We start from the raw sequence: 67,231 nt of genomic DNA on the forward strand, positions 1-67,231 counted from the left end.
CTGTACAAAAAAATGAATTGAGATCAGAAACGTCATCTTTGTGTCTGAAATACAGTGTACTTTTGGAGTCGTACTGCATTACTTGAAAAGTTTACTTCTCAACTATTCATGAAGTACATTCTGTAGTCATGAAATCGATACCATTAGTGTTTTCAAACCTTGAGTGCTGATTATGTTATTGTTTTATTTGACAGTACAAGGAAACATAAATGAAATAATTTAAATAAATGATTTGTATAGTGAAATGACATCAAGTTCACCTTGCAACTGTAATACTTCACCTCATAACTGTAGCTTATCAGCTGAGAAAATACTCAAATGAGTGTGACTAGCATGTTTAGTGCTGGATGGTTGAAGTTAAAATTATATAAAAAAATATTCTTTGTTATATCTGTGTTATATCTATTATATATTTGCAGTAAATTTTCATTTCATTTCTTTTTTTTTTTAAAGTGCATGCTGCAACCAAAACAAACCATAGCTTGCTCCTCACAGATTTTCATTTTTCTTTTCAAGACAATTCATGATCAAAATAATGCTATCGACTATGCCAATTCCAAGCTTGAATGTGGCTCACTGTCACCAAACATATCACAAATTGATGGTGCAAAACTCTGGATGAGTCTTCTCGCAAATGTCCGTTTTTTTCGTACAGTCTGACATTAATGACAACTGAGATCCCACAGTGTGATCCTTACAGCTGGATCATGTTCATACAGTCATATAGACTATTATAAATTGTACCGTGCACCTGGCTGCATGAATGTAGATGTATTTTATTTACTTTTAAAGATAGTGGCTTCTTTAATAGCTTCAATACTGAGCTACTTTTTGTTAGTAGCTTGAAATGTAGCTAAAACTACTTTTTCAAAAGGATGGCTTGACTACTTTAAGTGTAGACTGTAGCTTGGCAAGCTACAATTTCAAAGTAGCTTCCCCAACACTGTTATGGACTCTCATTCCTTACCAGTCAGTATCTTGTCAGTCATTCTGTTAGGCAGTATATATCAGCATATCAGATCGAAGTTTAGATCAACAGGGTCTCACTGTAAAAAAAAAAAAAAAGTGTCAGATGACTCACAATCCCCCTGCAGCACTTGGTTTCTCTGCTGATGCCTCTCTATCACCTGATTTTATGATTCACACTCAGCAGAGATGCAGGCCTCCAATTACACACATGCAGCACCTCTAAGTGAAGCATACTTACTGAGACGCTGCATCAAAATGTAATTTTTGTTACTCTCAAAATCAACACTGCCACATAAATGAATTTTCGGAAAAAAAATCACTGCATAATAATAGAGCGCAGACGCATCCTTTATGGCTGAACCAGCTCCTACTCTACAGAGATTTGTTACACTAGAATAATAAGAGCAAGAAGAATGGAACGTCTGTCTGATCTCACGACATAATACATTATTTTCCACTTTTTCGCCAGGGCCGCAGGATGCATGCAGGAACCAGAGAAGGGGAGGCATGGGGTGGATGGGCTTAAAATAACTGAGTTATGAAAGTCTAATTCAAAGAGCCTCCCCTTCACGTCAGGCTAATCTGCGACTCCTGCATGTGGAGGGGGAAGCGTGGAGGTGCATTGTTCAGATGAAGATTGACAAGTGCAAGCCAAGAGAAAAGATCAAAGGCCTCGACTGATGAGGCTCATGCAGCCTTTGTGTTTTTGTCTAGACGAGAAAACTGTTGCCTAAGCATGTTGTAGCAAGGGCATCAAGGTCATAAGCTACAGTCATTATTTAATTGTTATAAAAACAGTGATGTAACTGTAGTTAAGTTAGTAGCATTGCTACAGTACTTATAGGCCCAGACCCAAATGTCACATCTGGTGTCCATTTGTCATTGTAGGCAGAGCCGATCCTCCCTATACGCAGTATACGCAAGCTGCGTAGGGCCCCCGAAACACCAGGGGGCCCCCTTGCTCTCAAATATGTTTTAATTTTAGTTTCGTTTTTGAGTTTGGCCAGCGGTTATGAAAACATGAATGATCATTTCACCCTCTCTATGTAAAAATCTGTCAAAAGTAACATGAATGTCGTACAGTCTCTTGCTCGAGACTAAAAAAACGATTTGAAAGCATACCGAGCTGCGGCAGAGATACTGTTTCTCGATCGCTTTCCGCGAGCACGATTCGAGACGGAGTGAAACATGGACAAATGTGTTACATACATTCTTTCATCAACCCAAAAAAATAAAGTTTTGCGTAGGGCCCCCAGAAGTCTAGGATCGGCACTGATTGTAGACTGCAGAATAGTGCATACATTTACTCCCAAAGTGTGAATCCTGAGGAGGACAGCAAGGGTGCCATTTGGGGCAGAGCCACAGTGGAGATAGAGCTCCAAAAGAGCTCGTTTATCATATATTTGTGTAGGCATAATTTTGCCTTCATTAGACCCTGCTTAAAGCTCACAAAATGCAAAGAAGGAAATGTTTGCAGGTATTTCATTTAGGAATGGCTCTTATATTCCCATTTGCACAAATATACCTTCCAAGTACTGCATTAATTCATCCACCGCTGGGGTGAAGTATGCATTGTACTTTGTGCTGTTTGACACCCTCACAGGTTATAATCTTCCCCAATATCGCAAACAGCGAGAGAGAGCAGTATTAGCTTCAGCTCAAGATCCAATCAGACAGACCATTTCCCTTAATCCCTGCTGAGATAACTATCCAAACAGAGGACACTGAATCAGTCTGTGACCTTTGTGTGGGAGTAAAAGTGTTCCACGCCGCTCCTCGCTCGCACTGTGGCAAAGAACATGCCGCTCTCTGTGTTTTTATCCTGTCCCTCAGATATAAATGTGTGTTTGTGTTGGCGGAGAGGATAGAGGGGGTATTATGTGGTGACTGCCCGTCGAGTGTGCCAGTTTCGTATTTAAGACAATGATGTGAGCGCAGGCAGCTCTGCAGGGGGGCACTGCAGGCCAGCCGCGTCACATATGCTACAGTGCTGCCAGGACGCTGGCAGAAGTGTATTTTTGGGCACGTCTCAACAGGATGGTGCATAGTCAGGGGCTGGAAAACGCTTCAAAGGCAGAAAATAGCCCCTCTCGCGTCGGAAATTGGTGTGATTTCACTCTCTGAGTCTGAACTCTTCAGGGGGGTGTTGAGTGCAGTAAATATTTAGTAACAATCACATGCCCAAAATACAATAAAAAGGAAAAGGCAGCTCTTAAAGACACAGGCGGTAGGAGGCAGAAGCGTTCGCTCAAATGATCCTCGCCGTTTGAGTGTATTGTGGGCGTCTAATGCAACATGCTTGTCGAATCATTTGTTCTCTTGATGATTAAAGCATTGTGACTAAAGTACTGTTGCCATATTATTATATGAAGTGCATCATCATTATTTTGCTAATACTTCTTAAAGGGATAGTTCAACCTAAATTGAAAAACTGCCATCATTTACTCACCCTCACACCATTCCAAAGAAGTCTGACTATCTTTCTTCTGTGGAACACTAAATAAGATGTATTTAAGGATGTTTTGACATTTTTTTCATCTATGTAATCCATGCAAATCAATGCAGTCCAAAACAACACTGGACCATCATTGTAAAAAAAAAAACTATGTTGATGTTTCACAGAAAGAAAACCATGTCGTAAAGGTTTGTAATGACAAGAGGATGAGTAACCAATGATATCATTTTCATTTTGTTGTGAACTCTTCCTTTAATAATGTTTGCAAAAAAAAAAGTATCTTTAAGAGTTGCAGTAACATTCTGATTTAGGTGTGTTACTGAATCTGCTATCAAATGTTTGTCACAATAAAAGCTCTCCAGAAGTGCTTCCCTGCCCATAACCCATGAAATGATTAAATCTACACCCATCCACAATATTAGCTGTTTCATTAGCCTGTGTGTGGTGCGCAGCCCTACCCATAAGAGTGAACTTTTCAATGATGTGGATGGTTACCCCTCCAGCTTTATACATGCCATTAAAGATAAGCCATGTGTGACATTGGACTTATTTTACAGGCATTACAGTGCTTTTGTGGTCCAACTAAAGGAGGCTGCAGCACCGTATGAAACTCGCGCCACGATTATAACAGAAAGTCACACGGCACTCAATCAGCTCGACAAATTCAAGCCAAATCTACTCAATAAGTGAATCTATTCAGTGATGAGCCGCAATCAGACTCCCACAGAGTTGAGAAACGCTTCCACTGAATCTCCCTTGCTGCAGTCACAGCTGAGAACAAATGATTAATTAATATACCAGACAAATGCCCTACAATATTCTTTCTCGTCCTGAATTATTTCATCCGCCCACCGATTGTGCCCAGTTACTGAGCAAATAGCCGGCGAACATGAATAGGTCTACGTCTGGCCCTCAGCATGACTCTGAGCCGCATGTAGTTCCTTTTGGACCTAAAGTCCTTGAGAACAATGCACAGCTTGTAGGAGCACAAAGAAGAAATCAATATGAATTCATATGAAGTCAATGAGAAATCAACATGAAGAAATCAGCAAAACTACATCTGCCTGTGTATGTTAAAAAGTTAAAAAGTTTGCATATTGACTTAATACAAGCTTGTTTTTGTACCTCCCTGAGAGAATTCCTTCTGCTGTTGTCACCCATGAGCAGGTAACGCCTTTGCATGTCATAATAATGTGCACGGTGCCATGAAGGTGATCTTGTCCATTTGTCGGGTAATACATTTTGCTGCCTTGTTGCAGTGTATCTCTGACCTCTTCCGCATTAATTCTCAGTAAACAGGAGCTTTAATACTTCATCATTTAATCTAATTTAATCTGCAGTGGTATACAGGCAACCAAAAGAAACATATTTTCACTATATATCACAGCACACTTTGGCTCTCTGGCATTATAATGAGGTATTTCTCTCACTTTCTCCCAAGGACAAGGCCTTAAAGTTGCACGTTTCATTAAAATGCTATATTTTTAAAATGTGAGAGTATTGAGTTGAGTTTATATCATAAATGTTTGACACAAATCTAATTATGTCCAGTGGGTCTCACTTATGAATATTGTTGGACTGGACATAATTAGATTATTTTGTATTATTATATTTAGAACTTAAGCCACATTTAAAAATGAATGTCTTTATTAGAAAATATCCAACAAAGAAAAAATGCATATAAAATATGCTGTATACATTAATGTATATTATAATTATATAATATGTAATATAAATATATAGTAAAATATATATGTGACCCTGGACCACAAAACCAGTCATAAGTAGCATGGGTATATTTGTACCAATAGCCAACAATACATCGTATAGGACACAATTATCTTTTTTTATGCCAAAAATCATTAGGATATTAGGTAAAGATCATGTTCCATGAAGATATTTTGTAATTTTCCTACTATAAATATATCAAAACTTAATTTTTGATAACTTTAAAGGTGATTTTTCTAAATATTTAGATTTTTTTTTTGCACAAAGGTTGCGGGTTTGAGTCCCCGGCCGGCAGGGATTGTAGGTGGGGGAGTGAATGTCCAGCGCTCTCTCCACCCTCAATACCACGACTGAGGTGCCCTTGAGCAAGGCACCGAACCCCCAACTGGTCCCCGGGCGCCGCAGCATAAATGGCTGCCCACTGCTCCGGGTGTGTGTTCACGGTGTGTGTGTTCACTGCTGTGTCTGTGCACTTTGGATGGGATAAACGCAGAGCACAAATTCTGAGTATGGGTCACCAAACTTGGCTGTATGTCACTTCACTTCACAAATATACAGTATTTTAATGTATAAATAATTAATATATTTAGTTTCAAATATTTCAACTAAACATTGCAGATGCTACTTGATTTGATATTCTGTAATACATACCAGAATATTTTTTACAGCACTGTATTGAACACTGCAGCTGACCTTATGACAGAACTGCAAGAGTGAGTGTATTAATCAACTCTTGTCCTGATAAGGATCCTGATAGTGTCTTTAGAAGTCATCTTCTTATGTCTAAACCTAAAGGCTTCCCGGCTTCAGCAGGCTTCCTGCCACTGCTGGTTTGAGAGTGACGATCAAACAGGAATCTCTCTCTGCCACTCTCGCAGTCACTGGGGGAAACTCAGCTATCAAAGAAAGACTTATACCCCCCTTTCACACTTCCTCGTCCCCGCCCCGATTTATCCTGTGACCCGGCGCTAAAAAGAGTTCAAGTGAAAAACACACAATTAGGCTGAACTTCAGCAGAGACTGATCTGTTAAGTATCTCTCAGGGGGTGAGTAAAAGGACACCCAGCTTCTTAAATCAGAAGGCCTGACTAAATTAGACGAATGCAGACGAGAGACTGACTTTAAAATGACATGTAGAAGTGCCTATTAGACAGAGACAAATGGATGTGGAGAATGTAAGTTTGGAGATATATGCAAATTCTGGTGTAATAATCAGCAGGTGTGTCTTCTTAGTGTCTTACATCATAGTGTAAATGTTCAGAGTGAATATTTTCCCAGTACTACAGTACCTGCTGTCGTTAAGAAGGAACAGATTGTGGTGAAGAACAATGAAGATTTAAAAAATGCTTAAGAAAATGATCAAATTATGTTGGAGAAAATTATTCTAATTCAACACATCTGAGCCAGATGGAGGCAGTGGTCCGTCACTATGTGTTTGACAGCAGGGATGTGATAACTTCCAAGTGCAGTTCAAACAGTTTTGCTGAAGACTTTGATACAGAGAGAGAAAAGTCTCTTAGACACCATTTCCTCTTCTGCCAAAGATTCCCTTGTGAACATGCCACCTGAGGACACAAACTGCCTCTATATTTAGAGATTATTGACTCGGTATACAAACAATAATGGGTTTATCTCTGCAAATTGAATGGGGAAGGATATATTTAAAAGAAATGAAGCTGTTTTATGTAACCGAGATTCAAACCCTGGTTGGTCACTGAACTACTAAAGCTGTTTTTGATTGATTGCATATTAATCAATACTGTAATCACATCAAATCAAGATAATAATTATTCTTTTTTTCTATTAAAACTCTTTATATTGTATCCTTCTTGTCAGGGACCATTGGCCCCAGCGTTCCCTCTCTGAGTTCTCAAAATGTCTTCCCTTCCATCTGTGAACTGGTTTGGGTGTCAGACAATGTGCAATCTTCAGATTCTAATTAGCTGAAAGTGTGTTCCTGCTGCGTTAGTGACAGAGCTTAGAATATGCTGCATTCGTAGGTTTCTAAATATCAGAGACGTTGTGCAAGTGTTCAGCATAGGCTGACAGAGGAACGCGAGCAGCCGGATCCGAGACAATTTCTAGCAGTTTAAGAGAGTTTTGTTTGGAAATATGTGTGATGTGTTTTTTCATACACATGGTAGTTGATGACAGTTAACGAAAACTTAATTATAAGACAAATTATAAAGAAACAACATGCTCTGGGTCTAAAAATCTGTTTATAAAATGTACAAAGCTGAAATAATGATTGTTTTCAAACAGGTTTTCAGAACACTGCCATTGGTCAGATGTGGATCTGATTCTGGTATTTCATTTTCTGGTTCCCTTTCAGTCAGTCACATCCGACGTTACGTCAGACCAACTGACGAATTGGGATCCCAAGAGTTCAGGGGCCACGTTTATGAAATATTGCGCAGAAACCATTCTAAAATTTATCTTACGATCATCTCTCAAATATGCATACGTGTGATTCATAGAATGAACGTGCGTTCAGAAAACGAATGATCTATGAATCGCAAATGATCTTGAACTTACGATTTAGCTCTCTGCCTTGTAAACGATTCCTAATGAATGTCATTAACATACAAAAGATCACCAGTCATCATCCAAATGCTTTAATCTAGAACAGCAAGCTGCAAGAACTTTTTCAAAAACCTGCAGTACTCCGACAAGAAAAAGTATGTATGTCTGCTCAGACCCTGACGTGACGCTAAGCACTTTTCCACGTCAAAAGCAGTTTTTAAAAGGCAAGATTTAAGCAAACGCACACTCTAAGGTCAAATCACATTTTATAAATGAGGCCCCTGGTGTACATTTTGATTTTAATCATGTCTGTTTTGAACATGGTAACTATTTTTTAGCAAATATATATTGTATATTTTAGCATTTCATTTTTGTAATCTCATTCTAAAATACTGTTAGACAGTTAAAAATATCTTACACTAGTTTCTTCATATTATCCTGGGATAGCAGAAAGTATCAAACATTCAGCTTTATTGACTTCTTTTTGAGCTATCTGTGATTTATTACATCACAGGGATACATTGATATATGAACTGATCAAAGATATTCATATTCTTTATACAACAATATTCCATAATTCCATAATAACGTGTTGATAGATTGAAAGAGTTTGCTAGTCTAGATAGATTTGCAATTGAAAACTGCACTGTAAACATATGCTGTGCGGAATGAAGGCGTGTTTCATAAAAGCATTTTACGAATGTGCACAAAATGCAGTTATCAGCACTGTTTTATGTTAATGGTACTCATCTTTGCCTAGCAGCTGACTGCAGTCATACAGTGTTCCTATAACTGTAATAATGCAAACCCTCTTGTTTTGATGTAATGGAAAAGTCTGCTTCCCTCTATTACAGAGGTGATAAGGGTTTAAGGGGCCATTGTTTTTCTTATAGGAAAAGCTCCTGGGAGTTATTCATGGAAGAAGCTCTTTTCACAGAACATTCTGCTAGTCTGAACACACTCTCCAGCCCATTTGGTGACTTGGCTGTGTCCTAATAAAGTGGAACAAGCTCAGAGTGTAGCCTATAAATGAGTTCTCTCTCTACTAAGGCGCAGTGCACACCTTAACAAAGTGCTTTTTGCTTCCCTAGGGCCAGACGTACAGCACAGAGAGAGAGGAGTGGTGAACGTTCTTTTCAAAGGAGAAAAGTGTTCACTAAACATTAAATACAATACACGAGGAAGGCCTATTCTGCAGCTCAACCGTAGAAGATTTACAGCTGCATATTCTAATGCAGGGGTTTTCAATTAGTTTAATATCAAAGACCCCATATAATGAAGGGATCCCTATGCTTTTAAAGATTTATTTTTGCCATTTTTGCCTTTGTTATGATAGGAAAGTATGTAGACAGGAACCAAAATGGTAGAGAGAGTTGGGCAGGATTGGAAAAGGTCCACAAACACAGGACTTGAAGTGCAGTGGCACTATATATCCCACAAGGCCATCGGCGCCAATAGGGATCCCTATCTTAAAATATCAAGACATTTAATTAAAGCCAACATATTTGTTTAGAACTGATTTAGAAGGTTTTTGCTTGTAAACGGTGCTTGATCTGTACATATTTCTCTCCAGATTCAGACAAGATTAATTTTTTACTGGAGAAAGCAATGTTTTAGCATTTATTTCATGCAGCTTTTTGCTTCACAATATGTTAACTGATGTTAACTGGAGTCATGTGAATTATTTATGCATTATTGTGATGTTTTTATCAGCTGTTTGAACTCTCATTCTGAAGGCACCCGTTCACTGCCGAGGATCCATTGGTGAGCAAATGATGTAATGCAAAATTTCTCCAAATCTGTTCAGATGAAGAAACAAAGTATTCTACAGCTTAGTAAATGCAGTCGTACATATGTTCAGTTTACATTTTAAATATTTTTATTTATCTAAAATAATTTTTGCTTATTAGTATGGTTGAACTGGATCATCAATGTCAGCAGCAAATACATTGGTTATTAAAATGGGATTAGATACATTTGTATATAACATATTTATATAACATATTTATTATATAACATATTTAATTATTGCAGGTCTGTGACATATTCTACGTTTGCATTTCACTGTTTTAATTTATTCTGATGAATACTGAATCAGTTTTTTTGTGAGTGAGATGAATTAATGCATGTTCACATTTAGTCTAGAACTACAGTAAAATCATGGTCACGCAGTGCACACAACGCCTCTGTACTTCCGATTTCTATTTCTAGTAAAATTTACATATGTGGTTTCAACAATCAGATGCATTTATACTTGTCCAGTTTGGTCTTGAATGCGTCCTAGACCACCGCCTGAAGTGGTTTGAGCGATCGAATTTAAATAGATCTAAAAAGCATTCTGAAGGGCATTTACATCCGGCCTTTTCACGATTGGATAGCTATCCGATCAGAGGAAACGCATGAAGTGACCAGGTGTAAACAAGCCCTGAATGTAAATCAGTCAATTTAGAATCTGGGTGTTATGTACACTGTTGGTGTTGACAACATCCTTCAATTTCCAGTGAAGTTGTTGTCTTTTTGAGAAAGTGATCTGTGACATCAGAAACAGTGAAAGATGTCTCTAGTGATGGGAAATAACGGGTCATACCAAGGGTGCTGGAACACAACAAACTTAACGCCGGAGATCAATAACAATGGTGGCATTGACTGTAATGTGAGAGGGCATAGTGAAGACATTGGTATCACTCTACAAAAAAACAGCTTGTTCCAGACTTTGTGTCTCAGACGGTTTCCCACATGGTTGCCGTTATGGATGAAAGCTTTTATTAAAGGGCCCAGAGCTCCGAGGTTCACGCTGAATATCTACACGGAAATCAATACCACAGTATCTCAGGTGGCGGACTGGTGGACTTTGACTGCACGTTCTGTCAGGGAGATCATTCATCATAGGGGGTGATGGAGACCCTCAAGACCTTTTTTTTTTCACTCGCTGCCTTTCATTCTTATTGTCAGAGGGATCATGTGAAATTAATATCTCTACAGTTGTCCATGTGGGTTCATGGCCCGGGTCTGCACCATTCCATCAACTGCAATATTCCCTCAAAGTAAAAAGTAAAAGCAGAGCTGACAGAGTTATGCCTGTTTTAGCCAAGCATATGCCTCACAGAACCAGATTTTGGACTATCAGCACAAAATCTCATCCACTTTGCGGCTTATTCTGGCCAATAACTGTCCAATTAGCCTGGAAGTTTTAAGGGCCTAGGAGTGCCTGTACATGGATCTGCCTTTTCTCGAATAAATGAGAAGATATGCTCCTGCAACAATAACTATAGTATGTAAATTCCCACTACAGTGAAGACTGAATCACATTTTGAGCTAGAATTGGAAACTTGTTGCTGGATAGCGCTATCCAGCCAGCCATTCTGCCTGTGGTCACTGCTCCAGAGCTTCTGGACATCCCATCCACAGCACTGACAACAAGATCACATCAACCTGACAGCACCTCCTACAGGGGGCCACACATCTCTCATCTGTAACCTAGTGTTAGCAGGGCTGATTGACAGCTCACACTCACACTGACGTTGAGGAGACACCGCAGTGCAATGTTACGCAGTATTTCTGCCAAGAGGCATCTGAATTAATGTGAATGGTTTTAAGAAGCTTGATGTCCTTTTCTGCTCATTTGAGACAGTGGAGGTGAGTAATGCACACCAAGGTTAGTAAAGGTAATTAAAACTAAAACCATTAAAAATAAAAAAATATTTTTGTTACTTGGAATATGATAAATGTTAATTTAAAACTAATAAATATAAATTAATAAAAATATATAGACCTACAAAAACTCAAAACTAAGGGTGTATTCACACCAGCAAAGTCAGCCAGTTCACTTTCTTTGGACCAGACCAAAAACAATGTTGATTTTTTTTTTGTATGGTGTGGTTCGCTTTCACACTGCCCTTTTTGCAAGTGAACCAAAAATTGTAAACAAAACCACAGGTGTGCTAAGGTCACCCATTCATTGGTTCATCCATTCAACCGTACCAGAGTTTGTTTGGAACCGGACCGAGGACCAGCTGAAGAGTACTCTTGTACGGTTGAATAAGACAGGTGTGAATACACCTTAAAACCTTGAAGTGCAAACAGAAAATTTTAAAATAAAATTGAATTCAAAAAATTTACCAAAAACTACAATATTATATCAATGATACTAAAATAACACTGATACACACTTAAACAAAAGATACATTTACACACTGCAAATGTTTACACACAAATGAAAGCTATAAATTAAATGAAGATAACCTCTTTCTTTGTCATTTTTCTCTTTCTCAAAGTAAAACTAAATGTACAAGTAAATCTAATTCATTTTACTGTGAATGATTAATCCATGCACATGTTTTCACCTTGTAATTTTTAATTAAAATGTCAAAACTTGATATTCCAGTGCTCTCTGGTGACATATGCCAGACTTCTCCAATCATTTCAAGTGCCTAAACCCTGAATCTTTCTTACAATTGACTGAAAGCTTGCATTTATATCTGCCTCAGTACAATCGAATTGGATGAATTGAACCAAGTCCCCGCCATTCTTTTTTCCCCCCGATACACTTGGTTGTATTGCACATTACAATATGGAAGAGCAGAGTCATCTCTACCTCTGTTACACCATGACTTTAATATGCTTAAGTAAATAAAAAAAATCCCACTGCATAATTTGAGAAAATTACTGGAAATTACAATGATTGTTTTATATTATATGTTATGATTTTAAATAATAATTTGTATTTTATTGTGGATTTTCGTATAGTTTATGATAGGAAGTTTGGGTCTGGCACAAGGGTAAAACTGATGTTAAGTCACTATTCTTACCTCATTTTCCTGTGAACCTGTAAACACCCGCTGATTTTCACCTCATGACTCTTCTCCTCCACTGTAATACCTTCAAACCCTGATTAATTGACTTGTCAGCAGAGTATTTTTATCCTGTTCTCCTGTTGGCTATGGATCCACAGTCCTTCCCAGTGTCCTATGGTGTCCTACGGAGCACTGGGTGATGCTTTGGGCCAATCCAGCCCTTCTGTCACCTATAGCGGCACCGGTGGAGCACCTGATTGAAGGACAGGAGTGATGGAACTTCCTGTCCTGATTGTTTGACTTGGGACCTGAGGCTATAATGTTCCCTCACAGTGTGCAGAGGAACATACAGCATGTTAAGTCTGTGTGTCATTGGGAATGTAAATTTGGAATGACACTGTAGCCGGCTGCAAATTAGCACAGCTTTACTCTGAGGAAGTTCTGGAGAACCTTACGGCAACAATACAGATTCAATTTCACACATAGTGGGGTTTAGTGAATGGTGTGGCTTGACAAACTGCACATTTACAGTTATTTACTTTGTAGATCTTTTCACTGAAGGGACATATAAATATAAATGCACTGCAGGCTGACATAACCAACATGGCACTGCATAGTGAATAAAGGTATAAAGATACAGATAAAGCCCAATAAGAATTCAGAGTGGCACTCGAAATTAATACACCATAAACACAGCCATAAAATTCTCTGTTATGTAACAAGTCAGCAGAGGTTTAGCCTGTAAGAGTAAAACAAATATTTTCAATAAATTAGGAACAGTTTGGTTTGGAGGCATTGTTGCTTTGCAAGCATTTGAAGTTCCCTCTGAGACTATGTACCGTAATTAAGTTTGTGAGAGGTCTATTCTGCCGCATGGCAAGTTAAACTCAATTCACCATTCTGATTGTTACCTAAACCCTCTGTGGGGTTTAGCAACAGAAATTGTCGATGATATTTGACTATTTAATTATTCCGTTTTATTAAATACACCACACTGCCGCCACATACAAGATTCAAAGTTGACGTTTCTCACTTAAAAGCAATCAAAATATGTTTCATAAGCAGTCGAGCCAATGGGAGTGTAACTAGGCTTGATGATTGGTATTAGGCCTGTGGGACTGGTATTGAATCTTTGAAAATCACAGAAAGAGCATCTCACAAACACACAAGATTAAAACACTTCGGTTTCAGCTGTAACAGGATTAAGTCAAGATATCTGCTGTAAATATTGTTCATAACTTTGCTCCCAGATGACAGTCAACTGAAGTCAATAGTCCAGCAAAGCAATATATTGAAGAATCTTGTTTGGATCCCAAAGTTCTTCAAACTGTATTTTCTTTTATCTTTATGAACAAAGAAAGTCATGCCGGTTTGGAACACCATGAAGGTGAGTAAAATGACAGAATTTTCAGTTTTGGGTGCACTATCCCTTTAGCTTTTCTGTTTAACATGAACTCGCCACCTTCTGACAGACTCTGTTCTGTGCTGACAAAGAGACCTGGCCCTGTCTGTTGGCATTTGTCCGATCACAGGGATGTATTCCTGAGGGAGGCATGCGACAGAGCCTGGCCTTTTTTGGGTCACCAGAACAATCATGCCAACACTTCAGTGTGGAGACTTCAAATGCTAGTCTGAACCATTTGGTTCACAAATTCACAGCAGATTTATGGGATGTATGTTTTCTCTATTTGTGCTTGAGTGTATCATGTTTACTTTGTGGAGAGATAATTCTGTCCTGCCCTCCCTTTTTTCACACCAGTGACCAGACTCCAATGGAGCAGAGCGCAGAATCCACTCACCTCTCGGTGTTACAAATAAACTACAGAGAGCAACCTACAAAGGACTGCAGAAAAACACCCAAGAGAAAACAGCCTTCATGTATCAGCTCAACTGGTGGCTGCAATGTTAAAGGTATATGTTGTGCAAATCCCTGTAAAATGTAAAAAAATTAAAATCCTGTCAAATGTAAACTCTATGTAAGTTCTATTTTTTTATGAGTTACAAAATATAACATTTGTCATAAGTCATTCCTGAATGTTTTGCTCTCATATTAAATACTGAAGACTAAATGACACTGAATTAATTGAATGAATAAATGTTTGTTTGTTTGTTTTTAAATACACTACTGTTCAAACGTTTGGGGTCAGTTGGATAAAGACATTTTTGGATGCATTAAATTGATTGAATATCGCTCCATAAAAGTGACATTGACTTATAATGTTACAAAAAAAGCTGTTCCTTTGTTCCTTCTTTATCAAAGAATTAAAAAAGGTATTACTGTTTCAATAATAATAATAATGATAATAATAATAATAATGTTTCTCGAGCACCAAATCAGCTGAAGGATCATTTGATACTGACGATTCGAGTATTGAAATTACTGAAAATTCAATTTTGCCATCACAAGAATAAACTGTATTTTAAATACAAAGCATTTTTATTGTAATAATATTTCACAATATTACTGTATTTTTGATCAAATCAGTGCATTCTAAGAGAATATATTCAAAAACATTTTATTTTATTATTCTGAGCCCATATTTTTGAACAATATACAATATATATATATTGTTCAAAAGTATATAATTGTATATTTAATATAATTATTTAAATCATCAATATCATTATATAATTTCAAATCTGTATGTAATCTGTCTTTTGGCTTCAGAAGGTTTGTCCTTCAGAAGGCATTATAGTGCATGAGTTGTATGGATCACTTGAAAGGAACTTTTGACAGGACTAGTCTTCATTCTCTTTATATAATACAATATACTGTTATACTGAAAACATTTTATGTTCCATGGAAGAAAACAGCTTGAGGATGAGTAAATGTTGACAGAATTTTCATGTGAATTATTAAACAAATTGTGGTTTCAGTTTTAAGATTAGGCTTAGACTCAGACTTACACATTTTCAATTTAGTATGAAGTGTGACCACTGAAAACAAAGCAAAAGTTAACATGGATGTAGAATGGCACACAGGTCTTTGTTTTACACTGATTTCTCTGTGCACACCACTCTCGAGGGAGAGGGATTGATCAGCCTCTCCGCACGGAAAGATTGTCGAACTGACAGGAAGGCCTGTCTCACAGCTGGCCCAACAAAAGCAAAGACAGTGTGTGAGAGCGCACAGCTGTGCTTAGAGATGCATTCCTGCCTAATTAAAACAGGTAGGCCTTTTCTCAGACTCACACTCGCTTTCAGCAGCGGTCCCATGATGCCATCTGTCAAACACTCATGACTCTATCACACTGCTGACTGAGAGTGTGCAGTTTTTTAATCAGTCTGAGCTTCTCACCAAGTTTATTTTCTTAGGTGGAGAAAATAGAGGTAAATAATGAATAATAGCAGAAGCTTTTTGGTGACAAACACAAAAAAACTGCATTAATGTGGAACATAAGAGACATTTAGCTGAATATTCATCTTGCTTTTTTCCCATAAATGGGCAATTCTGAGGAAATAAATGTCAGAATTGCAAGATATAAACTTGATTTGGGAGATCTAAATGTGCACTTCTGAGAAGAAAAAAAAGAAAAGTCACAATTAGCTTTATTTTTTATTCTGAAAAATAATGAGATGTAATCTTAACGTCAGGATTTCAAGAAAAAAAAAACTCTGAAAAGAAACTGAAAAAAAAGCTGAATCGTGAAAAACTTTTCTCTCTTTTTTTTTTTAATCCAATGAGGGAAACAAGCTTCGATAAAAAAACAGTCATGGTCACCATTCATGTTCATTGTATAAAAAAAAATAAAAAATAAAAGCATCATGAAACGAATCAACAATGGCAGAATTTCTGCATGAACTATCTCTTTAATATTCATAATGTTTTGTTATGCTACAGACACACAAAAATAAATGGATTTTGCTTTTGTTTTACCTTCCAAGACCAAGGTAAATTGCATCAAGGAGTGTTTTTAAACTCATATTTAACTATGAAAGAAGCCATCCATCTTTCCATTAAAGGAATAACGCACAACCGTCCCTCGCAGTTCATCATGATAGACTCACTTCGCTCCTTAAGCTATGCTTCCAACCTTGCACGTGCACAATGGGCAGATGTATTAAACAGCCTCCCATTCATCCTCCCTCTGAGGATCCACTTGCATGCAAAAAGCCGAAAGCATGCACGCTGTTATTGATTGCACGCGGTTATGCGTGCTTAGCATATTTTGCCCAGGACGCCATTGTGACGGAGTGCAGCTGAGAAATGTGCAGGGATTCATGATGAAGAGGGCAGTGATATGTTAGCAGAACAGAACTGCTGAGTCTGGACTCAAACACAACGGCACACGTGGGGCTGTAGATGTGGAGCATATGAAAGCTTTAAATGTTAGCGTGCTTAAGTGTAAAACTAGACTACACCTGCCAGAGGGAATCTACAGGCCTCAGTGAGATACACTGCTGAGGGATTCAAGACTTTGGCCGCTGTCATTAACAAAGAAATGCATCGGTTTAATTAATTGCAAAAAAAATCTTCATTAAATGTTAATTATGCTGACTGTTAGTTTTAGGACTGATCAGTTGTCAGTTGATTCAGTGTCTGGCTGTGTTCCAAAACCTAGTGAGATGGCTTGCTATCTACTGCAAACACAGTAACTGAGTATATTTACTTTGGGGTATAAATGTAAAAGTGTATACCTCACAGTGTGTATGAGGTAAATTTCATCATCGGACAGATTTTTCGCAAATGTGCCTCAAACTGGTTTATCTAGTTGTTTATCTACTTTGTCCACAAGTTGGCAACACTGTGCCGAACAACAACAACACTACTGATGACAGCAACACCAGACACCCACATTGACAAGCAATTATATGAGGGTGATAAGAAATGTATGTAACTTTAGTTTAAACAAGTGCAAAGACATTTCTATCAGTCATAACTCAGTCACAGAAACTAGACAAGGACAAAACTTTCTAGTGCATGTGCATGCTATCAAATATACTTTGAAAGGCTATGCATTCAGCTGAAAGCATTTGCTAAGTGTTCACGTCAAAGCTGGGCTATGTTGGGCATCCTAACTGAAACTGAACATCTTGATTGATTTGGAACGCTGGAGACATGTAGCATATATAGCCCTGCACACAAGACACTCACATTTGATTTTGATGTTAGCATGTTGCTAAGCTAATGACACAATACATCAAGTTCACATTTGCTTTTATTTTTCCTTTGTTTTCAGCCATTTGGAAATGTGAGTTTATTTTCTGTATTTATTACGTAGATTAATTATTTTGTGAATTAAAATATAATATTTACTACGGAACAAAAATATTTCATGATTAGAGTGAACTGAAACTGAACATCCGGGCAGTGTCTGCTATCTTGTCTTCAGAATTATTTGCCTCCATTATTTGCCTGATCACGCATGCGCTGATTTGTGACTGCATGTTTTGAGTTTGAGCTCCATCAAGTTGATTCTTTATCGTCTATTTTCTATCTTAAAAACAATTTTATACATTATCATTTTCGTTTCTACAACGTGTGAATATATCCCTATAGCATTCTAAAACAAAACCAATCAGAGCGCCTTGTTATCACTAGATTTATTTTGATTTCTCGTGTCTGCTATTAGCTTATAGCCTGTTAGCATCGCTAAGATCGCTAAGATTGCCAATACTCTATTCACACACATTACCATTGTTTCACAGTTACTTGCTTAAATGGTGGATTTGTGTCTACCTTTGAATGCAGGTGAGGACACATACGAGCTGCATTCGGTGCAGCTGGAGCTGGAGGCCGTGGAGAAGCAGATCCACGACCTGGTGGAGAAGCAGGCCCAGCTGAGAGAGCAGAGAGCCGCGCTGGAAACATCCTGGGCTGACGCTCACAAGTCCGGGGTAAGTATACAGCACACTGCTAACACTACCACCACCTCTACTCCGTGTCTACTCCAGACCCTGTGCACCCAGGAACGCGATCTTCCCAGATGTCCTTCACTCCGGCGCCAGGACGCCACGGCCCCTGGGTGCACCAGCAGCGGAAGACGCGAGCCAGGCCCCGGGCGATGACCTCTCCGCCTCCGGTCTTCGAGATCTCCACCCGGAACCGCTTCGCTCCCCTCCGTGAGACGGAACGTGACGCTGTGATCGTCGGAGACTCCATCGTCTGGCACATCCGTGCTACGTTAGCTGAAGGTAAAGTGCGCACTCACTGTTTCCCCGGTGCTCGTGTTCTCGATGTTTCTGCACAGATACCGGTGATCCTGAAGGGCGATGAGAGCATCGGTGCTGTCGTGCTGCACGCGGGAGTTAACAACACCAAGCTGTGGCAGACGGAGACACCGAAGAGGGACTTCAGGAGCCTGATCGAGACGGTACGCAGCACATCTCCCGCGACGACGATCATCGTGTCAGGACCGCTTCCCACATATCGAGTAGGACACGAAACGTTCAGTAGACTGTTTGCTTTAAACGAATGGTTATTGTCATGGTGTAATTTGTGGAAATTGTGGCCTAATGGTTAGAGAGTCGGACTTGTAATCCAAAGGTTGCGGGTTTGAGTCTCCGTCCGGCAGGAATTGTAGGTGGGGGGAGTGAATGTCCAGCGCTCTCTCCACCCTCAATACCACGACTGAGGTGCCCTTGAGCAAGGCACCGAACCCCCAACTGCTCCCCGGGCGCTGCAGCATAAAATGGCTGCCCACTGCTCCGGGTGTGTGTTCACGGTGTGTGTGTGTTCACTGCTGTGTGTGTGCACGTTGGATGGGTTAAATGCAGAGCACGAATTCCGAGTATGGGTCACCATACTTGGCTGAATGTCACTTCACTTCACTAAAGAACAGAAACCTCTCTTTGTTAATAATTGGAATCTTTTCTGGGAGCATCCTAGGCTTTACCGTGCTGATGGCCTGCACCCCAGCAGAGTCGGAGCGGAACTCCTGTCGGACAACCTCTCCAGGACGCTACGCTCCATATGACTAGTAAGCCAATTCTCAAATAACTACTATGATGACTTTTGTTCTACCCACTTAAAAGACAGAAGTACTTGCGTTGTCCAATCTATACAGACTGTGTCTGTTCCCCGAATAGCGAGGTCAAAATATAAATTTAATTCAGGATCTAGAAAAAATCTGATCGTGATTAAACCAGAAAAACGCTAAATAAATGAACAAAAACTATTTTTAAAGCTTGGGCTCCTAAACATTAGATCACTCGCACCCAAAGCAGCTATTGTAAATGAAATGATCACAGATAATAATTTTGATGTAGTCTGCCTGACTGAAACCTGGCTTAAACCAAATGAATATTTTGTTCTAAATGAGTCTACTCCACCAAGCTACAGTTATAAACATGAGCCCCGTCAGACTGGTCGTGGGGGCGGTGTTGCAACAATATATAGTGATATTCTCAATGTTACTTAGAAAACAGGATACAGGAGGTTTAACTCATTCGAAATACTTCTGCTTAATGTTACACTGTTAGATATGCAAAATAAATCTCTCCTGTCGCTTGCTCTGGCTACTGTGTATAGACCGCCAGGGCCATATACAGATTTCCTGAAAGAATTTGCAGATTTCCTCTCAGATCTATTGGTCAATGTTGATAAAGTGCTAATTGTCAGAGATTTTAACATTCACGTTGATAATACAAATGATGCGTTAGGACTTGCATTTACTGACCTAATAAACTCTTTTGGAGTCAAGCAAAACGTCACCGGGCCCACTCATCGTTTTAATCATACGCTAGATTTAATTATATCGCATGGAATTGATCTTACCGATATAGATATCGTACCTCAAAGTGATGATGTTACTGATAATTTCCTTGTATCGTGCATGCTGCGTATTACTGATATTAGTTATATGGCTCCGCTTTATCGTCCGGGCAGAACTATTGTTACAGCCACCAAAGACAGATTCACAAATAACCTGCCTGATTTATCTCAACTGCTCTGTGTACCCATAAATACACATGAACTAGACGAAATGACTAGCAACATGGGCACTATCTTCTCTAATATATTAGAAGCTGTTGCCCCCCTCAAATTGAAAAAGGTTAGAGAAAAACGTACTGCGCCATGCTACAACAGTTATACCCATTCTCTCAAGAAAGAAACTCGTAATCTTGAGCGCAAATGGAGAAAAACTTAGAAGTTTTTAGAATTGCGTGGAAAAACAGTATGTCCAGCTATAGACAGACTCTAAAAGCTGCCAGGGCAGAGCATATCTGCAAAATCATAGATAATAACAAAACAATCCAAGGTTCTTATTTAGCACAGTGGCTAGATTAACAAATAAACACATGCCACCCGATCTAAATATTCCCTCACAGTTTAATAGTAATGACTTGATGAATTTATTTACTGATAAAATAGATAACATCAGAAATACAATATCAAATGTAGATTCTACTGCGTCTAGTATTTCAGCTTCATTCATCGCACCCAAAGAAAATCTGCAGTGTTTTACAACTATAGCACAGGAAGAGCTAAATAAACGTATCAGTGCATCTAAACCAACAACGTGTTTATTAGATCCTGTACCCACTAAACTATTGAAAGAGTTGTTACCTGTAGCAGAAGAACCGCTTCTCAATATTATTAACTCATCGTTATCGTTAGGTCACGTCCCAAAACCATTCAAGCTGGCAGTTATTACGCCTCTTATTAAGAAACCACAACTAGATTCTAATGAACTGGCAAATTACAGACCCATTTCAAATCTTCCGTTTATGTCTAAATTTTTGAAAAAGTTGTGTCTGCTCAATTGTGTTCCTACTTGCAAAAAAAGATCTCTATGAAGAATTTCAGTCAGGTTTCAGGCCTCACCATAGCACAGAAACTGCACTTGTTAAAATTACAAATGACTTGCTTCTTGCTTCAGACAAAGGCAGCATCTCATTGCTAGTATTACTTGATCTTAGTGCTGCGTTCGACACTATAGACCATGACACACTCATAGATCGATTAAAAAACTATACTGGTATTCAAGGGCAGGCTTTAAGATGGTTTAGATCCTACCTGTCCGATCGCTACCACTTTGTTCATTTAAATGGGGAGTCATCTCAATTATCACCAGTAAAGTATGGAGTACCACAAGGATCTGTCCTAGGTCCTCTGCTATTTTCAATATACATGTTGCCTCTTGGTAATATTATTAGAAAATACAGGATTAGTTTTCATTGTTATGCTGATGATTCTCAACTATATATCTCAACAAGACCAGATGAAACTTCTCAACTATCTAAGCTAATAGATTGTGTACAAAATGTAAAAGATTGGATGACCTATAATTTCCTCCTATTAAATTCAGATAAGACAGAGATATTACTTATTGGACCAAAAAACAGTACACAGAATCTCTTGGATTACAATTTGCAACTAGACGGATGTACTGTTACGTCCTCTAAAGTCAAAAATCTAGGTGATATATTAAGACAGCAACTTGTCCTTTGAAAATCATATTTCCCATGTTACAAAAACAGCATTCTTCCATCTTAGAAACATTGCCAAGCTTCGAAACATGCTACCTGTTTCTGATGCAGAAAAAAGCTAGTTCATGCATTCATGACCTCTAGACTGGACTATTGTAATGCACTGCTAGGTGGTTGTCCTGCATCTTCAATAAACAAGCTACAGATAGTCCAAAATGCAGCGTATGATCATATTACCCCAATTTTACAGTCTCTGCACTGGCTACCTATTAAGTTCCGTATCATTTACAAAATATTATTACTTGCCTATAAGGCCCTAAATGGTTTAGCTCCTGCGTACCTAACTCGTCTTCTACCACGCTACAATCCAACCCGCTCCCTAAAGTTGCAAAACTCTGGACTTTTGGTAGTACCTAGGATAGCAAAATCCACTAAAGGAGGTAGAGCTTTTTCACATTTGGCTCCCAAACTCTGGAATAGCCTTCCTGATAACGTTCGGGGTTCAGACACACTCTCTCTGTTTAAATCTAGATTAAAGACACATCTCTTTAGCTAAGCATTCACATAATGCATCTTATAATCATGTACTGCAGTTATATCTGATCAAATGTACATTATTATTATTCTTTAGCTTGGGTTGAACAAATCATTTTTGCTTAGATGGAACAGCAGCTACACTAATTATGTCTCTATTTGTTTCTCTGTTTCTGCCATGGGATTAACATCCCATGCTAACTAGGAATTACAGAAGCTTCAATCTGGATCCAACCCTTAAATAATCTGAGATGACCGAACACCTGAGAAAAGATAATGCCAACCCCTCAGAGGACCTCAGAGGATGCCAACGCTCAGACAACATACAGAATTACCAAATTTTGCCATAAGTTAAATATATTAAGGTTCTGCAATATATAAATATATTGTGGAAACTTAATTTCCTGTAGAGCTGCTTTGCAACGATTTGTATCGTAAAAAGCGCTATACAAATAAACCTGAAACTTGAAACTTGAAACATTAAATAACAAAGTACCTGAATTAGTTATGTGACTGCGGTCTGGATGAGATTGTATTGCTGCAAGATTTGATTTATCTATTCTACAACTCCTTCCGAGGAGAGAAATAAGTAGACAACAGCAAAAGAAGAGGATACGAGAAAGGAGGAGAAAACTGCAGAGACAGAAAGAAAAATGGAGAGGAGGGGACCAACAGAACAGAACAACACTATGGGACTAAATTCATTTTGAGCAATTTAAAGGAAAAAAATAGTAGTTAACAGACAAGGGTTTTTCAATGGCAGGCCAGAGTTAGTTGTCACACAACGGATATATTTTGTATTTCATAAGTTTCAATTTAGCAAGAACAGCTCTATAAAATGCCACTTGCTCCACTATTGCAATATTTGTACATACAATTACAAGCAGCAAGAGTAGCATTCTAGTAAATATTTTATCAAGTTCTTTGTTGTTTTCTACCTCTAATGAGGACACTCGTTTTTATTTTTGTTTTTATTTTTTTATAAACTTCTCACTGTTCTCCATTTAGAGTCTGATAAAGCTTGGGTGATAATGCTGAACACATGTCTGCTTTTCTTGCATACACATCATGTTTATTTTTGGTTTAAAACATATCATTAACGTGTGTTTCATGACTCCAGTATGTAGTCTGCATCTCTGACCTTCAAGTGATCCTTCTTTCACTCACCTTGTGTTACTAAACCTTTGAAGTCTCGTAGATTCTCATTACGGACACAGAATCACTGTTCTCGATTCTGATTGACTGACAGTGTGGAAATACCTTGCAGTCACTTATAGCTCTAAGGCTTTTAGAGGACAATGCATGTGTGTACATACTGTATGTGAGTGTGTGAGATCTGCAAGGCTGTCACACTCCCCTCTCATCTTTTTCCTCAGGTCAAGAGAGCTGGCTGTCATCCCTCCAAGAGAAAGCGTAAGATGTAAAGTAACTATAGAATGAGCAGTGAAAAACCCTTCAAAGACGCACTCAACAGCAGGAGGCTAATTTTGGTAACAGAAATAATACAGAATCATTACCTTCACCGTCAGTCAGCTTGAAAAAAGCCTGTGTGCCCTGTTTCAGGTGCTCAAACAGAAGCCTGACATCCATCTGACATGCAAATATTGAAACTGATTAAATACTTCCACATTGAGAATAATGATTTAGACTCAATAGCTGATAAAATCTCAGATCAGTTGCTTTCTGACCAGCGTGATGGCTTTTACAAAGCAAGTCTCCCAGTGCTGAAATTACTGTTTGTGGGTTTTAAAATAGCACCATCTGACAAACAAGGTGGTCTACAGGAAGGGTGGATCTGCAAGAAGAACATTCACAATCATGACGTCTTAAGCCTTTTTGCACCTTTCTGGCAATCTCTTGATTCCATATATAGCTGCATATTGTCAGTTTTCAACTTATTTTATGAATCTATTGAAGCTTTATTGCATTGCTGCCCAAAGATTTTGCATGACGAACCTTCTCCAACGAATCTCCCCCAAAAGACGTTGGAACGGCTTGACCCACTTTCTCTGGGGATCATTCAGTTTGAGAATCACGGTCGACTTCTGTTCTGAAGGTTTTGTTGTTGTTGGTGAAGGTTCCGGATTGATCAGTTGTGACCTTATCAAGAGATAAACCGACAAAGAATCTGATCTGTATATAACAGGAGGTATGTTTTTACATACTGCGATCAGTGGCCAATACAGAGAGTGGGCGGGCCTGAATAATTTGCACCCCATCCCCCCCCCCCCCCCCCCCAAAAAAAAAACTGCACTGCACGGATTGCACTCCGATCTCGCAAACTACTTCAAGAGGTGTCTGAAACGTTCCAGATGCAACTGGTCAAGTGTAAATGCATCTGGTTGTTGAACAACATATTCATTTTACCACAGAGCTACTGCAACACACATCTCCACAGATATGACCCACCATACATGAACGTCTCTCCACAGCAAGCAAAACTGCTGCAAATAAAATGCATAAAGTGAAATTATATTTTAGTCCTGCTATTGTAATCACCATATCAATCATTGCAGTTGAAACTGAATACTGCACATAGCATATGCGGATGTCACTCACGAAACTTTACAGTGTGTACGTGGTCGTCTTCTTTGCACCAGTGCGTGGATTCTGACTGATTGGCCATTGTGTTCAAGAAAACAACAGATATGTCTGTGATTGGCTACATTGTGTAATGCTGCAAAAACACATTGAAAATAGAACACTTCGATGCTCTCAGCAAACACACATGCACTGGACCTAAGGATTGCCAGAAAAAATAGAGAAAAAGCATGCACCAATATGCTGTTGTGCAGTTTGTATGCACATTTCAGAAAATCCCTTGCTCACATCACCAATATTTAAATGCAAATACTGCATGCCACGGTGGGCTAGACTAAAAAACAACTACCCATAGCCTATAACCTTACCTTGAATGACTGATGTCTTGTTCTAAACAAGTCATCTGGGATTTGAACTGAAGATGTTGATAATTTGCCGTAATCCAAATTTTATGTAACTATGGCTGTTTTTCATTCAAGGGTAATGCTAGTAGGAATCCAGACAGAACTGTTGGTACGAATTAAATAATTAACATGCGTAATTGAAGATACTAATTAGCATATAGCATATTACTATTGTCATTATTATTATATAATTCTAATGAAACACATGACACAAATAATATTTACAGTAATTAATGAAGAATGTACACGTTAAAATTGTAAAAAAAAAAAAAAAAAGTATTTCCATGGATCTGACTGGGTAGTCAAGCTAGGTCAGCCCCGACAGCAATGCAGAACTTGTATTTTAGCAGCTTGGCTTTTGTGTGCAAAATTAGTATGGGTTTGTGTTTGTTCACTTTTTTTGGAAGATACTTTTATTCAGTGAGGATATATTGAAGTCATCAAAAGTAAAGCAAAGACTTTTATAATGTTACAAAATGTTCTATTCATAAAAAAAATATATGTTTTCACAAAATATTGTAATATTTCATTAAAATATATTACAATAGAAAAAAAGGTTATTTTAAATAGTAATAATATATATCTGAATATTATAATGTTTTATGGTATTTTTGATTAAATAAATGCAGCATTGGTGAGACTTAAAAAAAACATAAGAAAGTACAGACTATATACAATAATATAATTTCAACTACCCTTAACATGGATTATACTATTGCCATAGTTTGAGCAATCCAATATGTAAAGGCTAGAAAATATAAGACAAAATGCTGTTGAATTGTTGAATATTTTGTATTGTTTAAAGTCATAATACAGAATCTAAACAAGAATCCCATTACTGAAATTTGAGTGTTGTATTATAAATTATATTTTATCTTTCATATCTATTTTTGATTATATAAAATATTCAGTTCAACCCTATTAAAATGAACATTTACAGTATCTAAGCAGCACATTTTCTTGAAATTACTAATACTGGAAAAAACAAAAGTTACATTAGAAATTAGACACTTTCAGTTGTGCATTTATATGCTCAATGTGTTCAAAAAGGGAAATGCATTAAAGTGGTATAAAATTGTACATTTACATAACTTGCATTATCAATCAGTAACCAAATGCACCCATCTAAATTAATCTTTTAGTCAAATCCATGACAAAAATCAACACCATTAGAGTTATAGCAGTAAGAGATGATCAAATGTAATGCGGATCGTCAGGAATACACTTCAGTAATTCAAGGGCTAGGAGTTTAAAGGGGTTGGAGAATGAAAAGACCCTCAAAAGACCATAGGCAATATTTCTGTAGGGGGCAGGCTCATCATCAGAGACTTCAGCATAGAGATCAACAGAAGATCACCCTGCCCTAGTGGCACAAGGAATACAGATGGGAACATGCATACAAACACAAACAAACATGCTTCTACACCATTGAAATGTTACAGGTCTGTCTGTACCGCCACAATTAAATTAGGCCTTGAACAGTTTCCCATTCTGCGTCCCTTAGGCACAAATGCATAACCGCACACGAACAGTCTGGAAAACCTCCTAACGAGAGCCCCTAGAGATGTCAGAGGCGCTAAGACACAGACGCATACATATAAATATGAATGTACCCAAAAACGCCCTGGTAGACACATATGCTGTCCTACTAATGCGGTGTGCTGTCTGTCCCTCATTTGCTTCTTTATTCAGTCTCTGGGCCTGACACACAGACACACAGGCCAGTCTCACTTTATCATCTGGCCTTTAAACAAGTGTGTGTGTGTGTGTGTGTTTGAGGTGTGTCGAGGTGACAGGTTAGGCAGCTCTTGACATCTTCAGAGATTCTCCACCCTTGGAAATTGACGAACAGATCCTGTCACATATCATCCACCTTCTGATGAGACCCTCACCCCCTTTCTACCAAAACTGCTCATACCAGAATCAGTCAGGGGAAGTACAAAGTCCAAATACAATTTTTATTTTTTACAATAAATGAAGCCTCCTGTGCTCATGAAAACTGCATTTATCTGATCACAAATGCAGTAAAACAATAATAGTGTGAATCATAATGTTGTGAAATATAGATGGAAAATATAAATTACTTTTCCTATTTTAATATATTTTAAAATGTAATTTATTCTAGTGCTGTCAAATGATTAATCGTGATTAATTGCATCCAAAATAAAACTTTTTGTTTACATATTTATTATGTATATATATACACACACACATACTGTATATATTTTGAAAATATTTACAATATACATGTATTTACAATATACAAAATATTTGTATATAAATATTTATATTCTTATATTTTATGTTATATATAAATATATTTAATATATAAATATAACACATTTTTCATATATGCATGCATGTGTTTGAATTTATATATACTTAATAAATATACACAGTATACACACATATACTATGTAAACAAAAACGTTTATTTTGGATGCGATTAATTGTTTGACAGCACTAATAACAACAAACAATAAATAATAATAATAATGACTTTAAATAAAATTGTATTTAAAATATTCTCACACTCCTGTTTCCCTTCCCCCATCTCTTTCCCCCTTACTTTCCCGTTTCTCTCTCTCTTTCTGCTCATCCACACACATCCCCTCTGTCCCAATTTATGGGGTTTGATGTCTTCAAATAAGGCTTGATAAAAAAAGGTCTAAGCATAGCAAAGGAAGCAGCCTGTAGCTATTACCTTTGTCTGGTTCTCTTTGCAGATTCATCCAGTGCCTCAGGAAGGACCTCTGTGCTTTAATGAGGATCATGGGCCGCAAAGTAGTTCAGACAGAACAGTTCTACCATCTCCCATTACTACAGAACAAGAGACCTGGTGCAAATCTACACCTCAGTGGTTTTACATGGGAACTCTGTGTTTTGTAATTTAAGATTAATCATTGATGTGACAATAGTATGTAATGGGCAGATTAAATAGATGATTCATTAGATAATTAACATTTAATGTAAACTAGCGAAACCTTGGGTTATAGGCTACTAAATACAGAAATTATAAGAATGTATCACCTTGACTAAATGGATCAAAATAATAAATAATTAAACATTTTATCACAGTCAGGAAAACTTTGTATGCATCCATATGTGGTTTCGTTACAGGCGCTCTCTGCACGTTTGAGTGCGAGCTAGTGTTTCCTATAGCAAAACAACAAACACGGCACGAGACATGACGTCCAATTTGCGAGAATGGCTCTTTTGAACCAGTTCAAAAAGAAGAGCTTCATTAGTTAGTGGCTTGCATTAGTGAATCACAGCTCTTACTGAGTTCAGCTGACTCTCTGAATAGAAAAGATTTACATAAATGTAATTAAGGATACATAGTTTACAGAGTTTTGTCACAATAGTAAAAAAAAAAAAAGGAAAAAATAGAGAAAATCTACAAAAATCCTTTTTTGGCAGTTTATAGATTTCTGCATTTCTGTGCAGTATTGTGAAGCCTAAGTATCTCAATGAAATGTAGTTCAACCAATGGAATGATTTTTTGTCCATAAGGCAGAAAAGGCTGATGCAAACCCACTTCTGCTTCTTTGTCATATTCTATTCTGCCTAGAAATTGCTGCAATCCTGTCTGTTTGACCTGTCTCCTCTGTTGATGTGCGAGATGAAGAGATGTATTGAAGTGTCTGTAGTGTCTGCTGAGGGTCTGTCTGAAGGGTACGACAGTGTCATGATAGGACTAATCAGCAGACACAGCCACTGGAGCGACCAGTTTGTTTCTCTGTGAAATACACATTCTGCTAATTGTTTATAGTCGTTAATCAAATTAGTGCACTGCTGATATCAGAAGGAAGAGGGGAATGTGCATGTGCATAATCAGAAAAGATTACTCTCAGTCATTCTCCCTGTTTTACAAAAAAAGGACAAATTCAACAATCAATCTGATCTGTGAGCAAACGGGATTTGGCTACACATGGCAAAGCATTCAAAACTGTGGTAATGTTAATTTTCAAAAGTTTAATGATTATCTGTCACTAAATAAATGTGATCACATCTCATTCTTACCTTCAGGAAAATTATACTGAACCAATAAAGGAAAAGTTCACCTATATATGAAAATTTGCCGAAAATACTCACCCCAAGGCCATTAAAGATGTAGATGTTTCTTTATTGGAATAGATTTGGAGAAATTTAGCATTATATCACTTGCTCACCAATGGATCCTACGCAGTGAATGGGTGCCGTCAGAATGAGTGTTCAAACAGCTGATAAAAACATCACAATAGTTCACAAGTTCATTAAAATATTTTACTTTAAATCACTTCTGGACAAAGTACCAGTTCATTATTTATAATAACACTTCTTCCATTTAGGTCACATTCAAATGATTGGTATTTTAACTGACAATTACAATCATGTTCTAAGCTAATTTTAAGTATATCTTTTTACCAACATAAATATACCCACCCAGACCTAAGGAGTAAGTTTTAGCACAGAGGAGCTTACAGGAGCCCCCTCATCACATGACCCGAATGCTCACAGTTATTCCTCCTGATGATGGTTCTTGTTCTAAGAGTAAAATGCTCAAAATGTACCTTATTCTGGTCTGAGCTTAAACTGGGCTCATGTTTGAAGTGAGTGTATTTTGAGCTTTGAGTGGTTCTCTGTTTCAAACCAGACATCACACAGTCCTGCCCTGAGGAAAACTAACAAAGCAACTGCCAAGACAACAGACTTTTCAGATATACACGCAAACAAGCACACACATAAAAACAAACAATACACTCATACATATACCTCACACTCAAAAAAGAGGTCAAGAAAGATGAGTAACAGATACTAACAGTGAGGGTAGTGGCAGTTTTATTTGAGCATTGAGAGGGAACAGAGAGTTTTGTATGTATTAATATGATCTAATCTATCTAATCTATCTATCTATCTATCTATCTATCTATCTATCTATCTATCTATCTATCTATCTATCTATCTATCTATCTATCTATCTATCTATCTATCTATCTATCTATCTATCTATCTATCTATCTATCTATCTATCGCATCCTTGAGCAACATTACTGAATTTCTTTATTTAAATAATAATAATAATGCTTCTTTAATCCAAAATAAGTATATTTTAAACCAGCATTCTTAATAAGGCTCTGATACACCAGTCTTTGGTGTGGTGTTATTTTCCATTTACTGATGATTTGATATGTGTGGCATTATCTTCCATAAGACCTTGAGCAGAGACTATAAATATCACTAACTGACCTCTTGTGCTTTTGGCTGTGCGCTTTTGTTTTTATTTGTGTGTGAATCCTGTAGAATCTAAAAGAAGCAGCGCTCCTGCTAAAAGGCGCTTGATTAATCTAAACCTCGGTTGCCCCCCGGGTGCAGTCTGACCAGAAGCATCTGTCCTGTGCTCGACATGGCATATTCCAAATTCAGATACATGTTTATCTTTCAACAACCCCTATAATGATTTCTTAAGTCCTGTACAAGAGAATGAGATGCTTTCAACTAAAGCCTGAGTCATCTGGCTCGTGTCTCATTTCTGTTTCGATTCTGCTGTGTTCCTGTTATGATGGAAGGGCAAGGTCACATAGACCTGCCGTTTCAGAGAACAGGTCACAACTACTCTATTTACACAACAGTCACAACACTCTGAAGTTTGTGTGTGTGTGTGCGTGTACGTTCAGATTGCCCTTATTTGTCTGTGTTGTTATGTTGGTGCATTTTTATGTATGCACAGCTGTGAATGTGTGTGTACTTAGCTATACTTTATGGACAAATTTGTCACCAGAAGTCAGGTAAATATGACAAAAAATCCCTTTGGGGATGTCCTCGTTTGTAAAAATTATTCATCCTTTCATTTTAAAAATGTGGTTTTCTTTTAGAGCATACAGTAGGGTTTAGGTTAGGGTTATTCTGTAGTAATTATATTATGCTTTACATTAAAACAATGGCATATCCTTAATTTAGATAGCAAGTATATGTGTGTGTGTGTGTGTTTAAAGTAGGTCTGTTTATGCTGCTGCGTGAATCTCACAGGATTTTAGCTGGTGTGATTATGTTTCTAACCGTACATCATGCCTGCAGGCACTTGTCTATGTATGCTTCACAGATACGTGTTTAGGAACATTCCCCCATATGTGTTTGTTTGTGCATACATATGTATATACTGTATGTGAATCCCAATGAGGAACATGCCCATCCTGGTTTCCTGCTGCAGGCCCGGCTGCATTGATTGGAGCAGAAAGTGCTGATATGGCAGAGCAGCTCGAGGTACGACTCACCCTGACCCACTGAAGCTGAAAACATGCACAGAAGACAGACCGACATTTACAACACTTTACGTACTCCAGCATCCTTCTCTCTCTCTCTCTCTCTCTCTCTCTCGCGCTCTCTCTCTCATGGTACTGCATTGCACTGCAATGCACATTTGAACAGTGCTGCTTTAACCTCATCAGCAAACTCCATTAAATGAATATCGAAGTTTATCTAAATGGAACTGACCAAATGAAATTCAAAACTCTAACAATAACAATATTTAATCTGAACAGAATGGTACTTAAAATAATTAAACTAATTTTAATTAAATATGACAGAACTTAAATATGAATTTATACCAAAATAGTCAACAATTTTTGTAAACCAAAACAGAAATGAAATAATCCAAACTAAATTGATCTGAAATTGAGTTGAATAAAATAGAATGGGATTATATTAAATTATTTAAAAGGACAGAAATTAATTGAATCATACAAATAGAGCTGGGCTGCATTTCCCAAAAGTACTGTAAGCCTAAGTAGATCGTAGTAATCATTAGCACCTATGGTCTCTATGATCTACTTATGCTTACGATGCTTTTGGGAAACGCAGCTTTTACCCCTTAGTGAGCTGAACTGAACTATATAAAGGTATGGAACAATTTATATATTGAATTGATATGAACTGAAATAAACTGAACAAAACAGACCAGCTGCATTTCCCAAATACATCATACAGCTAAGTAAAACGTAGAGATGTAAATCGAACTGAGCATACTGCTGTCAAGGCAAGGGCACACAGTAAGTACTGAGACACAGGAGAGAGAAATGCTGAATTTTCAAATGAAATATAGAGCATTTAGCGGCAGTAATCAGGAGGCAGCATTGCGTTTAGCAGCACACTGTCATCAAGAGTCAGTTTACGTCTTTACGCTCTCTTATTGCCTAACTCAAAAAGAAGGAACAGAACAGATCAGCTTCGAATAATTCCAGCAGTGTCCTCCTCTCTCTCTCTCTCTCTCTCCCCCATACTACATGTCTGTAAAGAAGGGTGTAATTTATAACCTCTCTCTCCGTTCTTCATCTTGAGGTTATTGTGCTATATTTAATGCCTGTGTAATGATGAAGGCAGGTAGTCTAATCTTGGGTGAGAAAATGCCCTGGAGAGAGAGAGAGAAAGAGAGAGAGAACGAGATGAAGAGACAAAAAGGCAAAGATAGAGAGGAAGAGAGGGTCTGTAAGGAATAGATTGTAGAGTTAAGGATGAAGTTAATTCTTGCCCAGTACAAGGTGTGAAATATTTGTTAAAGAATATAATCACATTATAAAATGGTGTCGCTACAAAGTATTTCATAAAGAAGTTACCAGTGTTGAGGAACCTACTTTCAAACTGTATTGCTTGCCAATTCTTCAATTACAGCACAGAATTAAACTGAATTGCCCAATAAATATTACATAAGTGTATATTTTACAATATAATCAAAAGCTGCAGTTGTATTTTGTGTGGCCAACAGCTGTTTTACAGTGCTTTTCATCCTCATGGACAGGTTACTTCACTTTCCACCAAGGCACTTGCAAGTTCTTGAAAACATCTAGGGGACACATGGTTACACGGTATCACTGCAAGGATGATCAGCTGTCCTTTCTGTCTCCCCGTGGCACTGTTTTAGGCGTCTTTCATTACGGACATTGCAGTTTGTTTGCTCTGGCTACATCTGCAGTCCTCATGCCTAGTGCAGCAGGACTGTCATGTTCACACAGGTGAACAGGAACCTTTGGGATCTTTGGTCTGGTGTTTTTCAAAGTCAGTAGAAAGGTCTCTTTACTGTGGTTTAAGTTATTAAAAGATTAGTTGACTTCCAGAATAAAAAAATCCTGATAATTTACTCATCCCCATGGCATCCAAGATGTTCATGTCTTTCTTTTTTCAGACGAAAAGAAATGGTTTTTGAGGGTTTTTGAGAAAAAAAAAACATTCCAGGATTTTTCTTCATAAAGTGGATTTCAACAGGGACCAACAGGTTGAAAGTCCAAATTGCAGTTTCAATGCAGCTTCCAAAGGGCTCTACACAATACCAGCCAGGTAATAGGGGTCTTATAGCTAAACTATCAGTCATTTTGTAAAAAGGAAAGAAAAATTGTTTTTAAACCACAAACGCTCATCTTTCACTAGCTCTGTGATGCACATCCACTACTTCACGCTTTACGGAGTCATGTTGGAAAGGTAACGCGGGACGTAGGTGGAAGTAATACTTAACGCCATCTAATTTTCTCCTCCAACTTCAAAATTGCTCCGACATCGTTTTATCTTTTTTTGTAAAGAGCTTTTGATTTAATGTTTGCACGATTGCTTTGTAAACACTGGGTTAGTATTTCTGCCTCCATCACACGTAACCAGAATATGTGAAGTTGTGGATGCACATCACAGATCTAGTGCAAGACAAGCATTTGTAGTTCAAATTAAATATATATACATCACTAGACGAGACCCTTATTCCTCCACTGGGATCTTGTAGAGCACTTTAAAGCTGTATTGAAACTGCAATTTGGACCTTCAGCCCTTTGGTCCCCAGGAAACATTCATCCTGGAATGTTTTCCTCAAAAACTTTACTGTCTTTTTGACTGAAGAAAGAAAGACATAAACATCTTGGATGACATGGGGGTGAGTAAATTATCAGAAAAATTTCAGGAAGTGAACTATTCCTTTAACTATGACCTGAAATTGTTTACCACCTGTAAACTATAAGTGTCATAAGGATAGTTCCACAGGTGCATGTGCAATAATTGTTTATTGCTCATTGAACAAGTATGAATAATATTGTTTAAACCCTTTCAAATAAAGATCTATAAAGCTTATTTGGATTTTACAATCTTTAAAATACAGTATCCTGAAAAAAGGGATGCTATGTATAGTTTTATCATAATTGATATATAATATTATATACATACAATATATTAAAAATAATAAAACAGAAAAGACACCAATTTGTATAACTGAGATTTTAACAATAAGGCTATCTCAAAAGCTGTTGGAACAATGTAGATGACTGCAGTACTCAAAATGCATTGCGTTGTAGTGGATTCAAGGGCTTTAATATTCCCCGAGGGAGATACAAGCAGCAAATCGACACTGACTGCTGTTCAGATCAGCTACATTGCTCAGTGTTGCCACAAGCCTTTACCTCCAGTATTGTATTGTCACTGTTGATATGTATTGTACTCTGTTCCTGGAACAGTTTGGATGTTCTGCTTAATCTAAAGTCTAAAACTCAGCTTAGTCTGTTGTTAGGTAGGCTGATCCATCATCAGTGATTAAAAAGTATCATGTAACAAGAGCTGAGCTCTCCTTGAGGACATCAGTCAGGGTGCGCAGTTTAAAGGATGTGTCTAAATTTGAAAAATGGGTCTTTTACACACAATTTTACAAATTTTTGTGTGCTTAATGTGTTAAATGAACAGTTCACCCAAAATAAAATTGTCATCATTTACTCACCCTCATGCCATTCCATATCTGTGTACTGTCTGTTATTTATACCATGGAACACAAAAGGAGAATTCTTAAAGGGATAGTTTACCTTCAGTTGGTCCCCATTGACTTGCACAGCATTTTTTTCCATACTATGGAAGTCAATGGGAACCAGCAATTGAAGGTGAACTTTCCCTTTAATGCAGATGTTCACTCATAGTGACTGCATCAGTATGTCTTCAAAAAGTCCTTGCAACTTGTGCACTATAATACTGGTCTTCTGAAGTTATGCAATGGATTTGATAAACAACAGACTGAAGTAAAAGTAATTCACTTATTCATTTGACCATATTCTTTCTGCTGTGGGTCAAATATTGCACCTATGACCCAAATTTGACATCTTGGTCAATGGCGTTTGATGTTAATATACCTTAATCAGATTAGACGCCATATTGAATAGTTGAAAGTTTTTGTGTTTTTTTTCCCTGGAAAGACGTTTTGTCAGCTAAACAATTGGTATGCCATTAAACAACATTGAAGACAACATTCAGTCCATTGAACACACTGTACTTCTATCCCTCTGAACCTCATTTTTATTGCTGTCAAAAAATTAAGTGTCGCTACACTGACTAAGGACTATAACAAAGTCATGTCATTTTTGTTTGCATGACTCTTCTTTTTCATTTCATAATTTCTTTGGTGATGATTATCAATGAATAACAGCTAAAATTCTAATTTCCTCACAAAACTTCTGTATGGTTTTAAAACACTTCAAATATATCATATAAGTCATGCAGACTAAGCTAAAATGTGCTTTTCTGTGCTTTTTCAAGGGTTGCAGATGCAGATCCTATAAAGTGTTGCATGGAAAAGAGCTGCTTGAAGATTCATTAAAATCCTTCTTTTGTTCCCACAGAAACTATAAGAATACAAGTTTGAAATGATTTGAGGGCTAAACATTTTTGGGTGTACTGTTCCTTTAACTGGGAAAATGAGAGAAAAGGAGAAAATGGGAGGAAGAGAGAATGAGAGAGAAGTGAGGAAGAAAAAGAGTGAGATAAAGAGTTAGAGATCGAAGAGCCAAACAATAGAGCCACAGGCGTGGAGACACCAGAGCGGCCAAATCCCATTGACTGTTCCATTCAGATGGCCGGTGCTCGTTCTCTCTCTCTCTCTCTCTCTCTCTCTCTCTCTCTCTCTCTCTCTCACTCTCACTCTCTCACTCACACACACACACACACACACTCACACACACACACACACACACACACACAAAGTCACAAGCGTTATCTCTCAGAGGACACACACTGTAAGTTTATACTCACACACTAAGTGTCTCAAAACAGCCTCTGGCTACCACTAACATGTGGATTTAGTCAAATTTTTATCAACAGCCAAATCTTGATCCTTTCACTCAGAGGCAATTCATGAGATAGCCTGCATCTCATAATGGGAACGATAAAGGAAAGCCATGGAGAAGTGCTCAAATAGAGTTTAAACACCTGGGGATGTTTACTGCATAGGAAGGTTTAGCTAGTGGTATCCAGCAGAACTTACCTGACAAAGCTGCTTGATCAACTGGCTGGTTAAGTAAGTTAAGTAATGCTGCCAGAAAACACAACTTAAACTGGATTCTAGTTCATTCAAACTGGTCATTACTTGGTGCCAACTGGTAGACTAGCAAACAAACCAGCTACCAGAATATCATACAGTACCACATGAAGGTGTTTAACCATATAATGACGATCTTTTTGGCCATCTAAAGATCAGTTTAGAACAGCTTGAAACCAGCTGTCATGTTTTCTCAGTTAATCTCAGTTTACATTAATTTGTTGACTAAATTCAACAAGTGTTCCTGTATTTTATATTTCAATTACTTTAATTTTAATATTTAATTACTTGTATTTTGGTCGCACAGTGCATTTTCAAGCTGAATCGTAGGCTTAACCATGACAAAACCCAAAAGGTTAAACATTTATCCTCATATTAATATGAATTTCAGTTAAGTATAGGTGTACTGTTTTTACTACCAGTTGTTTTTGTCCAATCGAAAATATAACAATATTATAATTATTTTAGTTAAATCAACCAGCTAATGATGAGCTTGGGCCAGCAAATGGTCAGTTTAGACCAGATAGAATCCATCTGCCATGTTCCAAAACACAGCTACCAGTTTAAGTGTGCTTTCACACTTGGTTTATTAGCCTGGTCTGAACCCAAGTTGGACTCATCCCCCTCTCCCTGCCCACACTGGACTGTGTTCGGACTGTGTTTTTGGTTCTGAACCACGGAACATTGCTTCATCAGAATTAGAGCTGTTTAGCCCTGTTGCTAGGTAAGGACTATGCAGGAGAAGATGGAGAAATTGATGGATACTGTTGCTTGCTTACCTCACTTTTGTACTTTTGTAAAATTAGGTTGTGTTTCCAAAGCACCAGTACAAAATGGCACTCAATCTCAACTCAGTTTATATTCCCCTGCTGACTAAATTCAACAAGTGTTGAAATTTTAATTTTAATTATTAATGAACACAATTCTGGTCTAACAGTGTCTAAACATGTATTTTTAAGCCTTCAAACCTGCAGGAATAACCCGAGTGGACACGGCACACACAGTCACAGCACTTCACAATGCTCTCAATCCCATACGCTGGAATGTGCTCTATTTAAAACAGCGAGAGTCAGTGTAAAAATGGACCTGCAGTGAGAGGAGATGCACATTCCTGTAGCGGAGGAGAATAAATAGGTCTTAGTCATTCTAAAGCCTTGCTAATGCAGCATCTCTGCCTTTCGCAACCACTGACTCACGCACATTAAAGGCTGTTGTGGGGCATTGCTCCGCCTTCTCGCCTGCTGAATATGCATGATGTGTTAATTCCTCAGCCATGTTAAATGAAAGGTTGAAACAAAAGCACATGCCCGGCCTGTTCCTGCACAAGTTCATCGCTGAGAGGCTGCAGTACACTATAGGAAACACTCGGTTACGCAAAACAAGTGCTCACACTAAATACTAAAACGCGATAGCTATAAATGACTTACAACTTCACTTCTGCAACAGGCACAGAGGACAAGAACCTACCACAAAGCTGCAATAATCAGAATATTATGGCTCTTCAGAAATGCTCCTTCAAGCCTAACATTAGACAACGATTGCACACAAGCACTTGGCCTATACACTCTAATGGGCAGAAGCCTCGGTCGGGCACAATTAAGGAACTGAACCGTCCCTCTCATACAGATATTCAAAAGGAGCCATTAAAAATGTACTGACTGTTCAGGCTAGAACACGCTTTCTCAGCTGCATGTCATCCAAACTGGGTCAACTTCCCTCCCTCCTGTCTCGTTTTCTCTCTCTCTCTCTCTTTCTCTCTCCCTCTCTTTCTTTCTCCATCCCTCCCACCGTTTCTCTCTCCATCCCACCCTTCCTCCTCCTAGAGTCCTGAAAGCGCTATTCTCTGCCTGGGAATATTTGCCGTGCAACAGAGCAAGAGCATGCAACAAGAACTCTTACCGCTCTCAAAATAGACACCTCATAGATACACAGACCTCATTATGAATGACTGAAAGGCCTCATGAATTATTTGAATCTTCCACTGTCTGCCAGATAAGTCATATACTTCTATGTAAATAAGGATCGTTAAATCTTTATAACATTGACACTATCTGTGTTTAATGACCTCTTCAGGGAGGAATTCAGGGTTAACCACTACAAAACCTAAAGGTTAAACATTTAACCTCATGCTAATGTGAATTTCAGCTGTTTAAGCCTGAGGTGTGCTAATTTTACAACCATTTTTTTATCCACTGGAACATTAATCAATTAAATAAATATTTAATCCTTTTTTCAAACAATTTAAAATCAAACATGAATGTATTTGAAATATTTTACATTTAAATATGTTTTAAGTACTACATGCAAACGCAGAGCATAAAGGCGATGCCTTTTATAATGTCTATTCTCATCAGAGGTAGCACTCTCTCAAGTGGCTGAGCAACAGCTATAAAAAACCTCTCTCTCTCTCTCTGAGCGCCTGGCTGCTACTTGTAGCTACTGAAGTGTGTCTGAGCAAAGTTGCCTGCAGATATTGCTTTTCAAGACCTCCACCTACACCAGTATGGACATGCACACAATGCTAGGGAAACAAACTCACTCAATATGATGAGAGCATCAGAAGGAACACCATGCTTTTTGTTACAGGTGTCATGGTTGCACTGTTTTAATAAAGGATAGCACACATATGGATTAGTATGTTATTAAAATGACTAAAAAGACACAGGCTGCTTGGATAAAAACAGAAAGGAAATCGCTGGACTGGGAAACATATCTGAGTATGAGAGGATGTGACAGACAGCTGAGGTTCTAGGAATCTATATACTGTGGAGGACACATACACTCTTAAAAATAAAGGTGCTTCACGATGCCATAGAAGAACCTTTTTGTCTAAATGGTTCCATAAAAAAACCTTTAACATCTGAAGAAACTTTCTGTTTCACAAAAGGTTGTTTGTGGTGAAAGAAGGTTCTTCAGATTATAAAAAGGTAGGAAAGAGATGGTTCTTTAAAGAACCTTTGACTGAATGGTTCTTTGTGGAACCAAAAATGGTTCTTCTATGGCATCGCTGTGAAGAACCTTTTGAAGCACCTTTATTTTTAAGAGTGTATGTCATCTATAGTACCTTGCTTTAAAGGAACTGGCATTTCTGCAGGTACATGGGCTGTTTCATTATGGGACACATTGCATGGACTTTCATTCTGCACCGTGAAACATGAAATTCTCAACTCAAAAACATCAAAATCTTTTCAAATTTGGGATATTGTCACAAGGTATAAAATGCCCAAGTGTGTTAAGCAATGTTTTTGATTGTTTCTATATTATAGCCTACATATGTTATTTCAATACAGATATTTTGAGCCCCTAATACTAATTACTGCACAACATTTAAGAATGGGTTTATTTTGGGATAATGATAATCTCACTAAACATTATCCTACTTATTACACTGCTACTCACCAAATAAGTAAATTCTTGGATGAAATATTGATGTGAGTTGAAATGACTTCATAATCAACCCAGTATATTATCTTAAAGCTTCCACTAAGAAAAACAGTCAACTGCAGCATACAAAGTAACAAATACATGAACAAAAAGAAAACAGTTCTCATCGCATCTGCTTGCTGGACATAATTTTAACAGCAGTCTGAACTGTCGGAGATATCTGTGGACATATACGATAATCAACTAACCTTTCTTTTATTGTTGGTGCCAAATCAGTTACTTATTGCAAAATATGCATGAGGGAAAAAACGTACAGCTCTAAAATCGCATTCTAAAAGAGATCTTCAAACTTGGGCATGGCAGTCCATTACATGGCAAATAAGAGCTAACAGTAACTGACATTGTTAAACATCATAATGTTTCTATAAGCAACATATTTTGAGTATTTAAATATTTAAATGCAATAGCGGAGGGGAAGATTATCAGGGAATAACAACTTGGACTCCTCAGTTAAAGCTTGTGGCCTTATCAGAAGTCACCGTAGCCTTTATCAGAAGAATACAGTGGACTATAATGCAGCTTTCGACATTTTTTTACTGTAAAATTTTCAACCAAAGCAAAATAAAAAAATAAACAGTTTGAACATAAAAAAACAACTTAAAAATACAGTACAAAAGGTGTTTTGCTGGTGCAAGATAAAAGTCGCAAGTCATGTTTTCTTATGAGCCAGCTATTAGTAGTAGAAACATCAACAAACTCTTAATGATCACTATTCTCTGACCTGTCTATGTGTTTTCGAGTACAAGGCTTGCTTTAAAAGCCTCTGATCTAATCCATCAGTTGACACAGGCACAATCTCAGCCATTGCTGATTGTAACATCATGAATATTGATTCTGGCTTTCCAGAGCGAAAACAGCAGTGTCACTAATAAGCAATTTCTTTGACTAAACCCAATCCAATAATCACTTATGAAAATGTTTATTCTGAGATCAAGCTCGGTCCGAGTTGTAAAAGTAAACCTGCTCAACTTGAGAGAGCGTTATGGGGTTTGTCAGAGAGCCGAGGACCCCGGAGAACACAGGGAGTACACAAGACGCAGGAATCACTCAAGGGATGCTGTGATCCTAAAGCAGAGAGACAGGGACGAAACAGCAAACAGATCAACGTGTGCGGACCCTCGCACAGCTGTCTCCGGTTAAATAATGGCTCCTGCTGATCCCATCCTGCTAGCACAATTACCCAGAGCTCCGGAGACCGGAGCACAGACGCTCAGAATGCTCGTATAATGATTCCCAGCAAATTGATGACACTGGTGGCCTCGTTTGCACAAGCTAGATTAACCTGAGCGGGAGAGTTTGGTGCTCCTCGCTGAACGAGAACCGAACAGATACAGATGGAACTGCAGTAAAAGCCACACTTCGTGTTGTGTGTTTGTGAAGTGGATTGCATCCTAACACAAAAGCAGTTTATCTTGCATGCACAGTCACCAAAACTCGACTCGAGTGTAACGCATCCCTCACCTTAAGCGGTAAAACAAACACCTAATGATGTGGACTGCTAACATTTATGTGCCATATGCCGAGTGCCACTTGTAAGGACAGAAAAGCATCATGCATCTCTGCAGCTTTACCATGAAACCTGTTGATTTGAGGTAACAAAAGTGCATGTTTTCTTATCCGACAAAGATTGTGTGGCGAGAATGTCACCCTGAAGGAAACGCAGCACCTGTGGAAATTGTTCCCTCTGGACTTCCATTATCGCCACTCCATTATTTCCATTATATCAGCTTCTGGTGCTACATTAAAAACAACCAATTGCTGCTGCCAGAGTGAATATATTGAACCGTAAATAACCATAGCAGGTTTTCACCCGTCCCATCTCTTGGCCTGCGTTGCTTCGTCAGTGCGTGTGCATTGATTTTCATTCACCAAGATTAATTGGCCTCTTTAATAGACTAATTTCACAGAGGAACGGCAATAATCAGGGACAAATGAGCAATAGACTTGGTTTGTTTACTTTGCCTTTATTATGAAGTGCTTAAAATGCCTTGTCTTGTGCTTACATCATTTGAACATTGGCTCAAAAAGTCGCAGGACAATTTTTTTTGTTTGTTTCTTGAACAGGTTTAGTGGATTCATCTACAGTAAAAAGGTTTTTCCTCTTCAAATGAGTATTTACATGAAGATCATCTCACAAACTGAGCTGTTATTCCTCTGTGAGGTATAAAAAAGGAAGATTGAGCTAGGTAACATCTACCTGAATCTAGGGTTTTTGTGCTACTTTTTAAGGATTTCTACAATGAAGTGCTTTCAACCTCAGGGGCACCCAAACTGGAGAAAATGAAGCGTCTGATCTGAGCTGGAAATGCAGTGCAAGTGCATTTCAGAAAGGCTATGCAGATGGTACACCTTCCTATCGCTCCAGTCCTTTTCTTGTCCTTGCATGTTCCTTTGAGTTAACCTCAGAAAAGCCATTACATGTTACACACTTCTAGAGAATGGTTCTGAATTGCTTAGAGTGGAGTTACAGCACTTTGGGCCTACATCCTAAATCTACGTTTAAATTTGAGGCAGGCAGTGCATAAGCAGAGAGCAAAGAAAGATGGTTTCGACTTATGGATTTAGTCTCACTAAACTCTACATTTGCATTTTCCCTGATGTGGTATTTTTAAATGTTTATTAAGAGTATTGGATCAAAACATACCTGATTTATAAAAAACTGATATAGGTAATACTTTATTACTTTCAAAAATACCATGCATTATGATTATTGCTTTTTATATTCTTATGAGAACCCCTAGAAATATTGCCCCCTGAAACCATCTCTACATTTTGGCAAAATTATAAGCTTTGTGGTATTCGCATAGATTTCTTTTCTTTTCTTTTTGCATGCATTAAGTAGGTATACAAAAATAACAATCAAATAAAAAAAACAAAACAAACAAAAACTTTTTAAAATTATTACCATGGATCTAAATGCTTTGGCATGTTAATAAGACTGGCATAACCCAAAAGGCAACGTTATTGAGAAAGTCCAAATGAATCATTAAAATAAATAAATAAATACATGACAATCACATTTTCAGTGCATCATAGAGAATCATACATCCTAGATGAAGTAGTAAAAACAGACGAACAAACATAAATAAATATATAATAAATAAATAAATAAATAATACCGGTTTACCTCGATTGTGAATACGTTTGGGCCACTTGCAGCAGTATGATAATATCCACTGACAATACAAAAGAGTTTTATTTTAATGAGGAACATGGTGTCACTCAAACCTTCACTCAACGCAAGTCATAGTCAAGTACTGCGCAGCGCCGAGGTGAACTGTCTGAACGTCATTTGAGGACATGGGTGCTGAAGTGCATGCGAAGGTTCCATATTCCTTTAAGGTCAACTTTGCAAGAAAAAAAAAGAGAGAAAATTGTGCTATTACTGGGTTTCATTTTGATTGTGAGACATAACTGGGTAGTAATCATCCTAACACGTGACGGGGTAGTGAGCTCTTACAGACCGGAAGTCATGCCTCGATGGATGCGAGCGGCGAGAACGCGCCTTTAAAGCACGCGGACTCGTAATGCTTGTTCAGGTAGGACTTGAGCGCGAACGTTTTGTTGCATCGCTTGCATTTGAAATGCTTAAACGCGGAGTGGGTCTGCATGTGCGCCCGCAGGTTGGAACGGTCGGCGAACGCTTTTCCACAGTGTGCACATCCAAAGGGCTTCTCACCCGTGTGAGAACGCATGTGGCCCTGCAGTAGCCAAGGTCTGCTGAACGCTTTCCCACATATGTCACACTTGTGCTTGAGGTCATGAGTAAGCAGGTGCATGGCCAGGGCTGGCATGGACACGTAGACTTTCCCACATGTCGGGCACTTTTTGGCCATCTTGCTGTCCAGGCTCCGGTGCGTCTGTTTGTGCCTGCTCAGGTTGGAAGACGTTGCGTAGGTTTTGCCACATTCGTTGCACGTGTGCCGCTGGAGGGTCCGTGAGCTGCTGAGCACTTTCCGACGGGACCTGCCGTCCGTGATCAAGAACGCGTCCACGGCGTAACCTTCGCTCACCGCGTTGTCGCCGTTGATGTACCCGGATGTGATCTCGGACTGCGGGCTGTCGGGCTGGTCCGAGTCAGGTGCCCCATAGTCGCTGTGGTTACTGTCATAAATCGGTCCTGGAGAAGGTACTTTAGTGCCACCGTCGCTTTCTCCATCGTAAACGGCCGGGGTGATGTAGTCACTGATGTAGCCTAGCGTGGAGAGAACAAGATCTTTTATTAAATTATTCATATTCACAAGGGAATCGGGTGAGGACAATGGGGTTCGGCGATGCAACGACCACTTTTCCGCTCAATTTATCTCCACCTTGGCAAAGGCGACCGGCGACCAGATTGTGCCAGTGCTCTTTGAGATTCATTATGTGTTTAACAAATTCAGCATTTCTCTTTGAATATAATTAGACTCAATGACCACTCACTACAGGAAATTTCAAACAGAATAGGTGTAAGCTTGACCACATTATTCCAGAGTTATTTCAGGACAAAGCCGTGGAGCTGTGAAGGATGCCACATTTACTGTGGATTTACAGTATGAGCACAGATAGCACTTTTTTTACAGTGGGAGATTAATTGCCCCCTTCTAAAGGCACCACCATAAGCACAGTGTGCTGTGCGCAGCTGCCCTAAGCGTTTCTTTGATTTGCAGAATAAACAAACACCTAAGCTCATCTAGAAGTGACTGGGCTCCAAGTTGCTGAGAAGTTAAGCGTTGTTACCAGCGGCAGATTTCCATACGGAATGCATGCGAATGTTACCATGCGTTTTCAGTGCTGGAATCACACTAATTATGTTTGCATTCCCATTACGGTTTCACATCAAATCACAAGCAAAGCCACAGAGGTGCTTAATCCCGCTACTGGATATCTACTTTCCTTCCTGCAGAGTTTAATTCATAAATGAACCCCAAAACCATTCTTCGCAATTTCAGATGTGTTTGATTGTGCTTACATCTAAAACCCTGCTTGTATTAAGTTAAAGAGCGCAAAATCAAAGTGAATAAGCATTCCTTTGCATTTACCTTTGTCGTGTATCCGAAAGCTAAGATCGGTCCTGGACCTGCCGTACGCGCTCTCAAGTTCAGTGGATGAGAAATCATCTAGCTTCACCTTTTTCACCAAAAAAGACCTTGGCATGTTTAGAGCGCAGAGCGGAAAGCCTCTTCCAGCACGATATCCTCGCTTTATCCACCGCACAATAAAAGAGTTGGTCCTGCAGGGCTGAAAGTCAAACACCTGAGCGGGGGTGGGAGGGGGGTGAGACGCGGAAGCTCCGGAGCTTCAGCTGTGCGCAAGCCGTTCCGCACAGGCGAAATGCAACTTCAGCACTGGACAGCAGCAGCAGATCCGCGTGTCAGAGTGCGCTCAGACCCAAATGGAAGCGCTCCAAAAATGGGCAGCTTTAAATGCGAGCACGTTTCCGGAGGAGCGGTTGTTAATGTTAAAGCGGGGGGAGAGAGAGAGAGGTGTCCACTGCCGTCTCTGCTCGCGCGGGGTCGGTTTGATGTCTGAGCTCTGCTGATCAGCTGCTGGGATTTATACGCGCGCGATCAGGTGGGAGATGGAGATTGAAGTGCTTAATTTCATCCATCAGAAATCTCCCGGGAACAACATTGGACGAGAATGATTTATTGATGCTGTTATTCGTCTCTCAGTCTCATTTTTTCTACGTTCAGGGCGCCCGCCATGTTTCTGCGAATAAGAATTTATTGTTGTGAAAAGTCTATTTACGACAATCTGAGTCTCATCCAGAAATGCACATTACATAAATTAAAGTAAATCACATATTTTTTTGGATATATTTTGTTTTTTTAAGAATAAAAACATTTTACAGTCTTTCTTTCCTTCTTTCTCTAACAGTAAGCATATATATATATATATATATATATATATATATATATATATATATAAAAGCAGTGACACCTCAAACCTGGTCTGTTCCTGGTTTCCACTGGTCGTTTTTAGCACTTCTATTTTGAATAATAGTAATATATTTTATTTAAATTAAATGGGCATATACTTTAGATATATGTTGTTTTTGTGCCACAGATGTACAAGAAAACATATCCTTACTGTTCTGAAAAAGAAAAAAACCCACAAGGTCAGCAGCAGACATCAAGTACTGAAAGATGGTTATCAGAGAATACAAATGACATATTGAGCTGCTGTTATACCTTTTCAGACATAAAATGCGCTCAAACATGTACTTGTTTAGGTTGTATAGCAATATTACTTTAAATATCCCATGTGATTTGTATTAATGGAGTTAGGTTTATGAAAATGAACATTTTTGACCAAAGTGAAGCAAAGATAATAATTGGAATCTAATTCAAAAAGTTTCTAAAAGAATGAAAACACTTTATAGCTCTTCTTTTTCTTTCTTTCTTTCTCTTTCTTTCTTTCTTTCTTTCTTTCTTTCTTTCTTTCTTTCTTTCTTTCTTTCTTTCTCTTTCTTTCTTTCTTTCTTTCTTTCTTTCTTTCTTTCTTTCTTTCTTTCTTTCTTTCTTTCTTTCTTTCTTTCTTTGACAAGAACAATGATAATAATAGGACATAATAATATGATAATATAATACATCCACAAACTCACTAAAAGGTCAAACCTAAAAAAAACTACCCACTTAATCGGAAACAAAATATTGCCAAGTTCATTAGACTTTTTTTCCACTTCGAATTTCATGACTTTCATAACTCAAAAACCCATAACCCACAAATAGAAATGACAGAAACTATTGTCTGTGTGTGTATACTAACTTAAACGAATGAAATCAAAGATGCTGTTATGATGAAAACTATTTTTTTACGCTACATATTCTTCTTTTGGCACAGCGACAAAAAGATAAAGAAAGTCCTTTGTGTTTTCCAAAAAACCAAAACAACAACAACAACTATAACACAGAAGCCAAAGGCCAATATTATTGACCCTAACCCTAACCCTACAAGTTATTATTATTAATTTGAGAACATAAAGTAAGCTTTTCAGACATAAAGTACTCCCAAAACATGCCTATTTTCTATACTGTTTAAGAAGTATTACCTAAAATCCCATCTACTCCGTGGTATCACTAACTAATCACCTGCCTAATCTCTCTGATTTTTAGCAGCAGTGCTATAGGCTGCGTAGGCTAGTTTACAGCTGGTGCTCGTGTGCAGTGGCAGGCAGGCAAGCACAGAGGAGCACAAGATTCAGGCTTTGCAGCTGCTGCGGCCCCCTCCACAAGCAGATGGACCCTAGTGGGAACAAGACGGGGAGGGGAGGGGGGGGGGGGGTGCAAGGGGAACTCAAAATCACTAGAAGAGAGAGAGGCAAAGAGTTTGAGAGAAGAGGTTGATCAACACAAATTTGGTAAATGGTCTGAAAGTAGTTAGCTCACCCCCCAAAAATGTGCCAATCAGAACTGACATATTACCGGTTCTGTCAGTTTGGCACTAAACTGGACCGTTTTGATTTGTACCTAGAGTTTCAAAAGATTTCTACTAGGTTTTAAGGTGAAATATCCTGATTATAGCTAGTTAGGTGAACTTAAATGCATTTAACTGAATTAACATAAAGTATGTAGACACTAGAAACACTGAAAAAAATCATAAACAAATATTTTTCAATAAAAAGCTATGTACATCAACTATGTTTTTCATAGCAAACAGTTACAATGCATACAGCATCACAGCTAAAATGAGAATGAGACAAGGCCTTGCAGACAATACTGACACCAATACTGAAACTCTGGGAGATACTAATAATTATAGCTGATAACCAATAAAATATTGATTTTTAAAATAAATAAATAGTTAATTATTAAAAAATATATATGAGTATGTGTGTATTAATATTCTGCATATTACAGATAACTTAAATTCTAATACAAGCTGATAACGATTATTGTACCGATATATCATGCATATGTCTTGTAGAAAGCACAACAACAGAGGTCTCGGTGCGCAAATGAAGGCGACTGCTGGATATTATCCTTCAGCATGCTGTTGCAATAATAACACTAAATATTGCTGAGTACAGTCCTCAACAGGCCAGAAATGCTGGTCTAGGAGTAAAACATACCTTGCCCTCTCTTTTCTCGTGACTTCAGTAAAACATACTACATTGGCAAACCAGGGAAACAAACAGCCAAGATTCAACTGAAGTTAGTGGGTGGCACCGCAATTCACACACTATGTAATATGTACTACTAACTCTCTCTCCTTCCTTTCTCTCCCACCACATTCACAGCAAATTGAGGATGATGCAAGTGATGGTGGGTAATTAGGATTCTCTCCTCCTCTTTGTCTCGAGCGCTTGAGCGATTTAAGTCATCACCACGCAAGTGTCAGTAGGGCTGCTGTGGATCTTTGCCTCAAGCTCTTTCCTTTACAAGAGTCAGCCTCCATCTGTGCCTTTGTAGTTTCTTCATCCTGATGAGGAGAGAGGCTCCAAGGTAATTGCCTTGAATCAGTGAAATTGCATTTCTATACTTGACAAGCCTTTCTGTGAAAGAGTAACATACCGGAGACTGGGAATTCCGTTTTGGAGAATGGAAGAAAAGAGAGGAGAGAGAGATATCATTTAATTCTGCCGACAGTCAAACAATGGTGTGTCAGAAGTGATCAGAGGTTACATCCTTTGAACCGTAAGACACGGAGCCAAGGGAGAGAGATATTAACACTTGCTCAGAGACGATATTATAGCCTACTCTGACACGTAAACAGACACGCACATACAAAAGCACATGCTGCGTTTACAATCTACCCCTGCATTCATCTCCCTGCAGATCACCGAAAGCCTCTCGGATGTTTTCCCAGGTCACTGTGATGAGCCCGATCACTCAGAGCGGACTCACTGCCAAAAGAAACTGACCTGGGATCAACGTCCTATTGATTTCTGTATCCTGAATAATAGGGGAGACCAGGGATGGTTGTAACATGGGCTGAGTTGAACACCTTCAGTTAACCACTGAGAAATAGGTATCATACATGACCACCAACCCCAAAAGGTAAAAATAGTGTAGATGTTGAAAGGCTCTGTGTATGAAAAGAAAAAAACAAAAAACAAAAAAAAAAACAGGTACAAATATATATTTTTATAAACATAAATTACAGAACTAAATCCATCCCAATCAGCAGATTCTCGTGTGTGTGTGTGTGGTTAGTGTTTATATATATATATATATATATATATATATATATATATATATATATATATATATATAGCTTGCTTGGCCATTTGTTGTGATGTATAAAAAATCATTATATATAATTTTTCCTCATTTATTTTAAAGTACTAAAATTACTAAGACTAAATAAAATGAAACTAAAACATAAAAATTATACAGACATAGATAGAAAAAAAATACACCAAAATCACTAAAATATTACAATTAAAATGAAACCAGAAAATATCAAATCAAATCTAATTGAAAATATTATTAGAAACTATAATAGTAGATCAATGAGAAACTAACAGCAATACACTGCTAGCCTATGCTTTATATTTGTTCAATAATTTGTCCTTGTTCGAATTTGGGCAAGTGGTTGATGGGAGCTGAATATAATTTTTAAATAATTGTGAAAAAACATAAATTTGATTAGCAAAATGCTAAATGTAAACTAATTTCTATGTTTTCCACTGTTACATCCCAACCCACCTGTTACATTTCAGCCTGGTAGTGGGGTTGGTTGTAATGGCAGCACATTTACATTTATTCATTTAGCAGACACTTTTTTCCAAAGTGATTCATCATAAAGAGGCAAATAAACACAGGAAGTGCCTGTAATAGAAAGTTTAGAAAATAGAAATAGAAAGTCAGATTAGTACAAGCTAGATGTGGAGGGACTAAGGTAAGAGAAAGAAAAGTTTTTTTTTTTAAGATGAAGTCAAATTGTGATGAAAGAGATGAGTTTTCAGATCTCGCTTGAAAATTGTCAGGAATTCAGCACTCTTTGCACATTCAAGGAATAGTTCACCCCAAAATGAAAATTTCTTGAAAGTTTACTCACCCTAAGGTCATCCATGTAGGTGAATTTATTTCTTCATTGAAATTTAGCATTACATCACTTGCTCACAATGGATCCTATTCAGTGAATGGGTGCCATCAGAATGAGAGACAAATCCATCAAGGCATTTCAACTTTACATTGCTTCTGGCCAAAATACAAGTCCATAATACATAATAATGTCTCCCTGCTGAAAAAGCTGTTGTCCTTTCACATCAGACTCCACCAACATATTTGTTTAGAACTGCTTTTGCTTGAAAAAATGATTTATTTGTGGACATTTCTCTCCTGATTTGGATTTTTGCAAGAGACAAAGCTACATTATGGGTAGAGAATTTTAGTTGGAATCAATGGTTTGAAGTTAAAAACATGTGAATAATGGATTTATTTATCACAAGCACAAAGCTTGTGAATTACTTACATTATTTGAGGATTGTTGTGATGTTTTTATCAGCAGTTTGAACTCTCATTCTGACGGCACCCATTCACTGAATAGGGTCCATTAGTGAGCAAGTGACATAATGCTAAATGTCTCCAAATCTGTTCAACTTAAAAAAAAATTTTTTTATATATCTACATCTTAGATGGCCTGAGAGGGTGAGTACATTTTTAACAAATATTAATTTTTGGGTGAACTATTTATTTATATTCCCAATATTGTAAAATAAAATAAATTACAATAAAATAAAAACCTGCCTTACGGATGTTAAAGCAAAAAGTGTTACAAGCATTGCCACTCACTCCATATCAGTAGCAAAGGGCAACCTCCTAAACGTTGAGGCTGTCAGTTTGGCCTAACAGCACAGCGTTTTGCAGCTGAAGTTCTCTGATTGGCTGTTGCCCCACCTAATAGAAAGGCTGAATACCGTCTGTTCAGTCAAGCTGTCAACCCTCAGCACAAATAAAAACACTCAGGGCAAACAAAAATTAGCGATATTAGAAAAATACTGCAATGGCTGCAATAAAAATGCCTAAATTTCAAAACACAAAAGCAGTATATGCAAAACCACAATCAAATCTAGAGAAACCTTCCAAAACATGTTGATTGTCAAATTTCCAGTTTTGCAAATAGCAGCATAGCCCACCTGGCAACGTCTCTGACAAGCAGATGGGTTCAGAATTATATTTCATTAAAACACAAACAGACCAGAGGGTGCCCCCACGATGCTTTTCCCATGGCACGTGTTTCTTGGCTACACGACAGGAACAGGGTTTCACAAAGAGTAGGTTTCTATATCAGGATTTCTAGTGGATGTATTCCCTCCCGCAATTAGAGCACAGTCTACGGGTAAAAGTCTGTGACCCCATGTCTGACCCATCATTTGGCCGGTCTCCATCAAGGTCCAAATGGCCAACATCTCAAGCGTGCACTGACCAGTATGTACTTTGGCTACCAGCTGAAAAAGTCACCTATCACTTGCAGGACTGCGGTCTGGTGACAGAGGGACTACATTAATCTTATTTGTCATAAGCAGTCTCTTGGGAGAGGAACGAGCCAGCCTGGGACTCAGCATAGCCTCTTTATCTCACCCAATCATGAAAACAGACCCAAACACACACACACACACACACACAGCCCTATCTCTGGCTGGCAGTCTGGAGCTCTAATTAGATGTGATAGTTAAAGAGACTGAAAATGGGGACAAAAGCCACATTATGCAAATGTTGTTTGATTTTTGCCCATTCTCTCCTCAGTCTCTCGCTTTCTTTACACTCTTTTTTCGCACTGTGTACCCAACTTGTGAAAGGAAGGAGAAAAAAGAGAAAGGGAGAATTTTGTGCCGTGCTGGCCTCAGTGTGTGCCCTTCCATGTGTGAAGACTCAGCTGAGTAGGTCCAATAATTGGACACTTTGGCTGGAGATAGTTTCATAATGGAGAGGCTTGTCATTGTACTGTATGAGAGTGTGTTTGTGAGTATGTGTGGGTGCGAGTTGCTTTTTAGGCATAAGACACAGGAGATTGTACTGAACGGGTTCAGCAAAATCATGCTGCAAAAAACATGAGGTATGGGGGACTGTGGGTTCAGATAAAAAATGCAGCGTAACAAGAGAGGAATGTTTGACGAAACACTATAAAACATGGCAGATATGCTGTACTTCAAGAATGATAAGTCATTTCGGCCCACTTTACATTGCATTTTTGTGCATTTAGCAGACACTATCATATAAATATATACACAAACACACTTGACTTTATATCACTTCATGTATTCATAAAATCAAAACTAGTACACTGAACTTTCTAGCACCAGTTTCATCCTAAAAAATTAGGACACACTGATATAAAATATCTGGCCGATGCAGATAATTATGTTAATAATATTTAAAATATTTATATAAACATAAACATAATATTTAATATAATACAAATATTTATAAAATGTCTTAAATTCTAAAATAAATATTAAATAAATGATTATTGAATTATTAAATTAATAAATTATAAATTATTACTTATATAGTATTACTAATATATATATATATATATATATATATATATATATATATATATATACAGTATATATATATATATATATCACTCCTATATAATAATAAATAATAATAATAATAATAATAACTAAAATATATACTAAAAATAAAAATGTTAAAATATTACTTTTAAATTTTAAATACTAAAACATTAAAATAATATTACAATAATTTATTTTATTAATAATTATTATCAATAATATAATTTATTAAGTAATTATGTTGTATAAGTAATAATGAATAATTTATAACTAAACTATTTAATCAATTTAATTTTAGAACAATTTATATAAACTATATATATATATATATATATATATATATATATATATCTATATAATTTAGGCATCACATTTTTAAGTTAAAATGTCTAATATCTGTACCAATAACTGATATGGTACCAATATATTGTGCTTCCCCACTGAAACTTTGTGACATTATCCACAGTCTATGCTAATAAGACCTATGAAAATGTCTTTTATTTACTCTTCAGAACAAGCTTTGGGTATGTCCCCATCGCCCTCTGCGTTTGACCTATTAAAGCTCACCAGCGCAGAAAGCTGATTATTCGTGCACCGCACCATTGTTTCCTCGTATGAATGAATCAGGCCGGCCACTGTGAATGGCTGAGCACAATGTACTAACATACACCAGACAATGACCTTATAATTAACAGATCATGATGAAAAGAATAGACAGAGGAAAGTAGAGGGGAGGGAACGGAGGCATTTGAAAATAGACATGACTTGGCAGGGAACTCTAACCCTGCAGACAAAGAGTACAAGGTCAAATGAATTAATCTGATTAGCATGTTTATTCTGAATCCATTCCCCCGAGTGCAAGACCCTTTCTCACCCAACAAAACCAACCATCCTGCACTCACTGATGGAAGATAATCAGCCAAAGAGTTGAAGGGAAGAAAGCTATTTACGAGTTCACAGAGAGAACGATTTCCCTAATATCCAAGAACTGTGCGCCAATGAGCCTACAGATGAATCTGTGTGTGTTTGAGTGTGTAATTGTGAAGTTTATCGTCTCTCTGTTGGTGTCTGAGAGCAGGGCCTTCTTTGCTCTTAAGCATGAAGTCTGGAAGAGATAATTAGTTCATCTGACTCCATTCAGTACACTGGCAGACGGTCTATGAGCTGGCATTTCTGCACTGCCTTATTACAGTGAAGACACGGGACTAATATTACTCAAAGCGGTAGCTGCCTGAATTAGGACAGGGAAAAGTATTTTCATTTTCACTTTAACTTCAAAACCAAAACAAACAAACATTTCAAATGCCTCTAAATTAGGTACGAGCGAACTCTGTGAAGACACTTCTGGTTAGTGCTTTTCCAGTACAATGACTTCACATGCTTGTCCTAACCATGTGCAGCATGAATATGTGACAAGATTAAAAAAAACTCTTTCATATTAATCTAACTATTGAACATCCTAGCTGTATATTAAAATTCATATGTTCTGATTGGCTGTGATTGTGTTGCATCATGCAGATTTTTCACTGTCAGTGTGGAAAGACAAATTACTTGAGGTTAAAAATTGGCCGCTTGGTTAAAACACAGTGTAAGAACATGCTTTTACTATTTCATGCTAAAAAATATGTTAGATCAAACACTGGACAGATTAAATGTATTCGTTCCGCTGCTTTTGTCCATGTCAAACTATTTCAGAGAGTATTTTAAGAATTTCTTTAAAGGATGGTTCATCAAAAAATGTAAATGTATAAAATATCAAATGTATTCCAAACCTGTATGACATTCTTTTTTTCCGCTGAACACAAAAGAAGATTTTTGAAGAATGTTCATTTTTTGACAATGGAAGTCAATGGGAACGGAAATGGTTTAGTTACCAACATTCTTCAAAATATATTCTTTAGTGTTCCACAGAAGAAAGTAAGTCATAGAGCTTTGGAAAGACATGAAGGAGATGAAAGAGCACAAATGATGACAGCATTTTAATTTTTCTGTGATTTAAAGAATCTACTAAATACTTACACATCAATCCCTTTGTTTCTCTCTCTGTGGTCCTCTCTGGCTGAGAAAGATTAGGAAGAAAAAAACAAAAGCAAAAAAAAAAATCTCATTATCCTCTAAGTGCGTGATGGAGACTATAAGTGCAGTGAGGTAGACATCAGATGGAGAAGAATGAGGCAGCTGAGCTCTCTTCCACAGATAACCCCTCTCTGAGATTGATAGCAGGACAGACTTGATGCCATATTGGTGTGGACTGGCTTTGTGATGTTTATCTCGAGGGAGAGAATCATCACATCAAGGTTAACACAAGATGAACAGTTTATGGGCAGTAAAGACAAACCCTGAGTTCAGCTGCAGGTGGGGCAGAGCTCAGTGTGCTTGTGTGCGAGGACTACAGGCAAAGACTCTGATTTGAAATCAATTTCTGTGTGACTCTGTCACAACAGTCAAAGATGGACATAGAGTACCATACTGTATGTGCATGATGGAATCAATTACATATGTAACTTGTTGACTTTAGCTTTCTAATACACTAAGTTGGACCACATTCAAATTCTGATCAGTCACAAAGTTAGACATCATCATCTTGCATGCTTGTTTATTAAATACTTAACTTTGCAGATTTTTTTCTGTCTATTGTGATATCAGATTGTACAGCATATTTTAATAAAACCAAGACAGACTGTATCAGGTGTGTCAAGTTCTGACATCCTTACTATTAAAATTTAAACAATACTACACAAACCTAAGCAAGCCCTTGTGTTAATGTTAGCAACATCTGGCCTAGATCAAAACGTGTTCAAATTAAAGGGGTTATAGAATGTGATATGCACTGTTACAAGTTGTTTGAACTAAAATGTGTGTTGGCAGTGTGTGTGTGTGTACAACCACCCTATAATGATAAAGATCCACCCAGTGTTTTTTTTTTAAATCTTGTTAAATCATTTCCCCTTTCTCATATCAAGCCATTCTCAGATACCTGTCTGGGTGACGTCACACGTACCCAGGCCCCTCTCACGATTGTTGATTGACACTAGCGTTTTAGTGAGCTGTCACGAGCCTGCCATTGTTTCGATGCCGGAGCAGGAGTAGACAAGAATGGCTCCTAAGCAATTGAGGTGTTCTGTTGTTGGATGTAATAATGAACATAGCAGTCGTCATTTATTCACGACATCTGAGCCACTGAAGATGCAGTGGATTACCTTTGTTTTTGCAGGGAATGCGCCCCCCAATCTACCTAAATCTGTTTATGTTCGTACGAATCATTCGGGATCCAGCTTCACCTATAAGAAGTGAGTACAAGGTTGGATCTTTTATGAATCCTTGCTAATTGCCTTTCCTAATAACGTGCTAGTTAGTAAGTTTCGTGGCTAAAGTAAACAGTCTCATGAAATCGGCTCCTCACCCCACGGAAGAGAGGGGCGGGGTGAGCAGAGCTCATTAGCATTTAAAGGAACATGAACTAAAACAGGTTGCTGAAAACAGAGCTGATTTTGACAAGGTAAAAAAGGGTGTTGTTTTACACTACCACTGAGAAATTTTAACCGAAGTATGTTATAGATTTTTCATTAAGACCCTAAAGAATCATATCAACTTGTGGAAAATGGGCATCCGATGACCCCTTTAAAAGGGCAGTTCACAAAAAAATTTAAATCCTGTCAGTAATTACATATCCTCATGTCATTAAACCTGTAAGACCTTCCTTCATCTTCGGAACACAAATTAAGATATTTTTGACGAAATCTGAGAACTGCACATGCATGTGTCGATGTACTCTCGTGAAAGTGCGTCGAAGACTGACACGGAATAATGTTGTTGAATGAAGTCTTTTTTTTTTCTTTACATACAAAACATTCTCGTAGCTTAATAAAATTAAGGTTAAACAACTGATGCCACATGGATTATTTTAACAATGTCCTTACTACCTTTCTGGGCCTTGATCGTGGTAATTGCGTTTCTGTCTATGGAGGGTCAGAAAGCGCTCAGATTTCATCAACAATGGTTTAATTTGTGTTCTGAAGATGAAAAAAGGACTTACAGGTTTGGAACGACATGAGGGTGAGTAATTAAAAACAGAATTTTCATTTTTGGGTGAACTATCCCTTTAATGATATGCTAAAAATAGCCTTTTAATATGTCAATTACAGGTTACAGTGTATTTTGCATATAATCTAGAATTCCACAGACTTTTTCCCCCAGTATCATCGGAGATAAAGGAGAATAAGTCAAGAGATTCTGCCTGGATGTATTATTGTATCACGCCTGGTAACTAAAAGAACATTTGATTCATGCAAGAGGTGATCCATGAGCTATTGCTGCCGTGCCCTTCAGCCAGACACTTAACGTCAGGTTGCTCCAATGGGATTGTTCCTGTAATGTATGTCGCTCTTCAAGCACCTGCTAAATGACTACTTACTATCATGAACGTTACAATCACAGAGTTTTCTGTCATAGTGACATGCACTTACAGTATGTGTGTGAGTGTGTGTGTGTGTTTCTGTGACACAAAGGCCATTCCAAACCACAAGCAGAGGCTTTTATTGAAACACCACGGCTTTCTGACTGTGAGATTGTAACGCTGTGGCAAGACACTGCCCCCACTGTCATAAACATTTAACATTTGGACTAAAATCGCATGCTGAGTTTCTCACTCCTCGATTCCCAAGATTAATGATTGGCTTGATTAAAGCTAGACTATGATGAACAAACAGAGATGCTGTTCAGAGCGCTGTTTACGCACACACTGTGAATCTGGATGGCAAAATCAGTCAAGATAATGAACAGAAAAACACTGGGCTGATAATTAAATGCTAAGACAGGCTCAACGCAGCCACATCTTTCCCTCACTAGCCGTATTTCAAACGCTCTGTGTCTCGCGGCCTGGATATTTTCTTTTTAATCATCTGTGAATCACAAGAGCTTTTTGGGAATGTACGAGATTTTGAAACAGATTAAAAATGAATTAGTTGAGGCAATTAATCTAAATTATAAACATCTGTGTACATCTTACAAACCCATTTAACCTTGATAAGGTTTTAAAAGGTGGGCTATAATTAGATGCACCACGTGTCATTACTCGGTTTAGAGGTGCGGTGTAAAAGTTGGGCTCTTATCAGCAGAGCGAATGATTAAATGGGCTCTTGAAGGATCATATGAATCTTCTGTCTGTTAGGGCGTGGTTATCTAACAGCCACCCAGCAGACCAGTATGCTTGTGAACACCTTTATTCCAGATGGTTCAGGGTGACACACACACAGAGAGAGAGAACTGTTTGTTCCATTCACTGTGCATTGCTCAATAAAGAAAGATAATTGTGGAGTTTTGACAGATGTTAAGTAATTATTACAGATGGACATAAATGGAATTTCATTACTTGATGATGCTTCCTCAAATTCCACAACAAAACCTGCACAACATCTCAAGCAATGACTTTAAATGCAGTTAAATGACGGTCAGCATATCATCAGCTTACAACATTTGAGTAATTCGTATTAGATCAATCTCAGCCCAGTGAATACATTCAAAATGCATTGGCAAAAAGAATGGCAAATATCATATTCCCAAATTCCTTCTAGCATAAATGATGTGAGATAAAGTATTGGGTCTCAGCTAGTTTGACTGTCAGACTTAGCCCTCAGAAGTGCAGCTCCCACATTCTGATATCCATAATGCCCTGCTGCACAATTAAAACTCTGGCTGTGTCCTAAATGTAAGGCAGCTGCCCAGTCAGCTGGGCTTCCAAAGCACCATAACGTGTTAAAATGATCTAAAACAAAATTCAAATGAGCTTTAGATACAACCAAAAAAGTATTTAGTGACTAAAATGCTTATTTCTAGGAAGAAAGTCATAAGTTGATTAAAAATGAAAGAAAGGAGATTTATATAAATAAACAGGACTGGGTATCAATAATAATCAATAATTTTTATTTTGCTTACATATAAAAGAAATTCAATAATTATGCTGTATCTCTGACTCATTCAAACCAGTAACATGTCTTTGTGAATTAATAAAGGAAACTGAACTACACTGGCCACACTACATGTTTCTGATTCACTAAAAAGAACTTGTTCATAAGAGTCATTTGTTCGTGAATCAGACCTACTGGGCACATAATTATGTTTATTGCACGTAAAAAAAAAAGAAAAAGAGATTCTTGCCAATATTTCCTGGTAGACAACCTTTTCATTTTACAGTAAAGGATAGTCTAGTGTTTAAAAGTTTTGTGTTGATAAGACTATGTTTTGAAATAATTAATTAGGCTTATCAATGCGGAATTTATTTGGTCAAGAAATTATAAGAAATCAGTTGTTGTGGGGAAAGCATCACATGTTTTTAGGATTCTTTGAACAAATTAAAAAAATGAAATCTGAAAAAAGTTTGAAAAAACATTTGAGAAATTTGAAACAAAATAAAATAATAATTATATATTTATATATATATATATATATATATATATATATATATTTATTTTTTTAATGTAAGAATGTCACTTTTGATTTATTTCATGTAAGGCATCCACTTTAAGTACCCAGTATGGATTTGGACTGTATACTTCTGCCTAAGACCCTGACTGTTTTTTCAATATCACAAACACAGATAAGATGAGAACATCTCAGCATACAAACAACTCTTTCACCCTCTATTTCCACAAGAGGTCACATTGCTAATAAAAGTGAAGTGTCTCGTAGTGTTTGTGTTTGCCTGTGTGTAAACCATCATCAACAACAGCATGCACCATTTCCAGATGAAAACAATCCTGTCTGTCCAACCCTGGGTGATTAGGTAAAAGAAAGGATGACACAGGCCTGCAAAAGTCAATGAGATGTCACCATCAGTGGCTACAAGCCTCCTGTGTCATCCCAGCATCTAAACAGGGTTACATTAACAGCACTGATTAACATAAGTGTCAGTAGAAATGTGCCGAAGAGCATCCTAATGATTTTTAAATGGATTTGTGGAGGAAGCAGCAGGTTTTAAGCAGCTCTGATGATAATAATCAGCTAGAAGGAGTAAAGACTTTTACTTTGGAGATCTATTAACAAAATAGTGAGTAAACAAGGGACATACTGTATGAAATGAATGTGTCCATTCTCACAGCTCAAAAAACATTACATACAATTTTTAGGGTTGATACTTCATGACTTTTTCAAAGCTTATTATAACTGATTAAATTACTTCAACGAACATACACATTAATGCACGTTGTATTTTTCAACAACAGGTTTTGCTGTCGTCAAAGAAAAAGCAATAATATTAGTTGCCACAATATTATATGTTAATATTACATATTAGTCACCATGGTTTTAATCAAGTCAGATAATTATTTTTGGACATACATTATGGGGTCTCTAGTACCCAAAACATTAAAACAATAAAGTAACATCTGCATAAAACGAGTGTTAAAAATACTTGGAGTTGTCAGAGTTATCTAGTACACATATTCTTGCCATAGCATAACAATCGATAATGCGAGACAGACAAGCAAATTGCTGTAAGTAACCTCAACAAGTCAAGGCTGAGTCAATTGTTCAGCCTCTGAGTGCATCTGAGTAATCATAAGTTCTGAAGCGTTCAATAATTCAAGATGAGTCTACAATAATAAGGATATAGCAGAGTGAAGAGGTGCTCTCACTCTTACTTTTATTTTACTTTCTCTTTGTGTCCTCGTATTCTAAGGCCTGAGAAACAGGGTTGTGAATGTTATTGTGAACTTGCCTTGACTCTATACAGGATCCTCTTTACCTCAGTGGCTTCAATGAATATACAGTCCTCCAGAAGACACTGTTTATTTTGTTTCACTTCAATGGGTTCTTGTTGTCTTTCTTCTCAGTCTCTATATGCTAGACAAAGACACACCGGTGAAGATCCACTTTACTTTCAGCAACTACAATACAGACCTAGCTTTCTCTCAAATGCAAACACTCTACTGTACTTCAGAATTGATCTGTTTGTATTTTTACCAACAGGTGGGAGATATGAAATAGCAGGTGTATGCTTGCTGTGGGTGTAACTAAACTGTAAAGGTCTCAGTGATGGCGGTCTGATATTCTTCTTTTTTTTAAATCTTAGCAGCATTTGTTGATATTCATGAGCATAAAACAGGTTTTATTCAGTGTGAAACACCCAGTTATTTCACTGACTGTGAAACTTAGAAACTTTCTAAAATCTTTTTTTTTTTTTTTAAGAAAACTTAGCAGCGCAACTATTTTCAACATTGATAATAATAAAAAAAATGCTTCTGAACACTAAATCAGCATATTAGATTGATTTCTGAAGAATTATGTAACACTGAAGACTAGAGTAACGGATGCTGAAAATTCAGTTTTGCCATCAAAGGAATAAATTACATTTTAAAATGTATTAAAATAGAAAACTTATTTTACATTCTAGTAATATTTCATAACATTACTGGTTTTACTGTATTTTTTTTTATTAAATAAATGTTGTCCTGGCAAGCATAAAAAAAACACACCGACCCCAAACCTTTGAACTATACTGTATGCATACAACATTTCAGAATATTGTTAAAAATAAGATTAAATGATACATTTGTATAAAGGAAATTCTTGATCATCTCTGATTACAGTTAAAATATTGCTGTTTTTAAAAATAATTGCAGGTAAAAGTGTAGGAAATGTTTGATCTGATGTCTTAAGAATGAGCGATTTAAAAACATTTCACTTAGTGTTTAACCTTCTCTGAACGCAATCACATCAAACCTTCTCTGGTCTAGGAAGACAAACTACATCACATTATTATGCAAAACAGACAACACAGAGGGCAAAATCAAAATCACACAATCAGAAGTCACCTTCCTGCCATGTGCATTGACTACAGGTGGCTTAATCTGTAAAGCACAAGCTAATGATCAGGATTCCGGTCACACGGATGCACCGGAGGATCTCCTAAGGAACAGGGCGGCACTGCACATATTAATGCAACGTACATGTGACCTGTAGCACAGCAGGGGTGAAGGGGGTTGCAACATGCAGCTTTCACTTGATTATGTAAATCTTAGTGATGTGATATGGATTATGACTAGATTATTTAAACTTGGATATCCCTTGGGGGCTGGGGATGGGGCATTTTAGTCATCAAAGCTGAAAAGCAGATTTGATTGTGTGTTCGATGCTAAGGAAAGAACAGCACTGTTAATTATGAATATTATATGTTACATCAAATTCTCATCTTTTGACTAACTCCTTTTTAATACGTAGCAAGACAAAAATCCATCTTTATATCTCAAAGCAGAGAGAAATCTGTTCGTGTGGGTTGCTGAGACAAGTTTAAAACCTTCTTTTCTCTGTATGGCCTTCCTCCCTTTCTTCTACTCTAAACTGTACTTAAAATATTTTTTCAAAGATTAAAGGGACATTCCAGCCCAAAAAATAAAAATCTGTTGGTGCTTATAGCCTTGTGGTTAGTGTATTGACATATAACACAACTGCGCTCACAGTGACCCGAGTTCAAATCGCACCTCGAGATCCTTTGCTGATCCCGCTCCCCTCTCTCCACCTCAATACTTTCTGGTCATCTCTCCACTGTCCTCTCAGAATTAAAAAAAAAAAATACAAATAAAATTCTTCCATGCATTTCTTTTACCTGCAGAAAACAAAAGATGATATTTTGAAGAATAAATTCCCTTTGACTTCCACTGCTTTCTTTTCTTTCTTTTTTTTTGTCCATACAGTGGAAGTCAGTGGGATATGAAATTTACCAACATTCCTACAAAAGCAATGAATCAATAGGATAGGACTTCAATAGGATTTTTTAGAAGCTGTTTTTGTTCTGGTAAGCACATTTTAAGGCATTTTTATCCTCAACAATTATTATTCTTAAAGGTATATTACTGTAAGTACAGTAGCTCTATAATGCTTAAAAGTTTAATGCAACTATGCCTTAGGCAGCAAATCGTTCTATTTGCTATCTATAGAATACTTGCAATATATTTCTGTAGGACGGCACATATTAAACTTGACTCACACTAATCTTCCATGAATGAAAGAATCTTTTTACACTCTTGTTCCTGGTAGATCCCTCATGAACTGGTTGTTCCTAATGGAGATCTCCAGCAAACTGAAGAACCGTTATTGGTGCTACTCAGAATCCTATTCTCTAAAGGTGTCCTTGTTGTGATGGAGGTGGCTGTGGCTCAGAGAAAGAGGGTTTTTATTGGACCATGAGTGATTTCTGAGTCTCTTGATGATGCTGAGAGGGTTATTTCCACAGTGTAGCCAATCAAGTTCTGGGTCACCTACACCCTCACAACCAGCCAAGGAGATTGCTCTTTATCTGCCTGTCTCCTCTCTCCCCCATTGCCTCTTTCCATTCTCCATCCCGTTTTTTTCTGCTCGCCTTACGGTTGCTTGACAACCTGCCAGGATAAAGGAGATATGTAATGGGGGAAGAAAGAAGGAAAAAGATGAGAGTAAAGCTAAATCTCACCCACGTCTCCCTGGACCAACCTGCTCCTCGTAGGGAGTCCAATATCATCATACCGTTTCAGTTGTGGGATTGATTTCAGCTGTTGGTCAAAAGCCCAAAACTTCCCAAGGGAGGGCATTTTCTCTGATTTAATAAACAGGGATAGAATGCCAAAATCATAAAACAAAAATAGATTGCCTTCAGCAGATCTCATCTAATATTATCTACTGGGTCCATTTTTTCTTTAACAGATGTAATTTGAAGCATCATGCTAAATCCCAAACCAGTTGCGAAAGGAAAGGAAAGGAAAGGAAAGGAAAGGAAAGGAAAGGAAAGGAAAGGAAAGGAAAGGAAAGGAAAGGAGGAATTGCATGGAAAAGTACGGAAACCGAAAAGGAAAGCGAAAAGCAAGGAGGAAAAGACAAAAGGAAAAAGGAAATGAAAACAAAAAAAGAAAGGGAAGTTAAATGAAAAAGCAAATTGAGGATACAGGAAAGGAGTAGGAAATGAAAAAGTGGAAAATGGAAGGAAATAAAGTACAAGAAAAGAAAAACAAAAGAAAATGGTAAAAGAAACATACAGGATTAGAAAAGAAAAATGAGGACAAAAACAGGAAACACAGGGGAAAGGAAAAGAGGAAAATAAAGGAAAGTAAACAGAAACAAAAGAAAAAGAGGAAAATAAAATAAAAGAGAGCAGAAACAGAAAATGTAAAGGAAGGGATGGAAATTAAAATGAAAACGCTAATTAAGTATAGGAAAGAAAGTGGAAATTAAAACGAAAAGGCAAGAGAAAGAAATAAAAAAAAGAGAAAGGAACACAAAAATGTTCTCAAAGAATGCAACCCATTAAAATGAAATCAATTGCAGTAAAGATGTCTTCCAGAACTCTGTGGAATCCTATGCCAACCACTTCACCGCATTTACAAACAAAAGCAATTCCCTGAGGAGCTTTTATTATAGACAAACACTTCTGCTTCCACAGCATAACTTTGTGTAAACCCACATTTGGTCTAATTTAAAGCATTTAGAAATACAGACTATTTTGCAGTAGAATAAACTTTTAATGTCTCTGCCTCCTCGGAGCTCAAAATCAGAGCGGTTGTGTGTTTGTTTGTTACGGAGGAGGGGTGACGTCTGCTGTCCTCGATACAGGCTACCTGCTGCTGCAGGCTGATTTTCACCCTGCTTATCTCCCGTTTACATAGGTCACAGCTTTTATAGAGCTCACGTTGTACATATATGTATCTATATATAACATGTAAATAGCCTAATTTAGAAATTAAACTTTACTCATTATTATTCTGGTGAGAAAAGAAAGTCTAAACTGACCAAGATTTTCAAAAGAGAAGATGTCAGAAATGATATCAGACACCAGATTTGCTTTGTACCCACTATTGTGTCTGCCCCACCCCCCAAATATTATGCAGACGGGACTCATGAATATGCATGATTATTTTGGGATGAATAAATTCATAGCATTTGAGTTTTTTCCACAAATAATTCAGCACTTGCAACTCTTTGAAATTCAAAGCATTCACAGCATGTGCATGCAATTGAATGAAAAAAAAAAAAAAAAAAAAAAAAAAAAACTTTCAGGAAAAAAAAAGGAAGAAATAAAATGTAGTGATAAAAAGTAAAGATTCACAAACTGGTTGGTGCATGAGACGCCAATGCTGCTGCTTATAATTTTATAATTCTGTAATTTTAGATTTATGCAGAACCCTGAAGGAGGTTTGCTGACTTTGCCTTTTCCACAATAATAATCTTGTCTTATCTCTTCATTTAGTCTGTTTTGTGCCACCACACCTCATTATTCCTTCTCCCCTCTGCTTACACTTCCCTGAAAAGCTCCCAAATAACCCTGAAGTGCCTATTCACCATATTAATGTTGTGCTAGAGCAACAAAGGGAGAGAGGAGCAAAGGAAGGTGGGAGTGTAAAGAGGGGGGCTTATATGTGCTCAGTGACAAAAGAGCCTAGCAGGTTTGAAAGCAGTCTGGACCATCACACAAAAACAGGCAGCAATAGGCTTTGCGAACACATCACTTCACTTCTAACGTGCCGTTACGGCCAACACAAACAAAAGCAAGAGCAAAACATACGGCAGCCGTGGGTCGCCCTGGCTGAGCGTCTATTATGGTTTTGTGGCTGCTAACAGGAACAATTATTGTCACCATAAGGGAAATATTTGGTGGAGGATCTAGATTTAATTTAGTCGCTATCAGTATGTAACAAACTGGCAGCCCCAGAGGTCTGACATTGTCTGATAAGAGCCCTGCCACCAACTAGGCCTGATAGGAGTGCACCCTAAAACACACATACAATTGTACACGCACTAAATGGTGAATACATCCACCATTAGAGAACCAATGACATATGTAACGACAATGCTTCTCAAACTGAGCTCCACTGGTGGTCTGTGAAGGTTTCCAAGTGGTCTTGGAATGAGCGATTAAAAAAAGAGATCAAAATAAATTAAATAATATATTTGACATAACTGAATAAAACTGATTATATAATTGGCCACTATTAGAGCATCAGACAAATATCAATCAGTATTTTTATATACTGTATATTTAATAGCACCGTATGCTGTTTTTTTACATTTAGTTGAACTTTTCTGTCATCTGATATTGAATTATGAAAAACACTATTTAATAACAGTGTTAAATGTATTTTTAATTATTTAAATATTTGATCTAAATTTATATAAGCATTATTTATTATTATATTTTCAGTTGTCATTTTAATTTTAGTATGTTTTAGTAACTTTATTTGCTTGTCATTTTTATGTTTTTTATATTTCTGTTTAGCTTTAATATATTTTTATTTCAGTTCCAGTAAGTTTAGTAATTTACCAAAATTACATTGTTATTTAACTTCACATTATATTATAGTTCATTGCGAAGGCAACATTGAAAAAAACAAGTTTGTCATCAAATATTTATTTTATTTCAGCTTTAAGGTTGATCCAGATTCAGGGTTTTCCTTATTTTTGTTTTTATGTTGAAAGCTGGAGAAGCACTGCTTTGGAATCAAAGCATACCTGTTTATGTGTGTGGCCATCCAAAACAAGCTCACTACACTAGAAAGAAGACAAAAGACACGGTCAGAGAAGCATGTATGTGTATGAGAGACAATGAAAAAGCGACAGCACATGCCAGGGAGCAAAAGCAAGCAGTCTTGCAATGCAACTGTATAATAAACAAGCATGCCACCAAACAAAGGAGGTGTCTATTGTCCATACGAGTGTCTTATCAGTCCACTCAATACTGATTTTGCGGAGCGCTGATAGGAGAGAATGAGAAAGGAAAGCATCAAGAATTCAGCATTCATTATCACGGCGATATAAGTGTGTGTATGTATGTGTGTGTGTGTACAGCCTAATGTATTCTGGCAGCCATGTGCTAGGCTGTGTGTGTGTATCCTAATGTATTCTTACAGTCATGCGGAGGGCTGGGTCACTTAGCATGCGCTACAGGTTTCCTTTGTCCCCTGAGACAGTGATGAACGAGTACTTCTCTCACATAAAGACCTGGGAGTTACACCCAGCAAGCTCAAACGCAAACACTCGCACGCACACACTCCACAAGTGAAGTGACACACTCCAATGAGCTATAATTAAAATAGCCCTGAAATAAACATATTCAACTGACAAACGGGCTAGAGCTCGTCCTGTAGAGGCGTGCAGGACCATGTGTGAAGAACAGCGAGGCACATGGCCTCTGTTACATGCGGCCTCGCAGTATGTCAACACCCATACGAAGTCGTGTTACATATGTGCTGGTGTCTACAAGGATAAGCTGCACCTGAATTATGCACAGTAAAGCAGCGCAGAGCTCTAATATCTCAATAATACAACATACAAAGTGCTTGTAAGGGTAATGCAGGTACTGAGCGGCTGAATAAATGAACAGTGCATAAAATACATGACATGCATTAGCCTCTGCACATGCACTGATGGGTCATTAATGTTATGGCAGCAATCGATCACACAAGTCCTGTTTCAAATATCTGTATACGTAAGCATCGTGTTCATGCAAGCTAAGAGAGCACATGGAGTTTTAAATGCAACCTGAATGTATTTTTGAAAATTAAAATTATTTTTAAGTTGTGTGTATATATACAAAGAACAATGTAAATATACATTTATATAAATATTCACTTTCAACAAAAATTCTATTGTTTGAATCTTACTTTATCATGAAAAATAAAAAGAGTTATTATACAAAATGTTAAAGCTGCTCATAATGTACAGTGTAAAATCTTAAGGCTTAGCTGCTTAGAT

General features: G+C 37.6%; 1 protein-coding gene across 1 annotated transcript; it reads right to left on the minus strand.

Moving 5' to 3' along the window:
• Positions 1 to 43,538: 43,538 nt before the first annotated feature.
• Positions 43,539 to 45,210, minus strand: LOC306887560 (transcriptional repressor scratch 1-like; the record flags this gene model as incomplete). The annotated part of the gene is made up of 2 exons (XM_079445392.1): positions 45,090 to 45,210; positions 43,539 to 44,263 (listed from the first exon to the last, which is right to left on the minus strand). Exons 1-2 carry the CDS (start codon positions 45,202 to 45,204, stop codon positions 43,539 to 43,541), a joined length of 840 nt encoding a protein of 279 aa, XP_079301518.1. The 5' UTR covers positions 45,205 to 45,210.
• Positions 45,211 to 67,231: the final 22,021 nt, after the last annotated feature.

Source organism: Barbus barbus (genome assembly GCF_936440315.1).
Source record: "Barbus barbus genome assembly, chromosome: 21".
In the NCBI taxonomy this organism is placed as follows: domain Eukaryota; kingdom Metazoa; phylum Chordata; class Actinopteri; order Cypriniformes; family Cyprinidae; genus Barbus; species Barbus barbus.